Source organism: Lissotriton helveticus (assembly GCF_964261635.1).
Source record: "Lissotriton helveticus chromosome 1_1 unlocalized genomic scaffold, aLisHel1.1 SUPER_1_unloc_15, whole genome shotgun sequence".
Classification (NCBI taxonomy): Eukaryota; Metazoa; Chordata; class Amphibia; order Caudata; family Salamandridae; genus Lissotriton; species Lissotriton helveticus.
This window is the reverse complement of record NW_027611654.1, coordinates 3,468,890-3,540,978: the sequence shown is the minus strand read 5'-3', so window position 1 is coordinate 3,540,978 and position 72,089 is coordinate 3,468,890. Positions and strand designations below refer to the sequence as shown.

The following is a 72,089-nucleotide window of genomic DNA, read 5'->3' as shown; positions in this document are numbered from 1 at the left end:
GTGCACGTTAAGCAAGCATTAATCAGTTGTCAAAAGATGAAGTGTAGCATTTAATGGAATAAGCATCTAAAAGGTTAACACCCTCCCCAAAACCGTAAATTTTTTTCAATCCCAGTAATACAAAATGTGTTATGTAACATTTCCTTCCATTACGAGACAAAATAGGGGGTTGTGTATGGCATCTGAAAATATGACATGTTTTTCCTAGACGTCACAACATTTGATGCGGCACAGATGACCATCAGTGCTGTGGCCAGCAGTGCGGAGCGGTCCACTCTGGATGCGGCATTGCCAACAGGAGGAGCTGGGGGGGGAAGGCTCAGCGGCGGCGGATGGTGGTAAGTTATTATACTCCTTACTTATTGAATTTTTTTTGAGTAGGCTCGTAAAGGAGTGTATGATGTACTGTACAGTAGTACACAGTACACTAGTATAAGTACACTGTACTGTCAAGAACATTTACTAATTTATAACTACTTTTTGGGCTATCACGGAGAAGACAGTCAACCTTGACTTGTAATAGCATTAGTGGCTGTACTTCTCTGGTAACCAATGGTCCCCTCTATTTCACTTGAACTCAGCTGGCCAATTTTTATTTTAAAGCCAAGTCATATCAGATCAGATGTAGTTTAGGGATGTGAAGAACGAAAAGCTAAAGAAGAGTGAAACGAAGGACGAGCGAGTCTTAATATTTATTTATGACTGTAAAAAATGGTTTTGTTGAATGCAATTCAACATAAGAAAGAAGACAGCGGTTTCCAAAATATAATGAAAAGGGTGTTAGTTGGTTGTTAACAAAAAGAAATTTTGGTACATTTGAGACATTAAGAAGAATCATAGACGTACTTTGTAAGCCTGGATGTTATCTTCTTTATCCTCCTCGTCGATAGCAGAAGTGTATGATGTAGTAGAGCAGACGCTGAGTGGATGAAGTATGGCCAGTGGCAGTGCCACCCCTATAGAAAAGTAAGACATTCCTATTCCCACCTGCATGTACTGCTTAAAGTACTGCGAGTCTGCATCATCATGGCCTGTGTCTGTATTTCTTGGGTTAAAGCTGAGTGAGCTGCCATTATGGCGGCTACCACAAGTTCACGTACCAGTAATTTCTTTTGCAAAACAAGAGAAAAAAGTAAAAAAGGCATTTTTTAGTACTATCTGACTATGTATGTACTAGTAGTGAGTCCACCTATAGTGCTGCTAGTGGAATTCCTGAAACTCACAGTGTCACAGGCTTACAAAGACGGCGGAAAGATACAGGCCAAAATGTTTTACTGTGTTTGCTACTTGCTGGTGTCACAGGCTCTGTAGAAATGACTGTCCCCTTTTTGGAGCCTCGCTGGGCTCTGAATAAACAAATTATTTACAACAAGGGGTGGTGATGGACAGAGTCTCTGAATTAAGCAGAGTACTCTCACCCAGTCAAGAGATCAGGGCTAGATCCAACACCGTTTTTTAGCTCATTGCACCATCCCAGTTTCAGAACCTGGCTGTATGCAAATTAGTCTGTCCCTGGCCCAGTGCATCATGGGAACAGGGCAGACCAGACTACAAAAGCCAATTCTTACACTGGGAAGGAAACAAGCTTCCGGGGACCGGTTTCTGCCATTTCAGGCGTCTTCGGCCCGGCTTGCTTGAATCCTGATGGTGCAATGAGCAAGGGACTCACATCTGAGTATACCCTTCCACGCTTAGGGTGGACAAAATTATTTACAACAAAGGGTGGTGATGGACAGAGTCTCTGAATTAAGCAGAGTACTCTCACCCAGTCAAGAGATCAGGGCTAGATCCAACACCGTTTTTTAGCTCATTGCACCATCCCAGTTTCAGAACCTGGCTGTATGCAAATTAGTCTGTCCCTGGCCCAGTGCATCATGGGAACAGGGCAGACCAGACTACAAAAGCCAATTCTTACACTGGGAAGGAAACAAGCTTCCGGGGACCGGTTTCTGCCATTTCAGGCGTCTTCGGCCCGGCTTGCTTGAATCCTGATGGTGCAATGAGCAAGGGACTCACATCTGAGTATACCCTTCCACGCTTAGGGTGGACAAAATTATTTACAACAAGGGGTGGTGATGGACAGAGTCTCTGAATTAAGCAGAGTACTCTCACCCAGTCAAGAGATCAGGGCTAGATCCAACACCGTTTTTTAGCTCATTGCACCATCCCAGTTTCAGAACCTGGCTGTATGCAAATTAGTCTGTCCCTGGCCCAGTGCATCATGGGAACAGGGCAGACCAGACTACAAAAGCCAATTCTTACACTGGGAAGGAAACAAGCTTCCGGGGACCGGTTTCTGCCATTTCAGGCGTCTTCGGCCCAGCTTGCTTGAATCCTGATGGTGCAATGAGCAAGGGACTCACATCTGAGTATACCCTTCCACGCTTAGGGTGGACAAAATTATTTACAACAAGGGGTGGTGATGGACAGAGTCTCTGAATTAAGCAAAGTACTCTCACCCAGTCAAGAGATCAGGGCTAGATCCAACACCGTTTTTTAGCTCATTGCACCATCCCAGTTTCAGAACCTGGCTGTATGCAAATGAGTCTGTCCCTGGCCCAGTGCATCATGGGAACAGGGCAGACCAGACTACAAAAGCCAATTCTTACACTGGGAAGGAAACAAGCTTCCGGGGACCGGTTTCTGCCATTTCAGGCGTCTTCAGCCCGGCTTGCTTGAATCCTGATGGTGCAATGAGCAAGGGACTCACATCTGAGTATACCCTTCCACGCTTAGGGTGGACAAAATTATTTACAACAAGGGGTGGTGATGGACAGAGTCTCTGAATTAAGCAGAGTACTCTCACCCAGTCAAGAGATCAGGGCTAGATCCAACACCGTTTTTTAGCTCATTGCACCATCCCAGTTTCAGAACCTGGCTGTATGCAAATTAGTCTGTCCCTGGCCCAGTGCATCATGGGAACAGGGCAGACCAGACTACAAAAGCCAATTCTTACACTGGGAAGGAAACAAGCTTCCGGGGACCGGTTTCTGCCATTTCAGGCGTCTTCAGCCCGGCTTGCTTGAATCCTGATGGTGCAATGAGCAAGGGACTCACATCTGAGTATACCCTTCCACGCTTAGGGTGGACAAAATTATTTACAACAAGGGGTGGTGATGGACAGAGTCTCTGAATTAAGCAGAGTACTCTCACCCAGTCAAGAGATCAGGGCTAGATCCAACACCGTTTTTTAGCTCATTGCACCATCCCAGTTTCAGAACCTGGCTGTATGCAAATTAGTCTGTCCCTGGCCCAGTGCATCATGGGAACAGGGCAGACCAGACTACAAAAGCCAATTCTTACACTGGGAAGGAAACAAGCTTCCGGGGACCGGTTTCTGCCATTTCAGGCGTCTTCGGCCCGGCTTGCTTGAATCCTGAATAAACAAATGGCCCCTGAGACTCTCTGGGCTCTCAAAGATACTTGTGGCGCCTGAGCCCCTCGTGGGCTCTCAGTAAATCAAAATGCCCCCTTGAGCCTTTCAGGCTCAAACACAAAATGCGGCCGTTGGAGTCCCTCCGGGACTCAAGAGAACAAATGGCTCTGGGCGTTGGAGTCCCTCTTCGGGGGACGCGAAAGGAAATTATGCCACCCAGAGCCTCTCGCGGCCCTGAAGAAATGCCCCAGTAACGTAGGAGCCCGCCCGGGGCTCAAATCTGCAGGGAGGCCCCCCCGGGGCCTCTCGGGCTCTTTGACAACAAAGCCCTGGTACTGGAGGGGAGGGCGGGCACCGGCAATGTGCCCCGACGCCGTCCTCCCTAGTCGGGAACACCGAGCCCCACTTACCAGTTTCTGGCGGGCACTCCCCGGGTCTCCAGGCTCCTTCTCTTCCTCGGCAGCTGCGGGGCTCTCCCCACACCACGGGGCCCCCGCTGCTGGACAGAAGGCTTCTCTCTCTCCTGGGTGAGTGCACCGGATCCCAGGGTCGGCTCCCGGTAGCTTCCGGCTTCCTCCTTCCTGTCCCGGGCTGGCAGCCAATCAGAGCGCAGCCTGGGGAATGAGGTCACGGGATGTCCCGCAGTCCCGCCCCCGGCCTGCCTGACTTCCTGTACGGCCGGGTGGCGACGGGGAAAACTTCACAGGGAAATGCCGGGTGGGCACCGGCCTTAAGCTCAATAAAGCGCTCCCAAAGCGCTTGTGACAGGGTAAAGCACAAGGTCCTTGGCAGGGTGGGCACCTGCCAGGGGACTGTCAAATCGGCAAAAAGCGGCGTGGGCAGCCACGAAAAGGGAAAGTAAAGCGCTCCCAGCGCTCAAAGACGATTTGCAGCGCTCTCAGCGCTAGGGGTCAGGCACAGCGCTCCCAAGCGCTAGGGGCACAGCAAAGTTCCTTAAAGCAGGCAGGGGGCAAGGCTGGGCCCAGAGCCAGCTCACTGGGTCTCCAGGCAGGGAGACAATCCAAGTGGCGGTCCTCCTGGCCCCAGCAACAGCAGCAGCCCCCTCAGGCAGGATCCTGGCAGAGAACAGTTTGTGTGGGGACACAGCCCCATTTTTATACACCACATTCCTTTGTCTGTAGGTGCAGGGTGGGGGAGAAACCAGTCGCAGCTGGTTTTGGAGCACCCTTGATGTGCTCATCACCTCACTCTATTCACTGGCAGCGCTAGGGTAGTTAGACGCACCACAGGGGGCGGAGCCAACATTGTGTGGGGAAAGCCCAGCCCCATCAAGGAAGCAGGTGCAGCCCTCCCCTCACATCAGCATGCTGATCTCAGCACTCACCACTGGGCAGACCCATCCAGACATCCTGGAGCCTGGCATCCCAGCCAGCTCCAGCCAATCACACTCCAGCACCCTCACAGCACACGTACATCAATGTCTAGAAGTGGCACTTCCCCACTAGACACATACATGCCGCATACATCATCACGCAGCATTCAATCTCACGAGTACGTACATACCAAACTCGAGCCTGCACTCCCCACACATCAGGAACTAACATGGACACACACATTCCCCATGCATTCCTATGGGAGGGCAGGCCAGCCTCACTACACGCACGCACTTTTACTCTGGGACACCGGGAAAAGTGCACAGAGACCCAAAAATCACCATCACCAGGTCACCATTAAAAGCAAAAAGTCTAGGGGTGAACTTGCCAGAAGGGCCAAGTCCAACAGTCCCCCTGGTTGCTCTTGGTCCCCCTGGTTGCTCTTGATCCCCCTGGCTGTGCTTGGTCCCCCTGGCTGTGCTTGGTCCCCCTGGTTGCTCTTGGTCCCCCTGGTTGCTCTTGGTCCCCCTGGTTGCTCTTGGTACCCCTGGTTGCTCTTGGTCCCCCTGGTTGCTTTTGGTCCCCCTGGCTGTGCTTGGTCCCCCTGGTTGCTCTTGGTTCCCCTAGCTGTGCTTGGTCCCCCTGGCTGTTCTTGGTCCCCCTGGCTGTGCTTGGTCCCCCTGGCTGTGCTTGGTCCCCCTGGTTGCTCTTGGTCCCCCTGGCTGTGCTTGGTCCGCCTGGCTGCTCTTGGTCCCCCTGGCTGTGCTTGGTGCCCCTGGTTGCTCTTGGTGTCCCTGGTTGCTCTTGGTCCCCCTGGCTGTGCTTGGTCCCCCTGGCTGCTCTTGGTCCACCTGGCTGTGCTTGGTCCCCCTGGCTGCTCTTGGTCCCTGTGAGAAGTTGGCCTGATAGGTGATGTTTCCAATTCTGGAACCACCGATTATCAGACCAAACAATCCCTTATGGTGTCTGGTTGTAAGTCAACCTTATTGGACAAGCTATCCTAGGGGTAGCATGGACTAAGCAGCCTAAAGGCTTAACTTAAGAGGTCGTGTTAAGCGAGCTGTTTTACCACATACAATCCTGTAATATCAAATGAAAGGACACCACACAAGTATATATTATAAAAATATATGTATTTATTACTAAAAACAATCCCCAGTATTCTTTATGAATAAAGGGGCACAAGCGTTAAATCAAAAGCACAGTTTAAACATACAAAGTTGCACAATTATGGATGAGGGCGGGGGCCACTCAAACCATATTCTAAACAAGTGGTATAAGAGATACCAATCGAACAGTGGTTAGGCCTAGGGCCTAGGGAATCGCTGGGAGCAGTCGGGACAAGCAGTGCTGAAGTCGGGAAAAGCCCGCGGGATTCGGGTGCAGTGCGGAAAGCGCACGCATGCACCAATGTTAACCAATGGTGCGTAAAAGTTGTAGAGTTAAAGTTTAAGGACACTTCCGCTGAACCTAGAGGAACAAAACTTAAGACACAGACCCTAGTGATGTGTACCAGTGTGGGAACACCGGCGGAGCAAAGTTACCTCACCCACAGGAAGCGGGTGCACAGGGTCGAAGTTGAGTCGGGTTTCGTCACGCAGGCTCTTGGTGATTGAAGCTGAAAGGGCTGCAGGAGGTGTGAAAGAGAAGTGTCCGGTGGAGTCCAAGGGTGGACTCAAGTCGAAGAGTACCTGAAAGCAGAGGGGACAGAGTCTGGGTCACTCAGCAGTGACCAGGGTGGAACCAGGACGGAACCAGGCAATGTCGGGCGCAATCAGGTGGTCGTCGAGGAGCTTCTCTCCGCTGTCACGTGGGCTCTGGGGCATCTACGACGTCCAGGAGCGGGTCACGACCTGTCCCACGCAGGCTCTCGCCGTCGGCGCTGTCGGCTTCAGGATTGGAGCAAACAACACTTGGCAAAAGCAATCCACGCGGAACCGGGAGATTGCTTCTCACTCGAACCAGGAGGGTCAGAGTGGGGGCTCCTTTTCAGGGGAGCTGGTGCAAATCTGGAGCAACCAGATTCACAGGTCGAATTTCAAAGTTCGTCAGCACAGGGGCCACTAGCCGGCTGGCAAGTGACCGGGCCAACGCATTGAGCCAAAAGTAGCAGAAGGGCCCCACGCAGCACTCGATGAGTGTAGAGGGGTGAGCTTCGGTGCAAGAGTGGCTCAGGGTTAAGGCTTCTCAAACCCCGGTGTACAGCTTCGAGGGTCACTCGTGGGCTGCACGGTCAGCGTCTCGTGGTCTTTCCAAGATGGCGTGCCCCACGCTTCCGGTCGCCTCCACGGGTCTCAGCTCTGCAGGGACTGTGGATCGGGCTGTTGGAAGGCAGGCAAGCTTAATCTCGTCGATCTCAGTCGTTCGAGTTCTGGCGGGAACTGCGACAAAGCAGACGTCCAGGGCTGGATGGTGCCTGTTTGCACAGGGTGGTCACTCCTTGACCACAAGGGAGATTCTTCGGGCTTCTACGTCGAGTAGGATGTCGAAGGTTCCAGAGTTTCATTTCTTATGTTTCGTCAGGATAATCTGAAGTGTCTTGGCACTGCTCCCACTCTTATTCGAATCTGGGGGGCTGGATTACCTGCTAGGTCCCCTCCTATGGGTGGGACCCAGGAAGTGGGTGGATACACCCCCTTCCTTTGATCCAGGCCACCCTGGCACGAGGGCTGGAGTGCCCCAGAACCGGTTTGGCCGGGTTATGCAAGGGGCAGCCTTGTGCGCCCCAAGCAGTGTCTGGTTTCTTTCAAACCTCCCTGCTACAATCCACTATCTCCTGTCTGGAGGGTGGTAACACCCCCCTGCGACAGGAAACCCTTTATCCAGGCCCCATTTGGCTGAGTTTCGGTCAGCTTCAGGGGGTCAGACTTCTGTCTGTGGCAGAGGCATCCATTTTGTGGATCTAAGGTCCTTTTAGAAATGAACCGCATTTAAGCAAAGTAACATGTCTTACCCCTCTAGAGGGGTGGAATGCTATCCCCGTCGCCAGAACTGGCGAGGGGATAGTATTCCAGATCGTATGACACCTTACACGACATGTTTTGATAAAGCCAAACCAAAGTTGCTATATAACCGCGAGGATTATAAGGCACTTAAGAGTATATGGTATGGCATTATCCTGAAACAGCTTAGGGAGTTGTTCCCGACGGCTGCAGACAGGCTCAGCTCATGCTAGAGCTCCATCTCACATTAAACCACGCGCTCTGCCTCCAGGATTGATGAGGCCTTCCATAGGAGTGGCTCACAGGTTTATATGTGTCCAGATATAGGTTTAGATATAGGTATACTATATCTAAGTAAGGGGTGATTACACCACCTTACCCCAGCTGAGTGATCAGCCAGTTGTGTCAATTTAAGAACCAGCCAGGGGTGGCAAAAGATATGCTGCAGCCCCTGGTAGGCCTTGGTGGCTCCTATGCCCTGGGCACCTATAGTGCATTATACAGGGGCTGACAAGGAGTCCATTTCCAATTGTGGTATGTACCTAGGTGTGAGAAGTTGGCCTGATAGGTGATGTTTCCAATTCTGGAACCACCTATTATCAGACCAAACAATCCCTTATGGTGTCAGGTTGTAAGTCAACCTTGTTAGACAAGCTATCCTAGGGGTAGCATGGACTAAGCAGCCTAAAGGCTTAACTTAAGAGGTCGTGTTAAGCGAGCTGTTTTACCACATACAATCCTGTAATATCAAATGAAAGGACACCACACAAGTATATATTATAAAAATATATGTGTTTATTACTAAAAACAATCCCCAGTATTCTTTATGAATAAAGGGGCACAAGCGTTAAATCAAAAGCACAGTTTAAACATACAAAGTTGCACAGTTATGGATGAGGGCGGGTGGCCACTCAAACCATATACTAAACAAGTGGTATAAGAGATACCAATCGAACAGTGGTTAGGCCTAGGGCCTAGGGAATCGCTGGGAGCAGTCAGGACAAGCAGTGCTGAAGTCGGGAGAGGCCCACGGGATTCGGGAGCAGTGCGGAAAGCGCACGCATGCACCAATGTTACCCAATGGTGCGTAAAAGTTGCAAAGTTAAAGTTTAAAGACACTTCCGCTGAACCTAGAGGAACAAAACTTAAGACACAGACCCTAGAGATGTGTACCAGTGTGGGAACACCGGCGGAGCAAAGTTACCTCACCCACAGGAAGCGGGTGCACAGGGTCGGGTTTCGTCACGCAGGCTCTTGGTGCTTGGAGCTGAAAGGGCTGCAGGCGGGGTGAAAGAGAAGTGTCCGGTGGAGTCCAAGGGTGGACTCGAGTCGAAAAGTACCTGAAAGCAGAGGGGACAGAGTCTGGGTCACTCAGCAGTGACCAGGGTGGAACCAGGACGGAACCAGGCAATGTCGGGCGCAAACAGGTCGCTGTCGAGGTGCTTCTCTCCGCTGTCACGTGGGCTCTGGGGCATCTACGACGTCCAGGAGCAGGTCACGATCTGTCCCACGCAGGCTCTCGCCGTCGGCGCTGTCGGCTTCAAGATTGGAGCAAACAACACTTGGCAAAAGCAATCCACGCGGAACCGGGAGATTGCTTCTCACTCGAACCAGGAGGGTCAGAGTGGGGGCTCCTTTTCAGGGGAGCTGGTGCAGATCTGGAGCAACCAGATTCACAAGTCGATTTCAAGTTTTCGTCGGCACAGGGGCCACTAGCCGGCTGGCAAGTGACCGGGCCAACGCGTTGAGCCAAAAGTAGCAGAAGGGCCCCACGCAGCACTCGTCGAGTGTGGAGGGCTGAACTTCGGTGCAAGCGTGGCACACGCAAGTCTGAGGGCTGGGTCATTCATGTATTCTCCAGTCTGAGGCGCTGGGACCCTTGCCGCACACGCAAGTCTGAGGGCTGGGTCATTCATGTATTCTCCAGTCTTAGGCGGTGGACCCTTGCCGCACACGCAAGTCTGAGGGCTGGGTCATTCATGTATTCTCCAGTCTGAGGCACTGGGACCCTTGCCGCACACGAGGTCTGAGGGCTGGGTCATTCATGTATTTTCCAGTCTGAGGGGCTGGGACCCTTGCCGCACACGCAAGTCTGAGGGCTGGTTCATTCATGTATTCTCCAGTGTGAGGCGCTGGGACCCTTTCCGCAAACGCAAGTCTGAGGTCTGGGTCATTCATGTATTCTCCGGTCTGAGGCGCTGGGACCCTTGCCACACACGCAAGTCTGAGGGCTTGGGTCATTCATGTGTTCTCCAGTTTGAGGCGCTGTGACCCTTGCCGCACACGCAGGTCTGAGGGCTCGGGTCATTCATGTATTCTCCAGTCTGAGGCGCTGAAACCCTTGCCGCACCCGCATGTCTGAGGGCTGGGTCGTTCATGTATTCTCCCGTCTGAGGCACTGTGAACCTTGCCGCACACGCAAGTCTGAGGGCTGGGTCATTCATGTATTCTCCAGTCTGAGGCACTGGGACCCTTGCCGCACACTCAAGTCTGAGGGCTGGGTCATTCATGTATTCTCCAGTCTGAGGCAATGGGACCCTTGCCGCACACGCAAGTCTGAGGGCTGGGTCATTCATGTGTTCTCCAGTCTGAGGTGCTGGGGCCCTTGCCGCACACCCAAGTCTGAGTGCTTGTGTCATTCAAGGGTTCTCCAGTCTGAGGCGCTGGGGCCCTTGCCGCACACGCAAGTCTGAGGGCTTGGGTCATTCATGTGTTCTCCAGTCTGAGGCGCTCTGACCCTTGCCGCTCACGCATGTCTGAGGGCTTGGGTCATTCATGTATTCTCCAGTCTGAGACGCCGTGACCATTGCCGCACACGCAAGTCTGAGGGCTTGGGTCATTCATGTATTCTCCAGTCTGAGGCGCTGTGACCCTTGCCGCACACGCAAGTCTGAGGGCTTGGGTCATTCATGTATTCTAAAGTCTGAGGCACTGTGACCCTTGCCGCACACCCAAGTCTGAGGGCTTGTGTCATTCAAGGGTTCTCCAGTCCAGTCTGAGGCGCTGGGGCCCTTGCAGCACACGCAAGTCTGAGGGCTTGGGTCATTCATGTGTTCTCCAGTCTGAGGCGCTGGACCCTTGCCGCACACGCAAGTCTGAGGGCTGGGTCATTCATGTGTTCTCCAGTCTGAGGCGCTGTGACCCTTGCCGCTCACGCAAGTCTGAGGGCTTGGGTCATTCATGTATTCTCCAGTCTGAGACGCCGTGACCATTGCCGCACACGCAAGTCTGAGGGCTTGGGTCATTCATGTATTCTCCAGTCTGAGACGCCGTGACCATTGCCGCACACGCAAGTCTGAGGGCTTGGGTCATTCATGTGTTCTCCAGTCTGAGGCACTGGGGCCGTTGCCGCACACCCAAGTCTGAGGGCTTGTGTCATTCAAGGGTTCTCCAGTCTGAGGCGCTGGGGCCCTTGCAGCACACGCAAGTCTGAGGGCTTGGGTCATTCATGTGTTCTCCAGTCTGAGGCGCTGGACCCTTGCTGCACACGCAAGTCTGAGGGCTGGGTCATTCATGTGTTCTCCAGCCTGAGGCGCTGTGACTCTTGCCGCACACGCAAGTCTGAGGGCTGGGTCATTCATGTATTCTCCAGTCTGAGGCTCTGTGACCATTGCCGCACACGCAAGTCTGAGGGCTTGGGTCATTCATGTATTCTCCAGTCTGATGCGCTGTGACCCTTGCCGCACACGCAAGTCTGAGGTCTTGGGTCATTCATGTATTCTCCAGTCTGAGGGGCTGTAACCCTTGCCGCACACGCAAGTCTGAGGGCTTGGGTCATTCATGTATTATCCAGTCTGAGGGGCTGTGACCCTTGCCGCACACGCAAGTCTGAGGGCTGGGTCATTCATGTATTCTCCCGTCTGAGGTGCTGTGACCCTTGCCGCACACGCAAGTCTGAGGGCTGGGTCATTCATGTATTCTCCAGTCTGAGGCGCTGGGACCCTTGCCGCACACGCAAGTCTGAGGGCTGGGTCATTCATGTATTCTCCAGTCTTAGGCGCTGGACCCTTGCCGCACACGCAAGTCTGAGGGCTGGGTCATTCATGTATTCTCCAGTCTGAGGGGCTGGGACCCTTGCCGCACACGAGGTCTGAGGGCTGGGTCATACATGTATTTTCCAGTCTGAGGGGCTGGGACCCTTGCCGCACACGCAAGTCTGAGGGCTGGTTCATTCATGTATTCTCCAGTCTGAGGCGCTGGAACCCTTTCCGCACACGCAAGTTTGAGGTCTGGGTCATTCATGTATTCTCCAGTCTGAGGCGCTGGGACCCTTGCCACACACGCAAGTCTGAGGGCTTGGGTCATTCATGTGTTCTCCAGTTTGAGGCGCTGTGACCCTTGCCGCACACGCAGGTCTGAGGGCTCGGGTCATTCATGTATTCTCCAGTCTGAGGCGCGGGGACTCTTGCCGCACCCGCAAGTCTGAGGGCTGGGTCGTTCATGTATTCTCCCGTCTGAGGCACTGTGAACCTTGCCGCACACGCAAGTCTGAGGGCTGGGTCATTCATGTATTCTCCAGTCTGAGGCACTGGGACCCTTGCCGCACACGCAAGTCTGAGGGCTGGGTCATTCATGTATTCTCCAGTCTGAGGCAATGGGACCCTTGCCGCACACGCAAGTCTGAGGGCTGGGTCATTCATGTGTTCTCCAGTCTGAGGTGCTGGGGCCCTTGCCGCACACCCAAGTCTGAGTGCTTGTGTCATTCAAGGGTTCTCCAGTCTGAGGCGCTGGGGCCCTTGCCGCACACGCAAGTCTGAGGGCTTGGGTCATTCATGTGTTCTCCAGTCTGAGGCGCTGTGACCCTTGCCGCTCACGCAAGTCTGAGGGCTTGGGTCATTCATGTATTCTCCAGTCTGAGACGCCGTGACCATTGCCGCACACGCAAGTCTGAGGGCTTGGGTCATTCATGTATTCTCCAGTCTGAGGCGCTGTGACCCTTGCCGCACACGCAAGTCTGAGGGCTTGGGTCATTCATGTATTCTAAAGTCTGAGGCACTGTGACCCTTGCCGCACACGCAAGTCTGAGGGCTGGGTCATTCATGTATTATCCAGTCTGAGGCGCTGTGACCCTTGCCGCACACACAAGTCTGAGGGCTTGGGTCATTCATGGATGTTTCAGAGACTACTGTTAGTAAATATATGAAAATGCACATTATTCCTGCTTTTGAAAGCACTTTACATGCTTTAAAATCGCCGACATGTTGTTTCGTCTGTTAATGTTTGTCATATAATGATCTCAGTCTTATTTTTGGACATATTAGTGGAGAGGTGTGGCTCACTGGTTAGCGGCTGCAGACCTGTAAGCAGAGAACGGCCCCGGACCAGGGTTCAATTCCCGACGCGGCAGGGGCTTGGACCAGGTTCAACGGACTCGATAATTCTTGCCTCAGCGCCTACTCTAACCAGGGAACACACTCGGTAACTCTGGGCATTAAGCTTGCCTCATCTCTACAACGGCCCCCCACAGACGCCGGGGATGCCTGGTTTCACCCTGGAGATACCCAGCAAGGGACCATCTCACAGGGAAAACCAGGACGGGTTCCCCAGCGGTCTACAGCGCCAGGACACTCGGGTAGATTAAGAGTGCGCTTTACAAGTATCCCACATTTACATATGTTCAACACCTCAAAATTTCTTTTCTGACTTTTATGCACAGTAGTGATGCATATTTTGTTAATAGTTGCCATATGATTTCATGCGTATAAACCCTGAAGGTCACAGTCCTTGACCTTTGACCCTAAATGGAGTGGAGTGGCTCACTGGTTCCCCAGCGGTCAATAGCGCAGAGATACTCCTTCGGGAGTCGATTCTAGCGCGTTAGAAACCCACAATTAATTAATGATAGCTCCTGGAAGTGTGCAAAGGATATGTCTTTGTAACATTGAAATTGTTTTTGCAAAGTGAGGTATCTTTGGAAAGGTCATTATGTGATCTCACAGGTCAACTAGTCAAATTTTATAAGAGGTGAAAAAAATGTGACCTTTGACCCCTAAATACACATTTTATTAACCTTTTTTCTGTTTATTCTGTTACCCGTGGATCAATTTCAACAAGTGTGACATTATTGGACTCGACATGCAAAGTACAAATTTTTTTCCTTGTTCAAATTATTGTAGAGAACATCATATTTGACCTTTGACCTCTATTTGCCCTCATTGTAGGTGTTTTAAAGTGTTTATTCCTTTTTTTTGTGCCTATTTTAAAAGAGTAAAATTCAAGGTCTTACTGGGCGCTTTCAAAATCTGGACCGCGATTAGGAAAAAACTCAAGCTGAATAGGGTTCATAGATATACACCCTTGTCAAACAATCCACTTTTACCGGAAATTTTTAACGATGGCTATATGGAACTCGGGAGGGAGAAAGGAATTAGATATATTGGGGACTTAATACGGGATAACACAGTTCTATCATTTGATGTCATAAAGGGGAAATTTGGAGTGGGAAACAATCACTTCTTTAAATTTTTATAAATTAGGGATTAAAAAAAAAATGAAGATTTAAGGCTTTAACACCCCCCTTATGGAGGCGGCTTTGGGGACCCAAGGAATATCCATCTCTAAGTGCTATGCACTGCTCTGTGATACCATGGAGGATGACCTCGCTAAACATATGGACCGATGGCAGGATAAAGTTCAGGCGGAAACAGGGGTGTGTGAGGACTCCCTGCTACTAAGTTCAACAGCAGCCATTTCCGCCAACATACAAGTTCAATGCTTCAAAACATGGCTACATTTATATATTACTCCCTCTCGGATTTTTAAGTGGGGAGGCTCTACAGGTATTTACTGCCCACGATGTGGAGAGCTTGCCGCCGATAGTGTCCACTTGTTTGCCACTTGCCCTCGTCTTACTGAACTGATTGGCAAAATGGCGTTCTACGTCAAACAAATTCTGGACCATGATATAATGCTGTCTCCACAAGTTATGTTATTAGGGGTGAGTAACCAGGCTCTGGCGGCGCCCAGGAAGACTTTACTCTTTATTTTGATGGCTATATTTAGGCTTTCCATAGCAACTGGATGGTTAGACAAAGATCCTCCCTCAGTGCACTGTTGGCTGGAGAAACTATTAGCTACATATCATTGGGAGAAAGAGATATAAAAATGCTGAGGCTTGAGAGCAAGGAAAAGAGGGAGGGATATTTGGTCTCCAATCAGTATTTGGATTAACAAACCTATATTTTAAACCTCCATTAAAGAGTATGACCATATGTGCCTGAAACAATGCGGATCTGGCGGAAATCGGGGGGGATACAGATTAATTAGTGGTCTGACAAAAGACTTAGATGTGTTAATCGGGGAATGTAGCTGCAGTTGAAGGGCAGTCTTCCCTGCAAATATCTGCTTGCCTTTTTTTTTGCTGTGCTTTTCTGTTTTGTAATATGTTCCAAGTTTAGCCTCCCATGGTCCTGGGAAAAGGGAGGGGGGTTGGGTGGGGGGGGCGGGTTGGACAGAAAAACCAAAAATGGGTACATATTTTCTGGTTCTGCTTGTACAACATGTATTATGGTTAATTTTTCCTTCCCTCATGTATTTGTAACAAGCATATGATATGGTTGACCAAATAAAGGTTTAAAAAAAAGAAAAAAAGGTGTTTATTCCATTATAGTGAGACCATTGTTTACAAGTGTTGCAGTGTTTGAATTGTACTTACATTTTTGTTCATTAAATTGGTGGGAGGGGTCATGTGGTTTGACCTTTGACCTCTATTTACACTTTTCTAAGTGTTTCATGGTCATTAATCCATTACTGTTAGATCATTTGTTACAAGTGAGGCATTATTGTAATTGTAATTATGAGTACCTACATCCTCCTTAGTTACTGTGTTGGAGGAGGTTATGCTTTTTGATGTTTGACCTCTAATTATACTTGTTTAGGTATCTCAAGGTCGTTATTGCATGTCCCTTGGATCATTTGTTACTAGTGTTGCATTATTGTAATTGTCTTGATAAATACCTGCGTTTTCATTGGTTTAATTGGTGTTGGGGAGATCATGTCTGTAATGTTTCCTCTAGAAGCACTATGCCAAAAGTGCCTAGTGGCTTACCAGTTCATGACGACAAGGAGACAATGTCTTACCCTCACGAGCAGTTGTCAGTCCGAGTTCTGGTTCTGCTCAGCACGTTTCTGGTCTCTTGATGCAATTTCTTTAGAAAGTATTGTGTAGGCTTTCGGGGTAAGAAGGATCGTGGAGTGGCCATCATGAGTCACCTTCAGCCGAGCTGGGTAGAGCATAGCGTACTCCACACCCAGCTCTCGCAGTTTCTTTTAGCCGGATTGAACTCCTTACACGCTAGTTGAACTGACATAGTGAAGTCCGGGTAAAACTCCAGTGCGTTACCCTGATATCTTATTTGCTGCCTCTCGCGGGCCATCCTCAAGATCACATCGCGGTCTCTATAATTAAGAAGGCGGGCGAAGATCGTTCGCGGAGGTGCGCCTGGTTTTGGTCTCGGGGCCAGGGATTTGTGGGCACGCTCCACCAGCAACACTGAGGAAAGATGCTCTGTACCAAAGTTGTTGCGGATTACTTCCTCCTCGTAGGTTTCCGTCTTCCCCGTGTTTGTTGATTCTGGAACACCCATGATCCTGATGTTATTCCGGCGTGACCTCGCCTCAAAATCCTCCGCTTTGTTTTTAATCACATCCAAGAGTTTTTCCATTTCCGCGCACTTCTTAGTGGTAGTATGTGACTCCTCTTCCACCGTAGATATCCGGGTTTCTGCTTCAACGAGTCTTTCACCATGCTTATCTAATTTTGCCACCATGTTGTCAACTCTTTGAGTAATAGTGTCTAATTTTCCGTTGATATCCTGCAAGCTCTGTTGAATGGCTCTTAGCAGTGTCTCCATGCCATTAGGAGCCCCTGTTTTGCCATCAGGTTCAGTATCAGACTGTGCAATAGCTCCCTTAGTGTGCTTTTTTGCTTTTTGCTGGGTAGTCCCGCCCACTTCCTCTAGCTAAAAGGAGGTGCGCCGACGGGACACACAGCTGAACATTTTAAAAAATCCACCAGGTCAGACAGAGCGATTGTCTGCAACGCAATAGCGCTTTTAAACCTCACTTTAAAAAATGGTATCTTGCGCCGCTTACCTGCCTTGTACGTGCTTCCCCTGGTCCGATGCGGCTTGTGCCGTTTGTGCGGAGGGGATCGACATGACCATCTTTGCTCCCTTGCCTCCCCGGAAGCTAGGTCAGCCATCCATGCGCTGGTGTAGTCCCGCCCACTTACTCTAGCTGAAAGGAGTTGTGCCGAGCGGACGCGCGCAGCAGCGCGCTAGCAGCGCGCCAAAGGCAAGCCCATCTGCACCCGTCCGCCCCAGACCAACGCCAAACTCCAGACACCCTGCCCTTTTTCATCCACAACTCCCTCCTAATCCCCACGTACCATTAGCAATGACTCAGATTCAATATACTAGCAAGGAGCTTTTCTCACTTAACAAAGCCTACCCTTTGGTAGCGGGTCCCTTTCCCTCTTATATCACCAGGGCACCCTCTACTCAAAAACATCCTCCTACCAAAGGACAAGCCAAACAAATAAAAAACAAAACTAAACCTCCGCTACTCAGTCCAGAACAACCAGAACATAAACAACAAATTGGTCTATACTGTAACGCACGCTCTCTGGCTAAACACGCACTTGAGATCTGGTCTCTTCTAGACACAGAAAAACCTGACCTCCTCTTTATTACCGAGACATGGCTCCACGAACTCTCGCAACCCGACCTCTCAGTGGCTCTCCCACATGACTACCAAATAATTAGACTGGACAGAAAAAACAAGAAAGGTGGCAGCATAGCTATTGCCTTCAGAACTAATACCAAAATTCATATGGTAGAGGCCGTGCAGGCCACTTGGGATGAAATCTGCATTTTCTCAATGGAGAATGCAAAAAGTGGAACCTGGAAAGGTGCCCTTCTCTATAGGTCACCCGAAAATAAAATCCATTTCCCCAGTAACCTTACCGAGACGATAGCACCACATGTTCTAGCTGCCGATAACTTCCTGCTACTAGGCGATTTCAGTTTTCATGCTGAGCTTAATACTGACCCCCATACCCAAGACCTTATCAACAGTCTTGAAACCCTAGGTCTAAAACAGATGATGACCGCCCCCACACACGTCGCAGGCCACACCCTAGACTTATTATTTACCAACTCCCTAAATGTAAATATAGATCAACCTACCCCCATCCTATGGTCCGACCCCCATGTAATAAAGTTCCATTTGAATGGGTTATTAACACAACCTCGTCCTACGAAAGAATATAAACTAAGCAGATCCTGGAATAAAATAAGCCTAGATTCCTTCGCTGCCAATCACATTCCGCCTGCTCTCTCCGAAACAGCGAATGTCAACCAGGCTGCAAAAAGCTTTGACTCAGCAATCACTGGACATTATTGCCCCCAAGAAAATAACTAAATGTCCGAAGAAACGATCTCCATGGTTCCCCCTGATCTAAAAAGTGAAAAACTTATCGTAAGGAAGGCAGAATGCAAATGGAGACATACGAAAAACATCATGGATAGGCAGCACTATAAAACTTTACACCACCATTACATGGAAAGCATTGCGATAACCAAAAGAGCATATCTAGGCAATTGAATGAACCAAGCTGCAAACTCTCATAAGGAACTATATAAGGTTGTGAAGGAATTGACCAACCCCGCCTTCCAGCCTACTATCTCAAACCGACCGCCTCCCAGGAATGGGTTGACTCCCTCTCAGATTTTTTAATTACCAAAATAAATTATATCCATAAAGCATTCCCTCTAACAAACAATACTCCACCACAGCAAAAATCCGTAGTAACCCTCCCCAGCCCTGTCAACTACCTGAAAAATTTCAATGCAATAACAGAGGAAAGCACCTCTGTAACACTTAGGAAGATGCAATCCGGTTCGCCTGCGGATCCAGCATCCCCACAAATGTTAGCTAAAATTGAACAAATTCTCATCCCCAAATTAACCAAAATCCTCAACTTATCACTAGCACAGTAAACAGTTTGTTCTCAATTGAAGGAAGCCGTGGTGAGGCCAATCATGAAAAAAACATCTGCCGACCTCAAACAACTATCGAACTACAGGCCTATCTCACTGCCCCCCCTTTTTTGGAAAGTAATGGAGTCAATGATCAATAAGCAATTATCAAATCATCTAGAAAACAATAAAATCCTTGCCCCGTCACAGTCAGGCTTCCGATCCCATCACAGCTCGGAAACGGCTCTGGTCGAGATTGCCGACAACATCAGGCTCTCTCTGGATGCCAGGAAGTCCGCCATCCTAATCCTGCTCGATTTGTCGGCTGCCTTAGACACCATATCTAAAATGGCACCCAATGTAAAATGGCAATAAATAAATGTTAAAAACAAATTCTTGGCAGAGCCAGGAGACACAAGACAATAGCGAGGTTTCCTTGAACCAACTGTACAACGTGGTTCTGTGGCTCTGCTGTCTGCAAATGCACCTCAGTGAGGGCATTAGCTCAAGGCAAGCTGCGAAGTATGTACCTACAAGCTGTCCCTAGGCGTAACCTGTGTAGTTGACAGTATTTGAAGTTCTGGTCCACCTAGAAGCGGAAAAAGGGAGTGTGCCTACCACCTGTCCCTGTACTGTACATTCATGGCAGAGCAAGGAGATACAAAACGAGAGGCAGGTTTCCTTGAACCAACTGTACAAAGTGGTGCTGTGGCTGTGCCGGCAGCAAACACACCTCAGTGAGGGCATTAGCTCAAGGCAAGCTGCAAAGCATGTACCTACAAACTTTCCCTAGTCTAATGATATGTTGTTGATGGTTGTAGAAGTGCCTGGTTCACCTAGAAGGGGGAAAAAGAGAGTGTGCCTACAACCTGTCCCTGTTCTAAACATACTTGGCAGAGCCAAGAGACACACAAAACGAGAGGCAGGTTGCCTTGAACCAACTGTACAAAGTGGTGCTGTTGCTCTTCCGGCAGCAAACCCACCTCAGTGAGGGCATTAGCTCAAGGCAAGCTGCAAAGCATGTACCTACAAGCTGTCCCTCGTCTAAACATGTGTTGTTGATTGTTGTCGAAGTGCTGGTCCACCTAGAAGGGGAAAAAGAGAGAGAGTGTGCCTACCACCTGTCCCTGTACTGTACATTCATAGCAGAGCAAGCAGGTACAAAACGAGAGGCAGGTTGCCTTGAACCAACTGTACAAAGTGGTGCTGTGGCTCTGCCGGCAGCAGAAACACCTCAGTTAGGGCATTAGCTCAAGGCAAGCTGCCATAAACCTACAAGCTGTCCCTAAGCTAGGGCTCATTTCCAGCCTCCAGGTACATGTCTGACTCCTATTTGTGACATTTCGAGGTGTTTGGGGTCAAACTCATTTTTTCCATTATAGGCCATATAGCTCAGAGTCACATCACATTGAGCTCAGAGTCACATCAAATTTCTAGTTCTGGACCTAAGGACCCCTTAGTATACCTCAGATGACATACCAGGAGTGTCTAAGACCCATTTCTGGCCTCCAGGGATGACTTTTTGAAGTATTGGGGTTTAAGGGGGCAAAGTCACTTCTTCCATCCAGCCTAAGGTGCTCAAAATCGGGTACAATGTCAGGTTTTTCCCATGGCTGGAAGCTGAAAAAAAAACTTCAGATAATAGCAAAGGTAGATAGATCAAATGAAAGCATCAGATCTGAGCTTTCTAACAAGTATATTTAGGTCCTGGGTACTCACAAAGTGACTGTGATATCCATTCTGAGCTATTTGGAAAATTAGCAAATCTTGTCAAAAAAACTTTTTTTGACGATTTTTGCTAATTTTCGGTATCAACCCTCATGACTGTTTTCAGGTCCCTGTAGCCACCAGGACCCCATAATATATCTCAGATTATATAACAAGAGTGGCTAGGGCTCATTTCCAGCCTCCAGGTACATGTCTGACTCCTATTTGTGACATTTTGAGGTGTTTGGTGTCAAATTCATTTTTTTCCATTATAGCTCCTAGATATCAGAGTCACATCAGATTTCTAGTTCTGGACCCAAGAAGACCATAGTATACCTCAGATGACATACCAAGAGTGTCTAAGACCCATTTATGGCCTCCAGGGGTGACTTTTTGAAGTTTTTGGGTTTAAGGGGGCAAAGTGACTTTTTCCACCCAGCCCAATGTTCTCAAAATCTGGTACGATATCAGGTGTTTCCCTTGGCTGGTAGCGGAAAAAAAACTTTATATAATATCAAAGTTATATATATCACATGAAAGCATCAGAGCTGACCTTTCTAACAAGTGTATTCATATCTTGCGCACTCAAACAGTGTCTCTGATATCCATTCTGAGCTATTTGGAAAATTAGTAAATCTTGTCCCAAAAAAATTTTGGACGATTTTTGCTAATTTTCAGTATCAACCCACCTGACTGTTTTTGGGTCCCTGTGGCCACCAGGACCCTATATTATATCTCAGGTGATATAGCAAGAGTGTCTAGGGCTCATTTCCAGCCTCCAGGTACATGTCTGAGTCCTATTTCAGACATTTTGAGGTGTTTGGTGTCAAATTTATTTTTTCCATTATAGGCCCTAGATATCAGAGTCACATCACATTTCTAGTTCTGGACCCAAGAACACCATAGTATACCTCAGATGACATACCAAGAGTGTCTAAGACCCATTTCTGGCCTCCAGGGGTGACTTTTTGAAGTTTTGGGGTTTAAGGGGGCAAAGTCACTTTTTCCACCCGAGGTCGTGGAACTCGGAGCTGGGTAAAAGTTTAGCTTGAGTGCCCTCCCCATGGAGGTCAAAAATGTTATTGCATCAAAATCATTTAAAAACTATATAGGTGTAATTGTAGTGCCCTGAATGCTATATGGCTGCATTTGCACCGTTCTAGGTATTTACAAAATGAATTTCTAACACTTTTGAAGTCTCCATGAAGTGAAAAATGACTAAGTCCAAAAACTTCACTGGTGCATCAAAGTGGTCAAAAAAGGTCAACATTGGGTTAAAATTAACAAAACATAGTGCTGCAGTGGTCCAATAGCAGGCTAAAGACATAATGAATGACACAGAATGAACAGTTTTACTAAACACTTTGAAAATTCGATTTTCAATTTCAGGGGGACAAGGTCATGGAAGTCATGGAACTCCGAGCTGGGTAAAAGTTCAGCTTAAGGGCCCTCCCCATGGAGGTCAAAAATGTTATTACATCAAAATCTTTTAAAAACTATATAGGTGTAATTGCAGTGTCCTGAATGCTATGTAACTGCATTTACACTGTTCTGTGTGCCTCCAAAATGAATTTCTAACACTTTTGAAGTCCCCATGAAGTGAAAAATGACGAAGTACAAAGACATCATTGGTGCATGAAAGTGTTTAAAAACGGTCACAAATGCATAAAAATGAAAAAAAACAAAGTGCTACACTGGCCCAATAGCAAGCTAAACACACAATGAATGACCCAGAATGAATATATTTACAAATTACTTGGAAAATGCTATTTTAAATTTCAGGGGGACGAGGTCACAGAAGTCATGGAACTCCGAGCGGGGTAAAAGTTCAAACTTTCCACCCCTCATGGAGGTCAACATTTTTAATTCATCAAAATCATTTAAAAACTATATAGGTGTGATTGGAGTGTCCTGATTGCTATATAGGTGCATTTGCACTGTCCTGTGTCCCTCCAAAGTGACTTTCTAACACTTTTGAAATCTCCATGAAGCAAAAAGTGACTAAGTCCAAAGACCATTTGGAGCATCAAAGTGTTCAAAAACGGTCAAAAATGCATAAAAACGAAAAAAAACAAGTGCTACAGTGGCCCAATAGCATGCTAAACACACAATGAATGACACAGAATGAATAGTTGTACACATTACTTTGAAAATGCAATTTTAAATTTCAGGGGGACAAGGTCACGAAAGTCATGGAACTCCGAGCGGGGTAAAAGTTCAACCTTTCCACCCTTATGGAGGTCAAAATGTTAATACATCAAAATCATTTAAAAACTATATAGGTGTGATGGCAGTGTCTTGGATACATCCCACATGAATTTTAAACACATTAGGAGCAACTCTGATAAAAATAACCATAAAAATCCCAAAGCTGCATCAGTGCTTCAAAGTGCTCCAAAACGGTCAAAAATGGACGAAAATGAAAAATATTCTCCATATCTGAGTTTTTATAACATTCCTTAGATAATGTATATCTTGAATTAGTTTTAAATCCTTTTATTAAAAAGTTTCTTTTCTATGCTGCACTGGTGCAACGCCTCAAGTCTGAGAAGCTGCACCAGTGCAGCCGAAGCAGCACTGGTGCAGCCGAAGCAGCACTGGTGCAACAAGAGTCAAGGAACCTTAGGAACCTTCTGGAGCCTCCGCTGTCAACCAAGCAACGAAGAAATCAGGAACTGAAGTATTCAATGGGTAAGTATTAATTCTTCTCTTTATATTTCTTTTTCCCTATTTACTTTAAATTGGTACTTCTCTCTACTTCTAAATTACCAAACTAACTAACCGACGCACCGAAGCACTCTAACCTGCGCCTAAGCCTGGCACAAAACGGCACTATTTCTATCAAACTAGACTACAGAAAGAACGTGACTAATCTCTGAAAATCAGTTGGTGAAGTGCCTTGGTTCTAAAATCAACCGGCGCACTTCACAGCTTGTCTAGACCTCGCACCTGTGTCCAGGAGCGCAGGACTAGGCCGGCAACTTGCACCGCTGTCTTCCCTGTTGGTAGTACAGGGGAGAATGCCCGGGTCCGTGCTAGAATCACCGCGACCTTTTGCGAGCGGGTGATTTTTGCAATGCCGGTTCAAAGACAGATACCGCGAGACAAAGAAGAGCTTTGATTCCTTTTCCTGCACCCTGACACCTGTCCAGGGGGTGCAGAAGAGGTGAGGCCTGTACTGTGCTGAGGAGGTGAGACCTGTTGAGGGGGTGCAGAGGAGTTGAGGCCTGTCCTGGGCTGGGGGTGCAGTGGCGGTGCAGCCTATCCAGGAGGGGTGCAGACGAGGTGAGGCCTGTCAAGGGGGTGCAGAGGAGGTGAGGCCTGCCCAAGGGGGTGCAGAGGAGGTGAGTCCTGTCCAATCTGGTACAGAGGAGGTGAGGCCTGTCCAGGCGAGTACAAAGGAGTTGAGGCCTGTCCTGGGCTGGGGGTGCAGTGTAGGTGAGGCCTCTCCAGGGGTGCGGAGGCGTGAGGTCTGCCCAAGCGGTGCAGAGAAGGAGAGGCGTGTCCAGGGTGTGCAGAGGAGTTGAGGCCTGTCCAAGGGGTGCAGAGGAAGTGAGGCCTGTCCATGGGGGTGCAGAGGAGATGAGGTGTGTGAAGGGGGCGCAGAGGAGGGGAGGCCTGTCCAAGGGGTGCAGAGGAGGTAAGGCCTGTCCAGGGTGTGCAGAGGAGTTGAGGCCTGTCCAGGGGGGTGCAGAGGAGGTGAGGTGTGTACAGGCGGCGCAGTTGAGATGAGGCCTGTCCAAGGGATGCAGAGCAGGTGAGGCCTGTCCAGGGGAGTGCAGAGCAGGTGAGGCCTGTCCAGGGGTGAAGATGAAGTGATGCCTGTCCAGGGGGTGCAGAGGAAGCGATGCCTGTCCAGGGGGTGCAGAGGAGGTGAAGCCTGTCCAGAGGGTGTGCAGAGGAAGTGATGCCTGTCCTGAGAGGTGCAGTGGAAGTGGGGCCTTCCAGTGGGTGCAGAGGAGGTGAGGCATGTCCAGGGGGTACAGAGTAGGTAAAGCCTGTCCAGGGGGGTGCAGAAGAGGCGAGGCCCGTCTTGTCCTGGTGAGGGCGATGAAAAGGAGGTGAGGCCTATCCAGGGGTTACATTGGAGCTGAGGCCTGTCCAGGGGATACAGTGGAGGTGAGTCCTGTCCAAGGGATTCAGAGGAGGTGTGGCCTATCCAGGGGTGTAGAGGAGGTGAGGCCTGTCGAGGGGGTACAGAGGAGGCGAGTCCTGTCCAGGGGGTGTAGAGGAGGTAAGGCCTGTCCAGGGGTGCAGAGGAGGTGAGGCCTGTCCAGGGGTGCAAATGAGGTGAGGCCTGTCCTGGGGTTACAGTGGAGGTGAGGCCTGTCCAAGGGGATGAAGAGGAGAAGAGGCCTGTCCAGGGGGGGCAGCGGAGGCGAATCCTGTCCAGGGGTGCAGAGGAGCTGAGGTCTGTCCAGGGGAATGCAGAAGAGATGAAGCCTGTCCTGCGCGGGTAGGAGGAGAGGCCTGTCTTGTCCTAGTGGGGTGATTCAAAGGAGGTGAGGCCTGTCCTGTGCTGTTATGAAACCTGCCATGTTAGGGTAGGAGGAGAAGCCTGCCCTGGCTTGTCCTCTGGGTAGGAGGAGTGTGGAATGCCTCAGCCGCTGCTCTCACCGCCCAGAGATACTCCTTTCCAGACGTATAATTTGATTTTAAGAGCTCATAATCCGAGTTTTTGAAAAGTACCCCGAGTTATTATTGAGCCCCAGATGGCTCATGACAAAGGCACACATCTCCATCAAGTATGGAGTTTATTTTTTAAACCACTGTCTTTAGTAATGTAACGGATACTACAACCCCAAGAATGCACTTATGTATTATATGAAAGGACAGGCATGAATATTCGGGGAATCACTCTACGGAAATATTTGGTACCTCCTGGGGCATCATGGCAGAGAAGAGTAGAACAGGTAATGTGCAAGGACTTTAAGACAGAGGGAGAAGGGAGACAGAGGGAGGGAGACAGAGGAAGTAGGGAGACAGGGAGAGGGAGACAGGGAGAGGGAGACAGAGGGAGTGAGACAGAGGGAAGGAGACAGAGGGAAGGAAACTGAGGGAAGGAAACTGAGGGAAGGGGACAGGGAGGGAGACAGAGGATGATAGACAGAGTGAGGTTGAAAGAGGGTGACAGGCAGAGGGAGACAGAGAGAAGAGAGGGAGTTAGACGGAGGGAGGGAGACAGACAGAGACAGAGGGAGGGAGACAGAGGGAGGGAGGGAGGCAGAGAGAGGGAGAGAGAGAGAGGGAGACAGAGGGAGGGAGACAGAGGGAGACAAAGGGAGGGAGAGAGAGAGGGAGATAGACAGTCAGAGTAAGGGGGAGAGAGCGAGAGAGAGGTGTGCGTGTGTGTGTGTGCTGGGTCTGGTGACTCAGTGGATGAAAGCGTCCGCTGCCGGGACCTGTGTTCAACCTCATGGTCTCAGTTTTTTTTTCTTTAGACACGTCCCCCTCCCCCACTGCCCCCGCCCCCACAGGAGCGGCCCTTGGCCACAAACCACACTATAAATTTGCCCCCCGAGAGAAAGTTTGTGAGTACCCATGATCTAGAAGAACTGAAATCAAGGGAATAGGATAACGATTCTTTATTGTAATCTTGTTCAAGGTACGATAATCTATACACATTCTCAGATCTCTGTCACGTTTCGGAACGAAAAATAATGGTGAAGAAACGGGGGACTATGATGGTCGTATGAACCTGTTTTCTCTGTATTTCTAAATGTAATCTTTAAGATGACGGTTTTCAGCTTCAGTAAGCGCATACATTCGGCTACAAGGAAGATTAGATCCAGGATCCAAATCGATTTTGCAGTCATACGACCGATGTGGGGGCAACTTCTTTGATTCCGATTCACTGAAAACTTCAGCAAACTCTTGATGTTCTACCATAAGACTCACAGTTTGAACCGCACACACCATCATCTTTTGCTTGCTTATTAAAGCTGCTGGATTTCCATCTTGCTCTTTCCGCTTTTCTCCTAAGCATTTTTCCAAACAATAACTTGAGTTAAACTTCACGGTTCGATCACTCCAGTTAATTGTTGGGTTGTGTTCAGTTAACCAAGGCAAACCCAGGATGATTCCAAACTGAGGAGCATCAATCAAGTTAAATTGAATCTCCTCCTTTTGAACTTCGACAGAAACAAGTTCCACAACTTCCGTGTGACTGGTTATTGGGCTGGAAGATGAATTTTTACCGCCAACAGCCCTAACTGCCTCACTTCTCTTTTTAGGTAATGCCGTCAGACCAATTTTCAAGGCATATTGAGGTCACAAAAGTTCCCCGTAGCACCGGAGTCCAGCATCATGGCCACTCCTGAAAGAACTCTGTCTCGAAATCTTAGGGTCATCGTCAGAATGAGGTGTGGAGTGGAAGATTGTAGAGTATTGACCACTTGATAAGAAATTCGAATTATATCCTTGTTAGCAACCACCAGCCCAACTCCTTCTACTGGTGGTGCAGAGAGTTTTCCTTCTTGAAGGTTTTTGGCTTCTTGGGACATTCCTTTACAAAATGTCCACTAATACCACAATAAAGCCATAGATTATTCTGTCGACGCTTTTCTTTCTCTTCTTTGGAAAGGGGGCCTCTAATAGTTCCAATTTGCATAGGTTCGACTCCATGTTCTCTATCAGAAGATTTAACAACCTCTGCTCTGACCCGGTCAAATCGTGGTACACTGGGCCGAAATTCACGTCATCTTTCACCCCTTCTTTCCATTAGTCGATAGTCTATCTCTAAAACGAGATCAATCAAAGCTGAAACTTCTGTAGGGCGATTTGGGATCAGTGGCAAAGCATCCTTTAAGTCATCTTTCAAACCCCGATAGAACAAGGCTGCCTTTTTGGCCTCCGGCCATTCAGTTTCTACAACAAGTTTGTTAAATTGGGCCAGGTGAAGACAAGCTCTCGATTCCCTTGCCTCAACTCCAGTAATTCAGTATCCGTAGCCTGTGCCACCTTCGGACGATCAAAAAGTCGCAAAAACTCTTTCTTGAACTCCTCAAAGTAATATAAAATTGGTGAGTCTTGGGTGACCAGGGGCATTGACCACAGGCTGCGTCCCCATTGAGATACGACAAGATGAATGTTATACGAGATTGTGTACTGGGAAGACAGTGGGCCGACACATGAAGTACAACGAGCACTGAGTTAAGAAAATGTGGGCCTTCATTTCAAATTTGATTACCTTATTTTCCTCTCTGACTGCTATTAACTCTTCTTGAATCTCCTTAAGAATATTTCCTAAATGTTTTAAATCAAACTCTTCAGCCATTCTGCTCGGGCGAGTATTGACGTGGGCACTTCGCTCTGTCAAGGGTCGTGGTTACTCACAGTGCCGACACTCCCAGGAGCAGAACGATGAGATTTTCCAAATTCCACCCCTAGTTTTCCCACAGCCACCAACTGAAGAGTTAACTAGTTTCTGTGTGAACCCAGCCGGGGGAAAGGGGAATGGGACAGAGAAGACACTGCCTGACCTTCTGGCTCTTCCACTCTTCTTCTTCCTTTCTGCCGTACTCCATTTTATGCCTTTCTTACTCCCTATCTATCTTCAAGCATGAGTGGAAATCGCTGTAACAGAAAAGCACACCATTGCTAATTTCCTTCAGTTCCTTCTCCACTTTCTTGCTCTCTGTCTCTCTATAATATATATATATATATTTCCTTACCCAGAGTGCCTATGGCATTTGCTCCTCTTCTATTCTTTAATATAAGTATTTTATTCTTTCGTAACCTGCATTATAAACAACATTTTAGCACTCTTTAACTCTGTGAGTTAATTTATTCTTTTTCACTCATTCGTTCATTCACTCTCTGCCTTACTTTCTTATCTTCTGAATTTTTCTTACTTCTCACTTAGGAACCTTCTGGAGCCTCCGCCGTCAATCAAGCAACGAAGAAATCAGGAACTGAAGTATTCAATGGGTAAGTATTAATTCTTCTCTTTATATTTCTTTTTTCTTATTTACTTTAAATTTGCATTTCTCTCTAGTTCTAAATTACCTAACTAACTAACCGATGCACTGAAGCACTCTAACCTGCGCCTAAGCCTGGCACAAAACTGCACTATTTCTATCTAACTAGACTACAGAAAGAACATGACTAATCTCTGAAAATCAGTTGGTGAAGTGCCTCGGTTCGAAAATCAACCGGCGCACTTCCCAGCTAGTCTAGACCTCGCGCCTGTGTACACGAGCTCAGGACTAGACCAGCAACTTGCACCACGGTCCTCCCTGTTGGTAGTACAGGGGAGAATGCCCGTTTCCACGCTATAATCACCCGCGACCTTTTGCGAGCGGGTAATCTTTGCAATGCCGGTTCAATGGCAGATACTGCGGAACAAAGAAGAGCTTTGATTCCTTTTTCCTGCACTCTGACACCTGTCCAGGGGGTACAGAAGAGGTGAGACCTGTACTGTGCTGAGAGGGGTGAGACCTGTTCAGGGGGTGCAGAGGAGTTGAGGCCTGTCCTGGGGGTGCAGCCTATCCAGGAGGGGTGCAGACGAGGTGAGGCCTGTCAATGGGGTGCAGAGGAGGTGAGGCCTGCCCAAAGGGGTGCAGAGGAGGTGAATCCTGTCCAAAGGGGTGCAGAGGAGGTGAGGCCTGTCCGGGGGGGGACAAAGGAGTTGAGGCCTGTCCTGGGCTTGGGGTGCAGTGGAGGTGAGGCCTGTCCAAGCGGGTGCAGAGGAGGTGAGGCCTGTCCAGGGTGTGCAGAGTAGTTGAGGCCTGTCCAGGGTGTGCAGAGGAAGTGAGGCCTGTCCATGGGGGTGCAGAGGAGGTGAGGTGTGTGCAGGGGGTGCAGAGGAGGTGAGGCCTGTCCCAGGGGTGCAGAGGAGGCGATGTCTGTCCAGGGTGTGCAGAGGAGTTGAGGCCTGTCCAGGGGGGTGCAGAGGAGGTGAGGTGTGTACAGGGGGCGCAGTTGAGATGAGGCCTGTCAAAGGGATGCAGAGCAGGTGAGGCCTGTCCAGGGGAGTTCAGAGGAGGTGATGCCTGTCCAGGGGGTGCAGGGAAAGTGATGCCTGTCAAGGGGGTGCAGAGGAGATGAAGCCTGTCCAGGGGTGCAAATGAGGCGAGGCCTGTCCAGGGGTTACAGTGGAGGTGAGGCCTGTCCAAGGGGGTGCAGAGGAGGTGAGGCCTGTCCAGGGGATGCAGAGGAGACGAATCCTGTCCAGGGGTGCAGAGGAGCTGAGGCCTGTCCAGGGGAATGCAGAGGAGGTGAAGCCTGTCCTGCGCGGCTAGGAGGAGAGGCCTGTCTTGTCCTAGTGGGGTGATGCAAAGGAGGTGAGCTCTGTCCTGTGTTGTTATGAAACCTGCTATGTTGGGGTAGGAGGAGAGACTTGTCCTCTGGGTAGGAGGAATGTGGAATGCCTCAGCCGCTGCTCTCACCGCCCAGAGATACTCCTTTTCAGACATATAATTTTATTTTAAGCGCTCATAATCCGAGTTTTTGAAAAGTATCCAGAGTTATTATTGAGCCCCAGATGGCTCATGACAAAGGCACACATCTCCTCCAAGCATGGAGTTTCTTTTTTAAACCACTGTCTTTAGTGAAGTAATGGATACTACAACCCCCAGAATGCACTTATGTATTATATGAAAGTACGTTGCTTAAAAAGATAGCGTAATTCTATTGTATAGACCACAATAGGCTACTATACGTTTTCCTTGCCCAGCCAGGCAGGGAGTTTTATTATAGGTTAATTCAAATCTTTTTGCTTTTTAAATACATTTTTACAACAAACAATTTTCGCTGTGAAGCACAGTCCTGCGCCATTCATAAAAGGTTGAAAATAGAAGGAAAGAAATAAAGGAAATAAGAGAGAAATACTTCAGGCAACAGAGAAGTGAGCGGTCTGGGCACTGTAAGGATCAAAAGATATAACAATGTTTCCCAGAGCAGAAAATACATACAATAATACCAATGGTCAACAGTACGTCTGCTAAGAAAGGTCGACGTTTCGATACGGCGCTCTAATTAAATGGGATCATCATCAGGACTTTAACAAAATAATTGCCTGGATAGAACACTAAATGCGCCTTGGTGAGGGCTGGTCGTCAAGAACACGTTGTGTTCTGCGAGCGATATGTGTGGCTCCCGACTGGGGCATAGGGGGCTGCCACGGGCACCGGAGTGCGGTACGTGTAGTTCTGGCACTCGTATCTCCTGTTCCTCTGGTGAGCGGGAAAAGGGGTTTCAATCAAATTGCGGTCAATATGGTGAAGTCGATCCGCAAATTGCAGATTGCTCAATGGTCGTGCTCGTGGTCCCTCAGGAGTTAGGGGTCAGGGGTTGACAGTTGATACCAATTAATCGTTCCGCGAATTTGGGAACAGTGTCCCGATGCAAGCTGATCTGGCTGTTGGTTCCTCGCCGATTAGGGCGCCTGAGACCTAATCGGCGAGGAACCAACAGCACTAATCGCGAGCCGCCCAGATATCGAGAGCCCTCTACGCCCTTGGCCGCCTTGCTTGATTCAGGTGCTGCCCAACCGGACCAGCTCTCGACTGCACACTTCGCATCCAGACGCCGCAATTTCGGACCCTGCCTGGGCGTCCAGTGACTCACGGGATCTACACGACGTGATCTACACTGCCTCACATCGACAACCCTGTCCTGATGATAATCCCGACTCACAGGGATCGAAACGCCGTCGACATCACAGCGCAATTTTAGAGCGCATCTTTACGTTTTGTGCTCCTGTAAAACTGTTTGTTCAACGATTTAAGTGAATTTAACTTAACCCTGCGGAGCCATCATTGTATTACTTTCTTGTCACATTGCGCCGTTCACGCTGTTCACCTTTAGCACTTGCGTCTTCACTTTTCACTAATTATATATTCTTCACTCACCAAGTGCCCTCGGGTTGTCACATGATTCTCTCTGTACAGTGCTGCTTAACTGTATTTCCATGTGTAACACCCTCCTTTAATATGGTGAATAACAAGCTTTGAAACCATATGAGCCTCCTTGTTTTGTTTCTTGCTTATGTAATGCAGACTGCATACATTACTTAACTGTCTCAAATTGAAACCTGTTGGGAATTGTTATTGTTCATACTTCACACCCATCCCGACGTGGTCTATGGGTTTACTCCTGTTGTTCTTACACAGCCCTCACCAAGGCGCATTTAGTGTTCTATCCAGGCAATTATTTTGTTAAAGTCCTGATGATGATCCCATTTAATTAGAGCGCGGGATCGAAACGTCGACCTTTCTTAGCAGACGTACTGTTGACCATTGGTATTATTGTATGTATGTTCTGCACTGGGAAACATTGTTATATCTTTTGATCCTTACAGTGCCCAGACCGCTCACTTCTCTGTTGCCTGAAGTATTTCTCCCTTAATTCCTTTATTTCTTTCCTTCTATTTTCAACCTTTTATGAATGGCGCAGGACTGTGCCTCACAGCGAAAATTGTTTGTTGTAAAAATGTATTTAAAAACCAAAAAGATTTGAATTAACCTATAATAAAACTCCCTGCCCGGCAGGGCAAGGAAAACGTATAGTAGCCTATTGTGGTCTATACCATAGAATTATGCTATCTTTTTAAGCTTTGGACCTTTTGTTCTTTGTAAGAACTAATACCCATGGTCCACAGCTACCAATTGGGTCCCCCTTGTGTTAAAAAAAATTAGAAAAAAAAATTATATGAAAGTACAGGCATGAATATTTGGGGCATCACTCTACAGAAATATTTGGTACCTCTCTGGGCATCGTGGCAGAGAAGAGTAGAACAGTTAATGTGCAAGGACTCATTCTCAACCTCTTTCTGCAGATTGTGAGTCCAGTGAGATCAGAGATAACGTGGATCTCTCTCGAGGAGATTACACAAAGTTTTATCTGTTTCAGGGAGAAATACAATGAAAAACTGGAGGTGCAAGTCCAGCGCCCCAGGCTCTGGTGTCCTTGGATCACTGTGCTGGCCCGTGCCTGGTCCTGCAAGAGAGGACGAACCGGGTGTTTAGTCTGGCCTCACAAAGGGAGCGAAAGCTGGCTCAGTATCCTGGTCCACCAGACCCCCAGCTCAGCATCCTGGTCCTCAACATACTTCGGCTAATTTATTTATTTATTTATTTATTTATTTATAACACTTATAGAGCGCACAAACACCGATCGGTGTCCTGGCGCTGAAAGTGGTAACTCCCTGAGGCTCAGACTCCCGGGCTAGAGGGTAAAGAGCCATGTTTTAAGGTTTTTCCTGAAGGCTAACAAGTTTGTATTTAGTTTGAGGGTCAAGGGGAGGGAGTTCCATGCCTTTGCTGCTCCCCCCACAAAGCTCCTGCCCCCCCCCCAGCGTGCCTTCTTGATCCGAGTTGTTTTAATCAGTCCCAGAGTGGCAGACTTCAGTTGTCTCCCAGGTCTGTACCACTGGAAATGATCCTGAAGAAACACCGGGCCCAAGCCATGCAGTGCCTTGAAGGCAATGCAGAGGGTTTTGAATAAAGTCCTCTTCCGCATCGGGAGCCAATGCAACCTCTCCAATTCCTTAGTGACTGATGAAAACTTGGACAGGCCCCCGATCAGGCGGGCAGCTGCATTTTGTAGGACCTGAAGTTTGTGAAATGGAAGAACCTTCCTGATGGTTTTCAGAATCCAATGTATGGAAGTGGTCAGCGCCTTGACATGGGGTTTGAAGGTCAGTTGGTTGTCTATAATGACTCCAAGATTCTTCACCTTTTGAGCTGGAGGTGGCGGAGGGCCCATATCTGTAGGCCACCATTTGGAGCTCCAAAGATTTGTGTTCGACCCGAAAATGAGCACCTCGGTCTTGGAGGAATTTAATTTTAAGCAGCTTTTTGCCATCCAGGAACTGACTGCAGACATGCAGTCCTGAAACCTAGCTGCCACCCCCAATTCTTTCCCTGGAAGCACCGAGACCACAATCTGGGTATCATCTGCGTAGGATGTTAACTTGAACCCGAAGGAACGAATCACCGGGGCAAGGGAGGATACATAAATATTAAATAAAGTGGGGCTAAGGGAGGATAGCATGGTGAACCGTATCGAAGGCCGCTGACAGATCCAGTAGGATCAGCACTGCTTCGCCCCCATCGTCAAGCACCTTCCGGACCTCCTCTGTGGACTTAATCAGGGCGGTCTCGGTGCTGTGACCTTCCCTAAACCCATGTTGGGCCGGATCTAGACCCTTTGAGTTACGCAGAAAGGAACAGAGTTGGGAGTTCATAATTTTGCAGAGGCAATCTAGCAATTGGCCTATAACTATTAGGGTCGGTGACATCCAGCGATGGTTTCTTAAGTAGTGGGCGGATGGATGCCCGCTTCCACACTAATGTGATAGGCTAATGTCCTGGTCCTCACCAGTCTCCGGGTCACATCCTGGTCCACCAGGCGCCGGCTCACGTCCTGGTCCTCACAAGGCCCTGGCTCATGGCCTGGTCCTCACAAGGCGCTGGCTCACGTCCTGGTCCACCAGGCCCTGACTCACATCCTGGTCCCCACCAGGCCCCAGCTCACGTCCTGGTCCTCACTAGACTCAGGCTCACATCCTGGTCTATAACAAGCCCTGCCCACATGCTAGTGCTCACTAGACTCCGGCTCACCTCCTGGTCCCAACCAGGCCAAGTCAGAGTGGGAGATCAACTGTTTTTTGGCCACAATGCCACCTTTAGACTACTTCCAATAGGAGCATTCCAGCTGAAGAGCCAATCCAGATCCTTTCTGAACCGGAACAGAAGCAACCCAAGACTGGTTTCAGCCTCTCTGGGCCTCGACTGTAGGGTGCGACTTTATTCCAGAGGTGTAGCGAGCACGGGACCCACATCTGGACCCTGACTGCGGGGTGCAGCTTGATTCCAGCGGTGCAGCAAGCACGGGACCCACATCTGGGCCCTGACTGTAGGGTGCAGGTTGATTCCAGCGGTGCAGCGAGCACGGGACCCACATCTGGGCCCTGTCTGTAGGCTGCAGCTTGATTCCAGCGGTGCAGCAAGCACGGTACCACGTCTGAGCCCTGACTGTTGGGTGTGGCTTGATTCCAGCGGTGCAGCGAGCAAGGGACCCGCATCTATGCACACCTGTCGTATTTAGGAATAAGATAAATGATGGATGGAATGTTTGAGTTCATCACAGGCTCTCGTAATTACGCTGGGACACATCCCTGCCCAACCTTCTTGTTCTTGCTGTCCGTCGCACCTCAACGTGCAGCCATTCATAGTGTTTCACCCAACATTACTTCCAGATGTCTGCTTCAGTAGTCACAGCAGTTCTAACTCTAAGGATTGGCCTGTCTCTCTGTTCCTTGATGTTCACCAAAGTAACTGAGGCCAGGGTCAACAAGCAGCTCACCAAATACCTTGAGTCCCACCCACTCTGCACAAAGTCCATCCAGGGCTCCAACAGAGCTCTCTGCAGAGACTGTGAAAGTGTACCTCTTATCGCCCTCTGCCACTGCGTAACAGTGATAATAAATTCCTGTCTGAGGTGATGCGACTCGGCTATCCCTCCCACTAGAGAAAATAGTCTCCACTGTACAGTCGGGATTTGTCCCACATAAATCCACAGCGGTTCATCTACGGACTGTGAGAAAGTGAGTTTCTGTTGCAGTACCCCCCCCCCCCACACACACACACTTTTTACCTGATACCTGATGCACTTTTCCTTGGTGTGCTCTGGGTCCCTGCCAATCAGGTGCCCAGGGCCTGTGTTCCTTCCCTAAAAACTGTACTAAAGCCTAAACCCAATTGGCATCTCTGGCCACATGTCAGCCCCTAGTAAATGGTACCCTAGGTACCCAGGGCATTGTGACCAGAGAAGACCCCTAAGGGCTGCAGAACTTATTGTGCCACCCTTAGGGGCCATGTACCCTGACACACACGCACACACACTGCCTTTGCAGGCTGAGTGTCCTGGTGAAAAACTAAACAAAGAGTCAACATGGCACACATCCCTGTGTGCCATGCCCACACACCCACTGCCCTGGCATACATCAGCCCCCCCTCTACTAGGGGCCCTATGCCAATGGTGTGGGCACAAGTACATGAGCCCTGTGCCCCTACAGTACCCAGAGCCATTCCTGGGCACTGTAAGTGTAGTGATGCTATTAAGAGTATATGGTGCTGGGAGGTTGTCATTACGAACTCCACAGCACCATAATGGCTACACTGAAGACTGACAAGTTTGATATCAAACTTCTCAGCACATTAAACCAAAACTGATGCCAGTGTGGGATTTAATGTCAAATCCGTGGGGCCTGACAGCTCTTGCAGGGTATGCGCAACTTCATGCCCAGTGGTTACTTCAGTCTGTCATTTGCATGTTTTCATGGACTCAACAATGCATTGCACTGTATTTGTTTTTCTCTGAAACCAATAAAACAAATTTATACCTAAAATGCACTACAGAGGGCATCTTAGAGATGCCCCCTGAAACCTAACCTACAATCCACGTCTTGTCTGACAGGCTGCCTAGGCTGCCACACAGCAGACATGTTGCTGGACCCCTGGGAGGAGAGCCCCCGCTCTCCTGGGCCTGCAACAATGCACATCCTGGGACGAGGTACCAAGCCTCCTCCCCCAGGATGGGCAGGGGAAGCTTCAAAGGCATTCCGCCTTTGTGTGCTTCTTCAGACCACTTGATGTACTGAGCAACTGGCCCCCACCAGTTCTAACCCACACTCTGGCGGGAAGACTGGTGGGAAAACCTACGTCAGGAAGGGGGGGGTGCCAGCCTGTGCCAACTCCACCCCTCAGGTGGGAGAGGCAAGGATGCACGACCCCGGGCTCCGGCCATCTTGAAGATGGGAGACCTGCCCAATCACAGCTAGGCTCCTGCCCCCCTCCCAGAGGAGAGGAGCAGGCTAGGGGGTGTATCCACCCCAGGACAGAGACCCATTGGTCCCTGCCCTTGCCCTACTTGTAATGCCCTTAAATTTAGTATTTAGGGGCACCCTGAACCTTTCTTCCCCAGATCCAGATTATGAAACAAGAAAGAAGAACAAGAAACAAGAAGACCTGCCGTGCAGCTGCTAAAAAGAGGAAGACACCAACTGATTTGGCCCCAGCCTTACTGGCCTGACGACCCTCGAACTTGCTCCTGCTAAACCCTGGCGTCTCCAGTGGTCAGCCACCTCAAAAACCCCAGAGGACCTGACTGCCTTGTGACACTGACTACCTGGGTCTCCCACGAGCCGTGGTACTGCTCAAAGCAAGTAACAAGCCTTGGCATCAGCCCGGAACCGCAAACCCTGCACACTCTGCACCCGCCAAGCCTTGCCTGTGCTGGAGTGAACTAAGACCCAGAGGATGTCCCCCCGGCGATTCTGACTTGGAATCCAGTGCCCAAGGACCCTCCTTGACGACCCAGACGACGCCTGCAGCCTCAGGACAAAGAACCCCTCTGACCGAAACCAGCAGGTGGTAAGATTCCCCGACCTCAAAAGACACCCCGGCGCCCCACGGCCCCCTGTGCCCAATTTCTGGGTGCCTACCTATCCTCCAAGATCCCAACTTACCCCTCGAAGTGTTGGACGCTCCAGAAGATCCTCCGTCCCTGAGCCTGCAGCCTTTGTTCCCTTTTCATGATCTCCATTAAATAACATTGAGCGCCCGACGGCCCAAAAGCACCCTGCACCCAGCTGCCCGAGTGCCCCTGGCAGTGCAACCTTTGTCCCTATCTACTTCCCCAATTGTCCTGAGCAAGTAATCCAGAGCCCCGCTCCCTCAGCCGCGTTGCCTGCTAGCCAGGAGCCACCAACCGAAGGCCCCCTGCCTCTCATGGGATAAGATTGAGTCTAACTACCTCTGCACCCGGCTGCCCCTGTGCCGCTGAGGGTGTACCAACTGTACCTACCTGACCCTGGGGGACCCCTGAGTCTATGCCCAGAATCTTAACTTCACCAGTCGAGTACTCACCTGAAAACCGATAACTCACTTTCCTTCCTTTGGATAACATTGACTGGTTTGACTCGAAAGATTTTCTGTGTGAAGTTTTGAAACTTTAAAATATTCATCTAAAATCAGCCGAATAACGAATTCCAAAGTACTCACCTGTGATCAGGAGAGAAGCCAGTACTGTACATTTTAGCCCAGTACTGAACCGCAAAAGTAATCCTAACCGTGTTTACTAATAACCTGAATTTTCTTCCATAGGAAACCATTGACTGTTTTTCTCTGACATTTCTTCTGTCTACTTTTGAAAATTACAAATATTCCTTAAAAATCGTACCAAATACTGAAGCGTAATTACTTACCCGTCTTAGGTAGAGACCCGAATACTGAACCTAGGAGTCCAGTCCTGGATTACAAAAGTAACGAGAACCTACTTTACCTGTGACTTGAATTTCCTTCCATTGGATAACATTGCTAGTTTTTCACTGAAAAGTTTCTGTCAACTTTTAAAATACTGTTATATTCTTTAAAAAATCATTGCAATAACTAAAACGTTTTTACTAAACTGTTTTCAGCTTAGACCTCAGGACTGAATCTAGGATCCAGTCCTGGAGTTACAAAAGTAATCAATAAAGTAATCAGCTGCATTTATGTAGAAGAACACATTGAGCTCAATGCTATAGTGTGTTTAGAATTGTGTTGCCTACTGCAACCCCTGTACCTATTGTGTTTACAAAGTTTATTGCCTCTTTGTAAAGTAATTACCTGAGATCACTCATATTGAGAAAAGTATATTTTGACACCTGTTGGTTCTAAAAATAAAACAACTATATCTTTTGATACAAAACAATTGGCCTGGAATTCAGTCCTTGAGTGTGTGAAACCTTTTGCTGACTGAGTGTGTACAACAAATGCTTTACACTGTCCTCTGGTACTGCCCTACTGCTCGACCAAGCTAGCACTTTAGAGAGTAAGGTCAGCCCTGACTTTAACCTCTGTTATACCTCTGGGGATTGTGGATTCTATAAACCCTGTACCTTACTTTGGTCCAGTATATATAGAGCCACTTTCTCACACGGACGGTATTCGCAGTGCTGCATCGGGTAAACTCAGACATGAAGTCTGCTGATGCCGATAAAGTATTTGACTCTCTGGAGTAGCCTTTTATGATCGAAACGTTTAGGCGGCTTGGTATGTCAGGGAGTTTGAGATCACGTATGAAGCGGGACATCCTTTACAACGCAACTTTTACCACGCAGTGCCTTTACGACGCAACTATTACAACGCATGTCATTACTACGCATAGCGCTGGGGGGCGCTCTAGGATAGGGGATAGATTTAATTTACTATCCAACACCTTCCCTACTATCCACGGGGATTGGAGTTGGAATAGTAAATTAAACTATTCACTATCCAGGACGCCTAAGCGCTATGCATTGTAACAGCATGCATTGTAAAAACTGCGTTGTAAAGGCATGCGTGGTAAAAGCATGCGTTGTAATGTCATACATCCGAATGAAGCTGCTGGACACACAGCCTGTGGCCGGCATTATGTAAATGGGCTCAACTCCGATGCCATTCAGATCGCCTGGGGCACTGGGCTTAGTGTTATCATTTCTGATGTCTTTGTCTCAAACTGGAGGGTCGCAAATTTGAGTACTTGGGAATAGTGACTGGTATATTTTTACAGTGCTGTGACGACCCTGCCTGTGAGAGACAGCACCTTGAACAGGAAAGCCAATAGTTTAAAGAAAGAATTAAACAAAATATAAAATAGGCTACACAAATTATAGGATGGGCGGTACAGAGTGTAAGATCAGTCGAGCATAATTTGAAGAAAGAGAGAACGTGTAGATGCTTACCATGCTATCTGATGTTAAATTTTTAGTAACCGCAATCATACCGTAGCTAGTGTTAACCTTTTTTTTTGGTTTCCATGAAAATACTGCATTTCAGAAGTACTGCTAACACCCTCACAGTAATCTTTAAAAAAATTACTCTTTGTCACCGGGAACCTCCAGGTTTGTCGCGCCCTGGGGTGGTCTGCTCCATTGCCCGCACTCATCTAGTGCGGCTCGGTGATGCCATCACAACTGGAACAGCCTGGAGGGCGCACACAGCTCAGCTATGCAAGTCCTGCTTGTTTGGTGCTGGGTGGCAGGAGCTGCCGGGCAGTAAGGATCCCGTAGTGAGTGTCCACATGCCAGTTTTTAGATTGTGTTCGCAACCCCAACCAGCCGTATCAGCATGCTACGATTCTTTGCTGCCACCACACAGGCAAACTGACCCAGGAGTTACAAATTAGCCATGGTGGCTACAGGCCATTGCTTACATTGAAGGCCCCATCCAGGTCTCTGGCTCTCTGGACAGCTATCTAAACAGAGGCCATGCCCTTTTGAGAAGCTGGTGACCCCAGTGCTTCTTCGAACAGTTCTTTCATTGTGGCGCTCCATTTTACGCGACCAACTCTCACTCCAATGGCCTCCTCAAATGGTGTGATGTTTGGATGACATTCGTTCCGCGAAGTCCTGAAGCGTGCATAAAGCACAAGCCCGAATCTCAGCAGCCTATATCTTTCAGGATCAAGACCTAACGAGAAGAACAAACGCAGAATTCAAATGTTTTAATAGACCAATGTCATAGTCACAGTTTGATGCATTGTAGTCGTTCACTGTATTAGCAGGTCTTTTGTAATTAAGCGCCCCTAACTGGAGACGGTCGGTATGTGGTCACTATTAATAAGGGGTTATTGTCCGCCATTGTGGATACACTGTCTACCTTGATACTTCGTCTTTTCCTTAACCTTTGTGTTGTTCTAAAAGTAACAGTAACCTTTATGAGGCAAGTTGGTAAGCTTTATAATGTTGTCTATCAGTTGTCGCTTTATCCCCTTCTTGTAAAATATGCACTTTGTTGTGAGAATAGCTATTGTTGACGCTGATTTCTTTTATTGCAGCACAGCAATGCCTCTATTATAAATCGAACATTGATTATTCGAATAGTATTGATTTAATTCCAGAGTGACTTTTGCACCATTAAGGCGATAAATAATACATTGACCTCATATTTGAGTTGGATCGGTTTATCCTGTTAGAGTCCTGTCCTTCGTCGTCGTTTTCTAGTGAGCGGCCTAGGCTCTAAAGCAGAGTTCGTCAAACTGTGGGGCGGGCCCCCCTAGGGGGGCGCGACACCATCCTTGGGGGGGGGCACGCTCTCCTCTCTAATTTCACACCTACTCTCTATTTTCACCTTTGTTCCCTGCAAGTCGAGGGAGGAGGGAGGGGAAATCGACGAGGCACGAAGTGCCCATGCTTTTATTCTGTTTACCCTCCCAGGAGGGGGTTAATTCATTCAGCTTCAGCAAGGAGGGTTGCGGCTAAGTACTGTAACAATTCCCGCATCTCCATGATAGTCATTTTCCTGACAGTGGGAGGACGGTGCGCAGCCGGCCCTGCTAGGGTTCAAACTAACACTCTGCAGCCTGCGAGGACGTTTCTCCAGCAGATGTGTGAACCCGCTCAGTTACCTCCTACCATCATCATGCACTCTGGCAGAAGTTACGAGGGGTCAGCTGGGCTATAGCGCACACGAATCACAATGACCTTGAGGCGCTTTCAGGCAAAGTCCCATCTTAAAAGAGTGAGAAATGCTAAAGCAAGTCAAGGGTCCTTGATAGTGCTACAAGGTGTACATCTGATTGTTGAGGCAAGCTAGTCCAGATGCATTAGGGGCGAATTTACACATTCCGTGCTGATTGACTCCCGCAGAATAGGAGCATCAGCTGAGTGGCCACCATTTGAATGGGCACAATAAAAAAGCTGTATTTAACTGCCATGAGGACACCTCTATTTGGAGGGTTGCGGCTAAGTACTGTAACAATTCCCGCATCTCCATGATAGTAATTTTCCTGACAGTGGGAGGGCGGTGCGCAGCCGGCCCTGCTAGGGTTCAAACTCACACTCTGCAGCTTGCGAGGACGTTTCTCCAGCAGATGTGTGAACCCGCTCAGTTACCTCCTACCACCATCATGCACTCTGGCAGAAGTTACGAGGGGTCAGCTGGGCTATAGCGCACACGAATCACGATGACCTTGAGGCGCTTTCAGGCAAAGTCCCATCTTAAAAGAGTGAGAAATGCTAAAGCAAGTCAAGGGTCCATGATAGTGCTACAAGGTGTACATCTGACTGTTGAGGCAAGCTAGTCCAGATGCATTAGGGGCGAATTTACACATTCCGTGCTGCTTGACTCCCGCAGAATAGGAGCATCAGCTGAGAGGCCACCATTTGAATGGGCACGATAACAAAGCTGTATTTAACTGCCTTGAGGACACCTCTATTTGGAGGGTTGCAGCTAAGTACTGTAACAATTCCTGCATCTCAATGATAGATGTACTTTTTAGTGTACTTTTGATAAATATACAAATATATTTTTAAAAACGTTAAGGAAGCTAACAAGAATGCGTTCTTAAATTATAATATTAAAAGTACCTTACCGTATATTTACGTACTAAATATAGCAAGGCTTTCAGCTTTTCAATTCACCGAAGTGTCTCCGTTGGAACAAATGTTTGCAAATGCTTGCGTGTGTGTGCTTAAGTAGAGGAGCGGGAAAGGGAGGCAGGGAGGGAGGGAGAGGGATGGAGGGAAATGGAGGCAACAGAGGGAGAGCGAGGGAGGGAGGGAAAAGGAGGGAAAGGGAGGGAGAGGGAGGGAGAGAAAGGGAGGCAGACAGAGGGAGAGCGAGGGACGGAGAGGGAGGGAGGGAGGGAAAGGAAGGAGGGAAAGGAAGGCAGACAGAGGGAGTGCGAGGGAGGGAAGGAAGGAAAGGAGAGAGGGAATGGAAGGCAGACAGAGTGAGAGCGAGGGAGGGCGGGAAAGGGAGACAGGAAGTGAGACAGAAAGAGGGAGACGAAGAGAGGGAGAGGGAGGGAGACAGAGGGAAACAAAGAGAGGGAGAGGGAGGGAAACAGGGAAACAGACAGAGGGAGACAAGGAGAGGGAGGGATACAGAGAAAGAAGACAGACAAAGGGAGACAAGGAGAGGGAGGGAGACAGAGAAAGGGAGAGGGAGACAGAGAAAGGGAGAGAGAGGGAGACTGAGGGTGACAGACAGAGGGAGGGGGGAGGGCGGCAGAGTGAGGAGGGCGACAGAGTGAGGAGGGCGACAGAGTGAGGTTGGTAGGAGAGAGAGGGAGACAGAGAGGGATAGGGAAGGAGAGAGGGAGACGGAGAGAGAGGGAGACGGAGAGAGAGGGAGACGGAGAGAGAGGGAGACAGAGAGAGAAGGAGACAGAGAGAGAGGGAGACAGAGAGAGAGGGAGACAGAGAGGGAGACAGAGAGAGAGGGAGACGGAGAGAGAGGGAGACAGAGAGAGAGGGAGACAGAGAGAGAGGGAGACAGAGAGAGAGGGAGACAGAGAGAGAGGGAGACACAGAGAGAGCGAGACACAGAGAGAGAGAGAGGGAGTGAGACAGGGAGGGAGAGAAAGGGAGTGAGAGGGAGTGAGACAGTCTGAGTGAGACAGAGGCAGAGACAGAGGGAGAGAGGGAGGGAGAGATGGAGAGAGAGAGAGAGAGAGAGAGAGAGAGATGTGGGTATGTCTGGTCTGTTGGCTCAGTGGACAAAGGCGTCTGCTGCAGGGACCTCTGTTCAACCTCAGTTTTTTTTTGTTTGCTCTAGCCCTGCCCCCTCCCCCACTTACCCTGCCCCCACCGGTGCGGCCCTCGGACACAAACCACACTGTAAATTTGGCCCCCGAGAGAAAGTTTGTGACTACCCATGGTTTAACACATTTGAAACCCTACTCTGCCCTCAATAACATTCTGAGTTACTTCAAGTGTCTTGGAATGCACCTTGCATTCAGACAACTTGCTTCTCATTCTCAAAAATCCATCCACAGATTGAGCGTCTGTGACGAAAAACCGGCACACCCGTCACATTTATGTTGGTGGTGTTATCAATCAATGTCATGTGTAAAACAAAGCATCATAGTAAAAACAATTTGCGCACATTTTATCTAGGAAAATGGTGGTTTGAGCTATGTAATAATCTGTCATTTCAGCACACCCACTCACAAACCTGCACTTAACTAAACACTCTTATTACGTTGGACATTATATGCTGGATATGGCCCCGGATTTGGCGCGGTGGTAAATTATGTAGTGTACCAGATTCCAAAAATTTCTGTCAAGTTTTGGGGGGGGAAATCAATCAAAAAGGGATACGAGGGAAAAAAAGGCTATTCAAGGGCAGTCCCCCACTCAACGAATCTCAAACAAGAAGCCCTAATTAGCCTGCATGTTGTGAATCTCAGACTCTGTAACTTAAGGGGCCAAACCTCCTATTTGCTCACCAAACGGCCAGGTCAAGCCAATGCTGCGTTTACAGGTCCGGACATGCCTCAAAACTACAAACAACACTGTGCACAGAGTACAACACATAGAGAAAATATGTGTGAGAGCAAGGAAAGTACCTCACGGACGTGACACCCGAGGGGGTTCCCGGTCTATGAATGGCCGGTCTACCCACTTCTCATCATCGGTTACTTTCCTTGCAAGGAGGGTGAAAAAGTGCAAGAAGATGCGCACCAAACAGAAAAGAGAAACAGAAACAGAAAGGGAGTGTACAGATACACTACCTAGTAGGATAGAAACAAGTGTTCAGAAAAGATTTCACAAGTACCTACACCCAACACCAACAAAACATAAAATATAAAATAGTGAGGTTTGGCTAGCTGAATCAATTTTATTCTGGTGCTGCCAAACTGCACTGTTTAAAATAAGGTTAGATTGATACCATTCGATGTTGTAATTGGACCAACATGTTTCATTGCCTAGTTTTGGGGGGCCCAACAGCTGAAAAAAGTGAGCTGGGGGGGTTCAACCTACAAAAGTTTGAAGACCTCTGCTCTAAAGGGTCATAGGGCTCTCCCCCTCCCTTTACTTGGACAGTGTTTGCCTTTAGAGATGCTGATATGCAGTGCGGAGACCTGCAGTTAAGCGGCTCTGAACGAGTGAATGAAATTTATGCTGGTGGTTTGAGCTGGGAACGTGCCTTTCATGTTTATTGCTTCCATCCATCCTCCTGTCCACATTGTCAGATCAGGGGACAGAGGCACAGAAAGAGTAGGATTCGCCTAGTACTAAACAGTTTAAGTCTGATGAACACAGAACTACTTTTTCCAAAGTTTATTACTTGGCCACGTTACATTCTGGTGAATAGTCCATGAGAGTGGGCGCTGTGTACCCCCCCAGAGGCAATATCTATGTTGTAATCAAACTCTCGTGTCATCGGTAGGCTAAGGGTAAGATTTATTCACCACTCATGTTATGTTATGTTATGTTACTAAGTTTTTTGAGCACACAGCTGCCCCAGCTAAGGGGCGTCCCGGCGCTATGACTGGAAAAGCAACATAACAGGCAGAACAGAAAAGATCAGAAAATGTTAATAAGGCAGGGGAAAGAGATGCGTTTTAACAGCCTTCCTAAAAACCAGAAGATCTTCCAAGGCTCGAATGTGCCCAGGAAGCGCATTCCAGAGCTTGGCAGCCAATACAGTAAAAGAACGACCACCTAGTCTACTTTTTTTAAAGCGCGGAACATGTGCTAGATTTTGACTAGCAGAGCGAAGACTACGAGATGGCGTATACAAAGTCAAAAGATGCAGGAGGATCGAAGGGGTGTCGGTTTTAAGAATTTTAAAAGCAAAACACATTGTCTTAAACTATATACGCCTGATTACTGGCAGCCAGTGTAGTTTACAAATTGTACTGCGGGCTGAACAGAACCGCGGCAGGCCTACCAGAGCCCTGGCAGCCGCGTTCTGCACCCGTTGGAGTCGCTGGACCTCCGCCTGATTGGCGCCTAAAAACAATGAACTTGCATAATCAAGCCTAGATGCTATGCTGGCTTGAATCACCAACTGGCGGGTGGGGGCATCAAAAAATTTGAGGATAGGCCTCAAACCACGCAAGATGCCAAAGCATGTAGATGCCACCTTCTTAGTATGACACGAGAAGGTAAGTTTGGAATCAAGCCACACGCCAAGGTTTTTGAGTTCAGAGACCGGTTTAGGCGGGGGGCCCAACTCGTTAGGCCACCAGCTCGCACCCCACAGATCAGGATGTTTCCCTAACACCATCACCTCGGTTTTGAGGGCGTTGAGCTGTAGATAGTTGGTCATAAGCCAGCTAGCAACAGCCCTCAAGCCATCCGCAAAGTTGGATGGCAGCTGGTCAGAGTCCCCATCAAGAACCACTGCCAGCTGGGTATCGTCGGCGTAAGATACCATAGTGAGACCCCAACTCTTCGCAACAGTCGCCAAGGGTTGGACGTATAAGTTGAAAAGAGTGGGGCTCAGCGCCGAACCTTGCGGAACTCCTTGAGTGACGGCGTGAGGTTTTGATCTGAATGGTGGCACTACTACCTGAAAGGATCGTTCCGAGAGAAACGACTGGAACCAATCCAACGCCTTGCCAGATATGCCCGCCTCACCAAGCCTGCGGATAAGAATGGTATGGGATACAGTGTCAAAGGCGGCACTTAGGTCTAATAAGACCAGTGCCGCCGTTTGACCTGCATCTAGTACAGAGCGGAGGTGTTCAACCATATATAGGAGTGCCGTCTCTGTACTATGGCCAGATCTAAAACCATTCTGAGTAGGATCCAGAAGGTGAGCGGAGTTCAGATGTTTCGTTAAGATGTTATTCACATGGGCCTCTGTGATCTTTGTCACCCATGGAAGGAGAGAGATGGGTCGATAACTCTCCGGCTTCACTGGATCCAGTCCCGGCTTTTTTATGATGGGCATAACACAGGCCGCCTTCCAACTAGGTGGCACTGACCCGGTGGTGAGGGATTGATCCACCAATTTGCGAATCGGCGGAAGGCAAATAGACGCCGAGTCCAAGAGCTGGGCCGGTCTCAGAGGGTCATCCGGCGACCCAGACTTAACCTTGGCTACTAGGAGATTAAACTCCATTTCCGACGGTGTGGGAAGAATAGCCAGGCACTGTGTTGTACGCGAAGTAAAGGTCGTACTGTCAGAATCAGCTATGGGGAAAGAACGGTAGATGGTATTTACCTTCTCCACAAAAAAGCTGGCTAACAAATCACAGTGCGCCAAGGAGCAGATCTCCGTGTTAGGAAGTCTGTTTGCAGAGAGCTCCTTCAAGACCTTAAAGACCAGCTTGGATGGATTGGAACTGGCCTGAAACTCTCCAGCATAGTAGTCGGCCCGCGCCTGACAGACAGCTCTATGATAAATCTTAATCCTCGCCAGGTAGAGTACCTTTAGATCTCTGTCGTAGTTTTTCCTCCAGGCTCTTTCGGCTTGACGGCAGGTAGCTTTAATCCGTCTGAGTGCCTCTGTATACCAGGGGTTAGGTTGCGAGGCGCGATTTCTGCTCCATTTAGCTGGAATAAGTGCGTCTAGCGCTTGGACAATCCAGTTGCAGAAGGTGTTGTAACCGGTTGCAATGTCCTCCTTAAGATCCAAGGGAGAGGTGGCCAGAAGACGATGGAAGTCCTCCAGTTTGAGCTTTTTCCAGGGGCGCCTGTAAGATGTTTTATCAGGTATCCCGGTCTGGCGTGTTGTCATAGTGACACACAGCTCAATGAGATGGTGATCACTCCATCCCATGGGTCTAGGAGTAGAGACCTCGACCAGTTGGAGGTTAGTAAAAACCGGATCAAGGGTGTGACCACCCTCATGGGTCGGAAGACAGACCAGTTGAGGTAACTGCACTGCTTCAAGATCATCCAATAGACTACTAACTGCTGGCATATCAGTGGCATCACAATGTATGTTAAGGTCGCCGATGATGGTTATATTGGAGGAAGACAAAGACTTCACCAGGAACGTAACTGCTGGGAACACTACTGGCAACGCATCAACAACAACATGCCAGGAGCCGCTGGAAGGAATCTATAGTTAAAGAGGCATCACCACAATCTGGGCCCATTTTTAAAAGCACAGCTTTAGGATGGTTGTAAATACCCCCGATCTTGGACATAAATGGGGGGAGAAGCATGAATGTACTTAGTGATTCCTGAAGCTCACTATTTTACAAATTGGTAGGTCAGGGTTAAACACAGAGTCTCCTGGTTGCACAGTTTCCTAGTGCAGAAAACCACATGTGGGGTGGTGGAGATCGTGAGGGAGAGGCCGAGGGACTACAATCCCAGGATAAGGACCTGTATAGTGGCCCTGTCGAGAAGTAACATTTGGTGTTTATTTCCAGCATCTTTAGGTAAAGTGGTAAAGCCGGGATTAGATGTTATGTCTCCCCTCGGCCCCTCCTAGGATGATTGGTCTGTGTGTAAAGGCGCTTTCGTGTACGGCGTACATGTGAGGTGTTGAGCCCATTTCAGGTGTCTCCCTGTATCTAAGTAGCCTCTAAAGTTGTGTGCTGTTCCATAACGTTAGTGATACTCTACATTCTATCCTCTCACTGCATGCCCCGTCGCTGGTTTTTAGAGTCACTCCCTGTATTGAAATTCTTTGTAAAGCAGATGACCCTTGTAGGAAAAATTATAATATCTCTGACACCCCTTGGTACGTAATATCCCATACCTGGCCCCCCAAAAAAAAACGTACTCTGCATGATTAACTATATGGTAATACTTGCTTCAAATATAGCTCACTTTGCCCATGCTTCAGTCCATATGAAGCTAGTCTTTGCCCTCCCACCCTCTTGTCCACACAGTACACTAGATCCCGCCAGCTATTACATGCTCACCTGCATCAGATTCTTCTAGTGTCTGGCCCGTGTTATTGCATTGTTTGTATCAGATTCTTCTAGTGCCTGCCTGTGTTATTGCATTGTTTGCATCAAATTCTCCTGGTGCTTGGCCTGTGTTATTGCATTGTATGCATTAGATTCTTCCAGTGCCTGGTCTGTGTTATTGCATTGTTTGCTTCAGATTCTCCTCGTGCCTGGCCTGTGTTATTGCATTGTTTGCTTCAGATTCACCTCGTGCCTGGCCTGTGTTATTGCATTGTTTGCATCAATCCTAGTGCCTGGCCTGTGTTATTGTATTGTTTGTGCCAGATTCTCTTAGTGCCTGGCCTGTGTTATTGCATTGTTAGTGTCAGATTCTCCCAGCGCCTGGCCTGTGTTATTGCATTGTTTACACCAGATTTTCCTTGTGCCTGGCCTGTGTTATTGCATTGTTTATATCAGATTTTCCTTGTGCCTGGCCAGTGTTATTGCATTGTTTACATCAGATTCTCCTAGTGTCTGGCCCGTGTTATTGCATTGTTTGCGTCAGATTCTCCCAACCCCTGTTCTGTGTTATTGCATTGTTTATATCAGATTTTCCTTATCCCTGGCCTGTGTTATTGCATTGTTTGCAGCAGATTCTCCTTGTTCCTGGCCTGTGTTATTGCATTGTTTGTGTCAGATTCTCCCAACGCCTGGCCTGTGTTATTGCATTGTTTATATCAGATTTTCCTTGTGCCTGGCCTGTGTTATTGCATTGTTTGCAGCAGATTCTTCTAGTGCCTGGCCTGTGTTATTGCATTGTTTGCGTCAGATTCTCCTCGTGCCTGGCCTGTGTTATTAGCATTGTTTGTGTCAGATTCTCCCAACGCCTGGCCTGTGTTTTTGCATTGTTTACATCAGATTCTTCTAGTGCCTGGCCTGTGTTATTGCATTGTTTGCGTCAGATTCTCCTCGTGCCTGGCCTGTGTTATTAGCATTGTTTGCGTCAGATTCTCCCAAAGCCTGGCCTGTGTTTTTGCATTGTTTACATCAGATTCTCCTCGTGCCTGGCCTGTGTTATTGCATTGTTTACATCAGATTCTCCTAGCTTCTGGCTCGTGTAATTGCATTGTTTGCGTCAGATTCTCCCAACGCCTGGCCAGTGTTATTGCATTGTTTACATCAGATTTTCCTTGTGCTTGGCCTGTGTTATTGCATTGTTTACATCAGATTTTCCTTGTGCTTGGCCAGTGTTATTGCATTGTTTACATCAGATTCTCCTAGTGTCTGGCCCGTGTTATTGCATTGTTTACATAAAGATTTTCCTTGTGCCTGGCCAGTGTTATTGCATTGTTTGCATCAGATTCTCCTCGATCCAGGCCTGTGTTATTGCATTGTTTGCATCAGATTCTCCTCAAGCCTGGCCTGTGTTATTGCATTGTTTACATCAGATTTTCCCAACACCTGGCCTGTGTTATTGCATTGTTTACATCAGATTTTCCTTGTGCATGGCCTGTGTTATTGCATTGTTTACATCAGATTTTCCTTGTGATGACCTGGACCAGTTCTACCTCTCCCGACCTTTGAACTCATCATTGAGGAACGAAGCCCTTGTCTGGAAGGAAGATATGCACAAGGCACAGCTGACAGAATTCCTGCCTGGAAGGAAGATCTGCACGACAAGGCACAGCTGACCGAGGCCTCTGCCTGGAATGAAGATCTGCACAAGGCACAGCTGACAGAAGTCCTGCCTGGAATGAAGATCTGCACAGGATGCAGCTGACAGAAGTCCTGCCTGGAAGGAAGATCTGCACAGGGCACAGTTGACGGAAGGTCTGCCTGGAAGGAAGATCTGCACAGGGCACAGTTGACAGAAGGTTTGCCTGGTGGTGACCTCAACGGAGTGTGAGACCCACAAACCACAAGATCCGTCAAGCCTAGCTAGCCAGACTGGACGTAATGTACACCAAATGCCTGATTTATATTTCAGCGGATGGTTTATTCCATCACAAATGTGACAGGTATCCTGCCCGCCCCATTAAAAATGCATTACATCCTGTGGCTATTAGAATAAGGCAGACAGGATATCTGTCACGTTTTGATAATGCCTTGGCGTCGTTTGCGGAGTTTTACTCCGCGGAACTCCATGAAGTGTCAGGGAAACTCTGTCGCACTCTGCAAACTTCCGCTAGTGGCAGAGTTTAAGTTGCACTGCTCGTACTGATTTTTAGTGCCAGGAATTTAACCCCCACTGTAAAATCAGCACGAATAGCACTATGCGTTGTTCCAGAGGGCGCTACTGCCTCTGCCTCTCTAATTGATATTCTAATCGAATGGCAGCTTCATCAGCGAGAATGGCAGATTTTAACACTCGAGTGGTCGTGACCTGTCGTGACCTCCTGCAATGAATTATCTCGCCAGGAGGAGGTTTAGCGCGTATTTTCTCACAAGCGCTCGCCACCTTACTGTTGACGAACCGCTAGAGAAAAGAACTCCGTTCTGCACGGAGTTTTTTGGACCAACTCCGCACAGAGTGCAGAGTGGGCAAAACTTTTGGGGTCTGCCGGCAGAGCGGAATTCTTCACCCAACCCTAGCTTTGAGGCACTAATCTGTTGGACAAACTCCTAACTAGGCCCTTTGTCTGCAATAAGTGTTGTAGAAGAAGTGAGATCCATGGCCTTGTGAGTATGAGGCAATTATCTGACTTCTGATGAACCCCACAGAGTGAGTGTGCAACCAGAGAGCAGTAGGGGGGCCGAAGGACATGAAAAGGTGGGAAAAAGAGTAATATGCACACATCTGCTGCGGGGATATGTCAGGTAAATTATTGGTTGTGATGGATTCTCCATAAGTACTAAATGACTGACACCGTTGAATATTAAATTATATGAATCAACGTTTGTTTGCATTATCAGCGCTTATAATGTATAGGATGGGCCTTACAGTGAACCCCTCTCTCTGTTTTACACAAAAGCCCTGGAAGGAGCTGCATCTTACAGAACTTTATCTACTTTATTAAGAACTAATTACTTGCTTTTTAAAGTTGTCTTTCAGGGCCAGAACCGAGCTCTGTAAGCTACACTAGTTTCAGGGAGATGGACAGATGTTATGGCGATAGGAAACCCCCCTCAACTCACAATAATGTTCCAATCTTCCAGGTTAGAAGAAACCAGAAATGCTTGAACCAAGGGAGCTGTTGAAAGTGTCAAAGGTGGCTTATGAACAGCGAGGTAAAGACAGGAGTTGGCATTTGAGATGATCTTAAGTGAATAGGAAAAGAATGAGAAGAAGTGTGTGACTGGAGTTACTTTTGTTGTATACCTTGTGAAAAAGTTACTGGAAATTTTGCAGCCCAGCCTGATCCATCTAATTTTTTAAACTCTATTGTTGTTTAAATGAAATCCTGACCATATGCGTCTATCTTAAGTTATGCCTCTAGCACTTGGGTGCTCCGTGAGCTCCCATACTTTGCTAAGATACTCTGTAATCACTCGTAAATCACCTCCTTTTCAGACATTAATAAGATGTCACCTGATCAACAGAACTTTTAGTTAAATATCTGTGTATGATGAACAATTCCTTGCTAAGTTTTTAAGGCGGTAAAGAAGAAGGGGGAGAGTTACTAATATTTTGCGCCGTATTTTCGTCACAAAAGTGGCACAAAACAGCGCAAAATCTTTTTTTCCTAATTTACTTTCCAGCCCTACTCTTGTTTAGCATTGGAAATAACGTAAGAGTAATGTGAAGCAGCACATATCACTGCTTCGCATTACTTCACACCATGAGGGCCTGCCAAGGGTGGTGCATGGGCGTTCCCGTGCAACCACCCAAGGTTTCTCACGGTAAAACCAATTTACCAAATACAGTAGATTGGGTTTAGCGTGAAAAAACTGCACCCTTTTAAACAAGACACAAGGAAGGAGAAATGAATTAATTTCTCCTTCCTTTTCTGACTTTGCATGCATGCTGCAATCGGCAACACACATACAAAGTGCAAAAAGTATTCCCTCATGTCTAGTATTTTGTCCAGGAAGGGTGTCCGTCCTGTACAAAAACCTATGCTGGGCTCACACACACACACCATAGCGCTCTTGTGCTAAGGTGTGTGCATGGCGCAGGGCCGCTGTAATCAATGCTGGCGCAACGCAAGGGAAAGGGAAGGAGAGAGCCATATCTTTGAAAATATGGTGCTTTCCTGCTCCCTCCCTGTCGAGCATCGCAGCCTTGCGGGGGGAGGGCTGCGCTGCATTGCGTGGAGATTTGGTAAATCTCCCCCGAAATGTCTTTTACAACCAGTTAACATTGTGAATTATAATTCCAATATGTTTCAATTTAGTAATTTTCTATATCTTTACATCCAACAGAAAACAAGCCTCGACTGTATGAATTGACCATCAATAATGAAGCGAATGCTGTAAATCTTCAATAATATTAGAAATATTGAGCTACAGTATTCAGGAAAACATCAGAGCAGTTGGCGACAGGTGAACCTGCACACAAACTGACAGATCCCGGATGAAGGATCAAGGGCAGTTCAGTGATTGCAAGAGTCTGAGCTGTGCACCTCCACGCCAGAAGACGAAGAAATGACCTTAGGAAAATCAAGGCAACAACAATAACAAACCAACTCCTGTATAAACAAGTGTCCAATACCAACTTTGATCATGGGATCTGTATGGTGAGATTACCGCAGTGCTCTGTTTGCTAATATGATGACAAGCCATCATTCCGTGCTCTAGGTGAATTGTAAACTCTTCCTGGACAAACCACAGTAACCAGAGAAGAGCACAACAGAGCGGAGCCAGACAACTGACGGCTAAAGGAAAGAGGAGTTCTTCTAGCTACAAAACAATAGACTGTCCCTATTTGCACCGGTCAGAAGGAAGATACATCTTTACCCTCAAGCGTGCATAGCCATAATCCAATCTAAAGGCACCATTACCTACAAATACACCTTCTACGTATTAGGAGTGTGGCAAATATTTGGTGGCTATTGCATTTATTGTTAAAACAGAAATCAAACGTGCAAAATACTGCACACATATAAAGTGTGTGAGAAAAACACAAGTGCTTTATCAGTCATGTCGGCCCATCAGGACATACAATCATGGGATGTAGACAAATATATACCCAACCCAGAGACACTAACCAAGAAAGAAGAATCATACACATGCAGCGAGAGCTTTAGTTTGTCATCACAACTCAAGCTTCATCAGCACACTTACACAGGACAAAAAACATTCAAGTGCAGTGAATGTGTCAAGAGCTTTAGTAGGTTATCAGAACTACAAAGACACCAGCGAAAACATACAGGGGAAAAGCCATTCAAGTGCAGTGAATGTGGGAAGAGCTTCAGTGAGTTATCAAGCCTTCAAACACATCTGCGAACACACACTGGGGAAAAACCATTCAAGTGCAGTGAATGTGTGAAGAGCTTTAGTGAGTTATCAAGCCTTCGAAAACATCAGCGAACACACACAGGGGAAAAACCATTCAAGTGCAGTGCATGTACAAAGTGCTTTAGTGAGTTATCAATCCTTCGAAGTCATCAGAGAACACACACAGGGGAAAAACCATTCAAGTGCAGTGAATGTGCAAAGAGCTTTAGTCAGTTATCAAGCCTTCAAAGTCATCAGAGAACACACACAGGGGAAAAACCATTCAAGTGCAGTGAATGTGCAAAGTGCTTTAGTCGGTTATCACATCTTCGAAGACATCAGCGAACACACACAGGGGAAAAACCATTCAAGTGCAGTGAATGTGCGAAGTGCTTTAGTCAGTTATCACACATTCAAAGACATCAGCAAACCCACGCAAGGGAAAAGCCATTTAAGTGCAGTGAATGTGTCAAGAGCTTTAGTAGGTTATCAAACCTTCAAATTCATCATAGAACACACACGGGGGAAAAACCATTCAAGTGCAGTGAATGTGCAAAGAGCTTTAGTCAGTTATCAAGCCTTCAAAGGCATCAGCGAACACACACAGGGGAAAAACCATTCAAGTGCAGTGAATGTGCACAGAGCTTTAGTCTGTTATCAAGCCTTCAAAGTCATCAGCGAACACACACGGGGGAAAAACCATTCAAGTGCAGTGAATGTGCAAAGTGCTTTAGTGCGTTATCAAGCCTTCAAAGACATCAGCGAACACACACAGGGGAAACACCATTCAAGTGCAGTGAATGTGCAAAGTGCTTTAGTGAATTATCAAGCCTTCAAAGACATCAGCGAACACACACAGGGGAAACACCATTCAAGAGCAGTGAATGTGCAAAGTGCTTTAGTGAGTTATCAAGCCTTCAAAGACATCTGCGAACACACACTGGGGAAAAACCATTCAAGTGCAGTGAATGTGTGAAGAGCTTTAGTCGATTATCACACCTTCAAAGTCATCAACGAACACACACGGGGGAAAAACCATTCAAGTGCAGTGAATGTGCAAAGTGCTTTAGTCGGTTATCAGACCTAAAATGTCATCAGCGAACACACACGGGTGAAAAACCCTATCATTGTAATGAATGTGACAGGAGTTTTCACTTCTCGTCAGCATTAAGGTATCATCAACGAACTCACACAGGGGAAAATAATTCAAGTTCTATGAATGTGGGAAGAGTTTTAGTCGATTATCAGAGCTACAAAGCCATCAGCGAACACACACGGGGGAAAACATAGAAGGGCACTGAAAGTGAGAAGGGCCTTTATCAATGTTCGATCCCACACAACCCTGTGTGAATACACTGCTTCATTTAACTCAATGGAAATAATCCTATCGATGCAGAGACTCCGAAAAGATTTTAAGAACATCAAAAATAATATTGACCCATCGGAGGACATAGACAAGAGCTGAACAGGGCAGTTATTATGAGAGGAATGAATTATGGAAAAAGATTAAATTCAAATTATGTGGGACATTGAAATACCAAATTATAGAAGACTGGACTAGCAGTAAAGAAGAAAAGCAGATAACCGTATTTGCAGAATTATAAAAGTGTTTGTGTTCAGTGATTGTTCACTACTGTACACATAGCAAAGCAACATGATGTATCAGGATACACAATGGGAGACGAACACATTGTGGACTAAAAGAAAAGAAACATTCTTGATTTTTATTTGATGAAGAAGAGATACAAAGAAAAACATTCAATTGCATCTGATCACACTACCTGTAAAAGCAACACTGAACAATACTGGGACTAACAACGGTACTTTCAGCTAACTTGTCGGATTAAAACCTGTAAACCCAACGCATCCAGAGTGGACATGTTGTCAGGGCTCTGGAGATGGAAGCTTCATTGGTAAAATGCATGTATTACTATTAACAAATGCCACTGCAGTATATGTAATTGACTAAAGCGAAGCAACAGTGTTCAAGAAATAACCTATTTTTAGATATAAAAGAGCATATACCTTGTTTTTAAGTAATGTTTGCTGCACCTTTTACACACTGTTATCTGTTGATGGATCAGCTTGTGCATCGGGCCTTATAACACAGTGTGACGCGTGGCTCCTCTCAAGCTTGGCTCTCTCTATTCATTTGGTGTCTTGCCAAACTCTACTTTTTACCAGAATTGAGCCACTGTGCGCAGCAGACTCTGAATAATGTGGTGAAATAGTGAAATCTCACATCAAAAGCATATATGTGCCAGGACAATCAGATGCACTCCCAGCAACTCATCTTCCACACTGATTGTCCCTGGGTCTCAAATGTTCTGAAGGATTTGTTGTATGTGGAGTGGTGTGGCTCACTGGTTAGAGGCGGCAGACCCGTAAGCAGAGGACGGCCCGGGACCAGGGTTCGATTCCCGACGCAGCAGGGTCGTGGACCAGGGTCAGCGGGCTCGATAATTCTCGCCTCGGTGCCTACTCCAGTCAGGGACCACACTCGGCAACTCTGGGCATTAGCTTGCCTCATCTTCACAACGGCCCCCCAGACCACCGGGGATGCTTGGTCGCACCTTAGAGATACCCATTAGGGACCATCTCTCAGGGTGAGCCAGGACGGGTTCCCCAGCGGTCGAAGCGCGGAGATACTCCTCCGGGAGTTGATTCTAGCGCTATATAAACCCACAATTATGAATGCCAGAAGTGGCAGTGACATTCATGAAGCTAAAGCTTACAGGAGTGTGTGGGAGATAGAGAGGGGGAGAGATAAAGAGAGCGAGAGAAACAAAGAAAGGGGGTTAAAAAGAGAGAAATGGAAGGGGGAACAGCAAGTGATCTTTATTTACCTAAAAATAGAAGAAGCAGCCGAATACATGTCAATGTGTGACATCACCAGAAAAACGGGCTGAATACCTGTGAATTTGTATATTTATTTTTAATAGCTATAGACCCATGTCATGCCAATAAACAGGGCACAAGTAAGGAAAATAGTGAAGGAGCCCATTATCATATGCAAATCACAATGACGTCACATGTAGTGCGTCACAAGAAGTGATGTCAGGCCCTTATAATAATTTTCACATGAAAAGTCGACGGCCTGATTTAAAAACAAGAAACATAAAATAATGTAAAAAGGTTTTGCTATCAGTTTTTATACATCATGTGTTTTTCCCACTATCAGTTTGTAACTAAACTCGGAAATGGCTGAAAGTGTAAATATTTTTAAATAGATATGTGAAACAGTTTTTAGTGAATAAATAAAATGTGCTTTTAATTTGCGTTTGTTTCCTGACGTTGTTCTTTATACAGCCCCTAAGCGTTTCACATTTACGGTGTATTAAGCAATAGAAAGGCTAATTTTGTCTAGATCTCTATTCCTCTCTTGCATCACTCACACAAAAAATAAAAGGGACTAATGGGCTCTGTTCCAGTCTGGCATGCTCAAACCGGCTTGCCGGACCAGAACAGAGCCCATTAGTAGGAGTTTTGCCGACATCTGTCCGTGGTAATAAACACAGTGGAGCTGGTAAAGTTTTTTACGGATTAAACCTTGGCGAGAGGATGCGCAACATATACAGCCATTTGAGTCTACTCCTATTTGTGCAAAAGAAATGACACAAAAAGGCCTGTCATAGGATAATAATTAGCTTCCCTGCACAGACAGTACACTGTTCCAATATTTGGAGGCATTGCTAAAGGCTGCACGAAGGCTGTTCAAATTGTCGAACTTGAAACTATTTCCCCACTGGCTTGGTAGCTACAGATTAACTTATTTTGGTTTGTTGTTTGAGATTCATTTTATAACAAGTATTGGTCCTGAAGAAGGTGGTGTTGCCACTGAAACGCTCGTAGACCAACACATCACCAATGAGGAACGGCCCCTGAAAGGCTGTGACATCACAAACAACTGATGTTTAAGACCTTAAGACCTTTCAGTAGTGAACTGTTTTCTCTTTAGGTATTTGTGGGACCCGTCACAGGGTTGAAACTCTTCTTCTTTTAACTATGAATGAGAGTGTAAGAGTGTCTGCACCACCAGACAGGTATTGTCTTCCTCCTCCCTTCAACGTTAGTATTCTCATGACTATGGTATAGGGACACACATGTTCGTGACTATCATTTTACAAGTTGATCCTATGGCAGTCTCCCCCTTCTGGGCTCCTGTGCTTCCATTCCCTTTTAGAGCTATTATGCATGACTTGTCTCTTCCCTATACATTTTGGTTCCCATTACATCTGTTCCCCTACTCAGCTTGCCATTGATTATGCTCAAGAGTCTCTCCTCTCATTTTCTCCATTGTACTATTTATAGAAGTTTGCAATTAGTGTGTTTGTGTTAAGAATTAACATGTCATTTTGCTCAAGTATATTTATTTAAGTTGCATTTCATGTTACCACCTTTTGATGTCACCCCAACACCAATATTCGCCACTTGTTAGTATTGTTTCTCATTATCATTCCAAAATCGTTCTTTTGCTCTCTCCCGTGTGCAGTCACAACTTTTACACCACAGGCCTGTCTCCATACTAAGTCACTTTTACATTTGTCTGTCCACTTTTCTTCCTAGGGTTTCCACGTGCTATTGGTGGTCCTGATATACATTTCCCCATTGTTGTGTTTATCTTGGTTTTTGATACAACTAATTCTACGATTTTCTATTATTTTACTATATTTTTGTATCTTCCCCAGCCCTGCAGAAGTCAGGGGTCACTTCCCTTATGTGACAAAACACTTGTTGGTTGGTTGTTTTTCATTGTTGCATTATTAAATACATTTCCATACTATGCTGGTGTCGACCACAGATATCCGTACAATACGAGACATTTCAACCATTGTTATAACCTTATTACGTGTGCCCAGGACTGTGCTTTCAGTATGTGCATATACTCTGAGCATACGAGATATGCGGTCGATTTTATTCGAGCTAAGAGCGGTGGTGCTTGCGCAATAATAGGAGAGCAGTGTATGGTCGGTATCACGAATAAGGAAAGGAATATCACTCAGCATATTTTAGACATTTTGTAAAATGTTCAAGGAAAGGAGTTGGATTCTAGAAAAGGTGATCTATTTCATTGTTATTTTAATATTTTGCTGTGTCTTGATTCAGTGTCTTCCCTTATGCTGCTCATACTGTGCTACTTATTTCTCTAAACATGAGAGAGAGTAGCGTGTGCACACCTTCCCTTTACTTGCTTATGGCGTTTCATCTTTTTGAACCTTTCGGAAGTTGCGTGCAAAACAGAACTGTGTTTGTCCCAACACAGGGGTATATAAATACAAAAGAAGGGGGTTCGCATTTTGCGTCCCCGTCTGCTGCACTGCGGATAGCCAAGGAACCATTCCTCGTGCATATCATTTATTCAGCTCTTATTCAACAATATAATCCATGGTAATCCATATTTACAAAAATATGGATTACCATGGATTATATTGTTGAATAAGAGCTGAATAAATGATATGCACGAGGAATGGTTCCTTGGCTATCCGCAGTGCAGCAGACGGGGACGCAAAATGCGAACCCCCTTCTTTTCTACTTATTTCTCTCTCAAAAGGATTTCAGTTAATGATATTAATGCAACTGTAATGATTCAAAAGGAGCTTGATACTATTATGCAAATAGATTAGGGTGTTTTGGTTAAACTACTTCTCCTGCAGGTTCTGTTCCTGATGTTACTTGTACTACTGATGTTTAGTGTCATTTTCTTCCACTCTGTTTGCTATGCATATATACATATATTTGTACTTGACATGCTATCGCCTGTATTCATCTATTGTCTCTACTTTTATATTTGTAACAACCTTTACCTGATAGCAAGAATAAAGATGTCCGTGTGTGGTGTTGGGTTCAATCAGGCCTACATACTCTGCTAAACTCTCGAACACCTTAGTATAGAAGTTGGCACGGACACTGGAAAATGCAAAGAACAAGTTTATTAAGACCCCATGGGGTGGTGGTACATTCCTACAGCACCCTTCGGCAATGCAAGAAGTAGCACACCGAACATCGGTGCGCGACCTCTTTTATACAGTTTAATGGCAATAAAAAGGTAGGCGGTTTACAAGTTACACATTTTTAGGTACATATAAGGTCATTTTTGGAACACAGCCAGCATGTGGGAGGAGTTCAATAGCACTGGTCAGTTTGTGCTAACATTCCTAAAGAATGACCAGTCGAGGTATAATGCGCATGTGCGCTTGACCAGTACTAAAAATAGCCTGTTACTGAGCAAAGTAGATGAACATGGGTATCGAGAAAGGACGAAAGGGCACACTGACCACGAGGCAGCGTGTTCATACAAAATGGAAGCCGAAAGGATTCAAGATGGCCCCCGTACATTTTGGTCAAGTTAAAGGAAAAGATCGTGTAGCTGAGCTAAACGCTAACTCAGGAGCTGCCAAAACACGACAGACGGCCCTTTTAGCGTTTAGCAAAAGCTACCTCATAACGGAAGTAATCAGGGTTCTCGTCATCAATATTGATGGCCATTATTTTCAACACTTCGTCGTTAACTAATTTCTCTTGCTTAATAATAGCTCGTTTGGACGGGACACAGGCTGTGATACATATAGAACATAAGGTAGGGCCACATTGAATACATAAACAAAGGGAAAACAATATTCCAATGAAAATACATCGAATGGTTAATAATTTCCAACCCCAAGTACTAAGTAGGGTCCAAAACCAACCAGAGAAGGTCCAAGTTCCATTCTCTGGATGGATCTCAGCAGCAATTTTATGCAGTTTCGTGATTGAATCATATACAGAAGGTGAATTATCAGGCACGTATACGCAGCAACTACTACCAATAATGCGGCATGCTCCACCACGATCAGCTAGTATCACATCTAGAACCATCCGGTTCTGGAGCGTCACAATCCTAGTAATTTGCAATTCTTCAGTTATGTTTCCTAAAGCAGAGGCAGTTTCATTAGCGACGGCTTCCACAACACGTGTAAGTCGCCTTATCTTTCGGCTATTTAATGCAGCTCCTACAAATGAAAATAATCCCAGATTGAAATCTACATATTGCTGTAAAGTGGTATCGGTTTGATCTATTCCATCAAGGTCTAATGTTCTTTTAACTCTGTTTAGTACAAAGTCATGATACAAAACGTAATCGTTATGATACATAGGAGGAGCAATGAATACAGGCGGCAATACAAAAGCTATGTAACAGGTTCCTAACCATCCCAGTGGAAGACGATGATATCCCTTATTTCCACAAATGAAATATGTATTACGTGAGGCTACAAATGCAATTCCATTTGGTGTATCAAAGGTAAGTGTGACATTACATTCACTGCGGCCTACAGGGATTGTACCTTTATTTCTAATGCAAAGATCTGCTTTTGTATCAATAACCGTTATCATGTGTAAATTTGATACATTTATAAGTCTTTGATTCGTAAAAACACGAGGTGTAGATACATTGTCCGGACGGTATTCTTCCCACTCAAATTTAGTTCCATCCGCTTGTGGATAGCCATCTTTATCATTAAAACATATCTTATTAAGTCGAAAGAGTAGTCCACCTTTCGTTGGCCATCGTAAAGTAAAAAGAAGAGTATACCAAGCATTACAAGAACCATTATGAGAAAACGGGAGAGGAATGAGTGGAGTTCCTCCCCTCTTCTGATGTCCGGGCAACATCCCACATACCCAACAGTTGGAGGTATTGGTCATGTTGTGAGTGTGATGCAAAACCTGAATAAAACTGTTATTCAAATAAGTCTGTCTATGTCTCTCTTCATGATAAGGCAAAGTAAAATGAAAATGTTCAGATGGACTTGGAGTGGTAGGCAGTAAATGTTCTCGTGCCAGAAACAATTGTTCTATAGTCCAAGCTACAACTGCAATTACCACTATGGTCAAAACAAACAATACAGCACCAAGAATTCTCCTTTTTCGTATCGAAGGAGGTGCCATAGTTCACAAAACAATGATCTTCAAAAGGAACACTAGAAAAATAAAAAGCGGTTCTGGACTGGGGCTGCCGTTGGTTTGTTCTCCGAGATTCAAGACGGGTGTCGCTACACTGGACAGAACTGATCCCCCCCTTGATATTCCAGGCTTCCGTTTCACAAACCTCAGAGCGGTTACCAACCAGTTTCAAAAATGCAAAAAAGAAATTATTTCCTGGGACGTAGATTGTACTTCACTCCATCAGGTACGATGTGGTCCGGGAAGGCTCCCTCCGATTCATTGGACGTAACAGCTGGGCTCTTTTCTGTATCCAAACTTTTCCTGTAATCGGACAACACCGCAGGGTTCACCAAATCCGGGGAAACACGACGACAATGAGTAGAATGAATCCACCGTTTCTTGTTGGTGACTCTCACTGCCGTTCGGGTCGCAAGCAGCACCTGCTCAGGGCCATGCCATCTCGGTTCCAAACTGCTGGACCTCTCGAATACGCGGACCATTACGTGGTCCCCAGGATGAAGATTGTGAGCCTCTCCAGTGGAGTTATCAGGGAGCGCTTCTCGAACCTGTTGATGAATAGAAAGTAAATCATTTGTTAATCGTGCCAGATAGTCATTCATCATTATACAAGGCACATCATGTATCAAACGAGGCTTAGGAACTCCCCAAATATTCATCGGCCTTCCAAACACCACTTCATAGGGTGTGAGGCCAGATCGGGAATGTGGCACTGATCGAATAGACAGCAATGCCAAAGGCAAGGCGTCCGGCCATTTCAAAGATGTGGATGCCACAATCTTCGCTAGCTTCAGCTTCAGTGTTGCATTATATCTTTCTACCAAACCTGCTGATTGTGGGTGAAAGACAGCGTGGAATCTCTGCTTGATTCCCAATCCCTTCAGGACGTACTCCACTACTTTCCCAATGAAATGAGGACCATTATCATTCCACATAAACTTACAAACACCATAGCACGGGAAGTACTCTTTGAGTAACACCTTAGCTGTTGTCAATGCTGTATTATCCTTCGTGGGGTAGGCCTCAATCCATTTACTGAAAGCACATACCACCACTAAGACATACTTGAGGTTATTACAGCGCTCCAGCTGGATGTAATCCATTTGCAGTACTTCGAATGGTGCAGTAGGTGGAACAAACCCTCCTTTAGGAGTATAAGTCCCTTGGCCAGGATTGTGCTGTAAACATATCAGACAGGTCTGAACCACTCTCTTAGCTGTAATAGCAATCTCAGGATTTTCCCAAACCCGTGTAAGCAATTTAGTAATTGCGAGAGCTCCAACGTGTGCCAGTCATTTGCACCATTGTTTGTAAATAGGCCGTAGGTAATTTCCATTTTTCCATGTCTTTACTACGCCAGCAACCCTCATCATCCAACACTCCTTCAGTGGCCCATCTCACAAGTTCTGCTTCAGATGCTGACCTCTGTATGTCTAATATTTCTTCTCTAGCATCATGCCATCGCTCAGCTTGTGATTTCACCACGTACATGGGAGAATTGCTTTGTAGCATAGCAGTCTCTCTCGCAATGCGATCTGCAAAAGCGTTGCCTTGTCCTATTTTATCTGTTACCTTTTTGTGTGCACTGCATTTGACTATCGCTACTTTCTTTGGACACAATAATGCATTCAGGAGATCGCGTACCAATTCTCCATGCATGATGTGCACTCCATGTGAAGTCAAGAATCCTCGTTCCTTCCAGAGTAGGCCAAAATCATGCACTACTCCAAAAGCATAACGACTATCCGTGTAGATGTTCACACATAATCCAGCACTTAACTCACATGCTTTCGTTAAGGCTATCAATTCCGCTGCTTGAGCCGATTTCTGGGGTATACGTGCTGCCTCTACCACTGTCTTGAGCGTCGTGATCGCATAGGCTGCGGAAGTCGTACCATCTGGTAACTTCACGCACGATCCATCAACCCACAGTTCCCCATCTACATCTGGAAATGGCGTATCCTGTAAATCGATACGGCCCTTTGTTTGTTCCTCAGTCAGAAAAACACAGTCATGTTGTTCTTCCTTCTGGGTCTCAGCAACAGGATCCGGCAATAAAGTTGCAGGGTTCAGTGTCGCACATCGCTTTAGTGTAATGTGCGGCGCCAACAACGTTAGCTCGTATCCTGTTAGGCGGGCACTAGTTAGATGCTGTGTTTTCGTTTGATTTAACAACGCATCTACCGCATGGGGGACTAACACCAACAATTTGTGTGACAAAACTATCCCTTCACTTTGTCGTATAGCTACTGCTGTTGCTGCAACTGCTCGAAAACATCCAGGCAATCCTCGAGCCACAGGGTCGAGTACCGCCGAGAAGTATGCACAGGGTCTCTGTTTATCTCCGTGTGTCTGCACTAAGACTGACAATGCGCACCCATCCTTCTCGTGTACGTACAATGTAAAAATCTTCGTATAATCAGGTGTACCTAACACTGGTGCAGAACAAAGAGCTTGTCTCAATTGTTCAAAAGCATTCTGACATTCATCCGTCCATTCAATGGGAATCGGCGTATCTTTGGACAACAATGCTAACAAAGGCTTAACAATGTGTGAAAAACCCAATATCCATTGCCTACAAAAAGACGTCAGACCTATAAAGGCACGAACATCCTTCTGAGTGCGGGGGACTGGTGTATCTAGAACTGCTTGAATTCGGTCTGGTGTCAATGCACGGCCCTCCTTAGACAAAAGATGACCGAGGTAGGTCACCTTGGGTCTACAGTATTGCAACTTTTTCTTCGAAACCTTATGATTATTTTCGGCTAGGAAGGAAAGCAAGGAAAAGGTACTTTTCTCACATTGTTCCTGCGTGTCTGCTGCAAGTAAAATGTCATCCACATACTGAATAAGAGCCACTCCCTCCTGTAATTCAAAGGAATCAAGCTGTCTTTTTAAAGCCTGACTATAGATGCTAGGACTTTCTGTATAGCCTTGGGGAACTCGACAGAATCTATACGATTTATTATTTAATGTAAAACCAAATAGGTATCGACTGTCAGGATGTACAGGAATCGAGAAAAACGCATTTTTCAAATCGATGACTGTAAAAGTAGTTGCCGTCGGTGGAACCAACGTAAGCAACGTGGTGATGTCAGACACCACCGGGTACTGAGGCACTACTATCCTATTAATTTCCCTCAAATCAATGATAAATCGGTAAACCTTAGCATCTGTATCTCTTTTGAGGATCGGTAGAATTGGACTGTTACAAACATTATATGGAACTTCCTCAACTACTCCTGCCATAATCAAATCATTCACGATATGTATCAAGGCAATTTCACCTTCCCTCGAAATTTTATATTGTGGGACACGTGGCAGAGATACTCCCTCCTTTACAGTAATACGTACTGGAGGAATAATCATCTGTACTTCATCAGTATCAGAAGTGGCCCACAACGTTTTTGGTAGGGAGGCTAACACTTCAGATTCTTGGAGAAGACACACTCGCTCAATTTCTGGATAATTTTCATTCAGCACAACCCGCACTCCTTTCGGAGCACAGCGAATAGTAGCTCGGAAATGTTTTAACATATCAAGTCCCATGATATTATCCGGTGTGTTTGGGGATAACAAAAAGGGACATGGGGCAGCAAATTTATCAACATAAAATGTAACAGGTTGAGACAGTGGGCTAGAAGTAGGTGTTCCATCGAACCCTATAGCTGTAATTACCTCGCCAGACAGGGGAGCCCTTGGAACCAAGTGTTTGGACAAAGCGCTACGAGAAGCTCCTGTATCGACCAGAAACTGATCAGTAGAACCCAAGACGTGTGCTTCTATGTATGGACCCCTTTGATCAACTGGTACCTCAACCGATTCCACACCCCATCCTACGCAATCCTATGCATAGTTCTCATCGCGTGGCTCAGCAGAGCCACCCTCATTTATCTGATATTGATTGCGGTTATTGAACGTATTATAGTCTGTCTGTCCACGACCCCTTGCTCCATATCCTCCGCGATCATTCGCTCCACCTCTCGGTCCTCCATAATTATTACTAGACCTTCCACTTCCTCGCCCACGCAAATTACACTGTTCTCGAAACACCGGACAATCTGCAATCCAATGTCCAAACTGTTTACAGTACGCACACTGATTCACAGCTATATCGGTACGAGGAGGAGGCGCATTATTATATGATCCTCGTCTACCCCTATCGTTCCCCCTTGTAGCCTGAACCTGAGCCAACATTACCTTCGTCTTCAAATCCTTCGTCTTCAAATCCTTCACTTTCTTATCACTACTTTCCTTTGCCTCCAATTCCTGTCGTTCATAGTATTGAGCCATAGTCAATAAGGAAGCAGGGGTTGCCGTGGTCCATGAACTTTCACTCGCCTTTAATCGTTTCGCAATCTCCGATAGGAGATTAGCCACATACTTGTCAACAAACAAATGCCTGCCCGTATCTTCTGTTAATGATTGCCCACTGTAATCGTGGAACGCTTCCTCAAAACGAGAGAAGAAATCAGAAACCGATTCATCCGTTTTCTGCTTACAAGAGGCTAACATGGTCCAATCAATCTTTTTAGCGGGCACAAGCGTCTTTAATTTGGCTAATATAGCCCCTGGAAGGTCCAATATCAATTGACAAGGCTTACATGCTGGTTCCCTGTCTAAATCAGCTTGACCTATATCTTTCCAACTTGCCCCGAGAACCGTTGGATCATCAAATTTACGAATCGCTCGCCACATATCAGGGGGCAGTATTAGCCCAAAAAACAGATCAATATCAACTAGCGTCATAATACATGAAGAAATTGCACTTTCAACACTTTCATAGAAAGCCGCTGGATTTTTACGGGGATCAGGCAAAGCATTCTTAAGCGCCATAACATCTGCTCTATTCCAAGGCGTATAAACCCAGTTATATATAAAATAACCCTTCGCATCTTTAGATGTTTTATCATCGTCTGTGCCATCCCCTTTATGAGGGACATACAAAGGCGCAGCTTCTCGCATAGGTCTAACATTAATCGCAGCGATCTTATCTGTTCCAAAGATAGAGCATTCTTTGGACATCCCCGTCGATCCAGACGCAGGGGGACCCGATGCCTTTTCCAACTCCCGTAGCCGTGTCGACTCATTCCGTAGCTGAACCAAGCGTTTGAAAAATTCATCCGCATCTGAAAGAATAAAAAGACCTTTACGTAAGTTATCGCGACCCTTGGATATATCCTTGGGTTCTAGTTCAGAAGAATACTTTCTAAACCGTTCAACAACCTCATCTCCAAAATGATCTAAGAAATACAATCGCTCTTTATCAGTCCACTGTTCCATTTGCTTACTAATTACAGAAACAGTGATAGTATTAACATTTAGCTTTCGTGCAAACGAACGCAATTCCGCAGTCCGATCCGCAAGTAACCTTGTACGCTGTGTACGCTGATCGCCCTCATCCGAGTCCTCGTTCGGAGCCGTAGGTAAGACGTACGGAGGTGGACAACGATCTAATAATGAAAAATCATCTGTTTCATTAGTAAGGACCGGATAAAGCGGACGCCGGATCGGAAACTGCCCATTAACCTGCAAATTACGTTCTCGAATCTCCCTCTCTTTCTGTTCCTGTAACTCCTTCTCCTGTAGCTGTAAAGCTTTATCATGCGCAGCCTTTCGCTGCACCTTTTCCGCCAAGGCTTCCTCGCGCTTCAATCGTTCGCGCGCTGCTTTCTCCCACATACGTACACAATCAAACATATCCTGTCTAGACCTACGCTGAAACAAACACTGCTCTACATATTGAACCTTTCGTAAATCGAAGGACCCATGTAGTGGCCATTGCGATTCGCGATCGGCTTTGGTGTATTTGTGCCATAACGTGCTATACATTATTGGCGGAATGCCGAATTTCACATACATTTCACGATTTGGAGTCCCCTCTGGGGGAGCCGGCTCTGATTCATTTAATCGATAACTGGTACCATTCCCAATACAGCACATTCCTCGGAGCGTGCTGAGAACAGGCATGTCGAAAGTATCACGAAAACGCGATACTACATAAAATGGCACTTAATGTGCTTCATACACGGTGTGCCGTTCAAACAAAACAAAATCAGAGAAATATCCCTACATGCCTGCCTATGTGAGGTACACTCCACATATAAATCAAATTCAAAGATTCAAACGTTAGCTAACTCAAACAAATTCAAATTCACATTCAAAAAGCCACAGTAAGTGTCAGTAGACTATCTTACCGATCATAAGCTTACCAAATATCTTCAAACGTCCAAGGTCCAACTGCCAAGTTCTTTAATCGAATCAGCCAAACGGCACTACACGACAATCCAAGATCAGAATCTCAGTCGAGGACCGGCGCCACCTGGAAGGTCAGATCAGAAGGAAGGAAAAAACACCGTGGGTGCCAAAACTCGGGTCACTCAATGGCAGCGATCGCTTCCATGGCGAGTTTCCAAACCTTCGTCGCGACCTCTCCTTCGGGCATCCGAGTCGCCGATGAGTCCCTTCGTGGTCGCCAATTGTGGTGTTGGGTTCAATCAGGCCTACATACTCTGCTAAACTCTCGAACACATTAGTATAGAAGTTGGCACGGACACTGGAAAATGCAAAGAACAAGTTTATTAAGACCCCATGGGGTGGTGGTAGATTCCTACAGCACCCTTCGGCATTGCAAGAAGTAGCACACCGAACATCGGTGCGCGACCTCTTTTATACAGTTTAATGGCAATAAAAAGGTTGGCGGTTTACAAGTTACACATTTTTAGGTACATATAAGGTCATTTTTGGAACACAGCCAGCATGTGGGAGGAGTTCAATAGCACTGGTCAGTTTGTGCTAACATTCCTAAAGAATGACCAGTCGAGGTATAATGCGCATGTGCGCTTGACCAGTACTAAAAATAGCCTGTTACTGAGCAAAGTAGATGAACATGGGTATCGAGAAAGGACGAAAGGGCACACTGACCACGAGGCAGCGTGTTCATACAAAATGGAAGCCGAAAGGATTCAAGATGGCCCCCGTACATTTTGGTCAAGTTAAAGGAAAAGATCGTGTAGCTGAGCTAAACGCTAACTCAGGAGCTGCCAAAACACGACACGTGTTAGCTAATAAATGCCTAAAGGAGGGTCTGTTAGAGTTGAAATGTATTACTCTCATATTACTGGTATTTTACCTGATATTATGTTAGCATTTAAGTAGCTATTTCGTAATATATTCTTGCTGTATGCATATACAATTAATAAGTACAGATGTTACGTTAGGTAGGTTGACATCTGTCCCACCATTTTAGCTTTCGAAGACGCCATTTTGTATTATAATCCAAACTTTTACTTGAAACCTTTACCGGAAATGGTCCTTGGTAAGTTTTGTTTCTCAAGGGTTGAATCTTGCTTGTTAATGCATGCCTTTTCTGTTACATAGAGGCCTTCTCCCACCTGTCTAGTGGGGAGGATAAGATAGACGACCTTGGGCAGTAGATAACTTGTGCCAGGCTGTGGAATCGAAACGTATGTTCTGTACCCCCATTGTATTATGACGGCTACCAGTGTTTTTCCATAATAGGCGGGTCTTTGTGGGCTCCGCAACATACATAATGTAACGTTATGACTGTAAGAGTCAGTCCCTCGTCAGCCATCATAGGAGGACGGTCAGATTGATTTCCAGTGCAGGGTACTTTGTGAATAAACTAGTTTGCTTCTATTCTCTACTGTGTCATTAAAGTTTAGAGGAGGTCGAGAGTGACCCGGGTGGCCCTAGTTGGGTCACTTCCTTCACAACATTTGCTCTTTTCTTTTTACTGGTCTCCACCATGGCATTCATTCTTCAAAGTGCAGAGCCAGGTTTCTGATTGGCAGTGCTTTAAAGGGAACTACAGAACTGCGGTTACTCACTCTCCAGCATACCTGCTTGCTGCTCAGAAGTGCCGTACTCTCCCATTACAGGTATCCTACCAATACTGGGAAGAGCAGGTGCTCTCCCTTGTGAATGGAAGAGGTGCAGGTGCTGTCCCTTGTGAATAAAAGAAGTGCAGGTTTTGTCCCTTGTGAATGTTCAGTAAGTTCAGTAAATCTTTATTTCGAAGATTAAAAAATCATCATAAAAATACATTACACAGTAAAAATGTCATTAAATTACATTTCTGAACTTTTAGTAAGTTAAAACTATAAAGGGGAGAGGATACAATTCATAAGGAGAAATAATTATTATCAACAAAGATTAGTTAGTTTCTTGTATTTCCAAGTCTTACAGCTACTTTAAAAAAACTTAAAATAGAGGATAAGGTAAGGGTATCACTAGCTTTCTGTAAGAAAAGCAATGCAGCTCTTGCGTGATGAAATTTCTGTTTCCTAAGGATGTCAACCAAAAATAAACGTCTAGGATTTCGATAAAATGAACATAAAAGTACAAAATGAAGGGTGTCCTGCGGAGACCTATTGTCGCAGCCTCAGGCACCCTTCTGCTCAATCGTTACTGTAAAACCAGATGGGTAAGCTAAAATATTAGGTAACAGATTGAGTCTAAAACGGCACATTAAAAATCTATCATAGTGGCTATACATCAGAAACAGATAGGGTTCCATTCCCACCCCGTTCCTCACTAAACAATGAGCTGCTATTGATCTCTTTACAGGACCAAGACCACGTCTAGCAGATTCAAATTTTTCTAGAAGCAGCTTTTTCACCCTTAATTTACAGCTGCTAGAAATCAAGGACGGGTCACCAAATAGGTGATACTGGTCTATATTCACTAAGGAGCTTTTAACATATTTTAGCCAAGGAATGTGTAACCCCCTATCCCTTTGTAGACAGTCTAAGACAATTTCCCTGCTCAATGATGCCTCCGGGTTGGTCCAGATTCTAATCCATGCTATAATTGGCCTTAGCTTGACATAATCTGAGATATATGGCATCCCCAGGTCTGCATGAGCAATTTCGGGTCAAGATGGAGTGCGGGATTTTCAGGATTCTGCGGAGAAATTTATCTTCCTCTACTTGTAGTTGTTTGCAGTCCCTGAAGCCCCACACCTCCGCACCATACAAGGCCTTTGCCATTATAATTGAACCATATAAAGTCATTACTTGTTCGGTGCACCATCGCCCCAGCCTACGAGCAAAGCTTAATATTGCACCATTCGAAGAGACTAGCTTGGTACAATGTTCCTCGACCAATTGACTAAATTGGATTTCACCATCAAATAGAAGGCCCAGATAGGGAAAAGTATTTACTTTATCCAAGGTATGTGACCCTATTTTGAACACAGACTTATTTGCGGGTTTTTTACCTGCCACCATAAGAAAGGATTTATTTAGATTTACGGATAGATCTAGGTCGGCCATGAACTTGACAAATCCATCCACCAGTTGTTGTAGGGCCCTCGGTGTTCGAGCAAGCAAGACCGCGTCATCCGCGGACAATAGTACTGGGATTTGACGCGGTCCTACTTTAGTGCAGTCCACAGCTAGAGAAATGAGGGCACTCTCTAAGGCATTGATGTAGAGTGAAAAAAGAAAAGGGGCGAGAATGCACCCTTGCCTTACTCCTCCTGAGCATAGAAATGGGTCAGTACGCCCCCCCTTCTGGACTAAAACGGACTCTGGCCGTGGTGTTCTAGTGCAACTCTTTTAAGATATTTATCAGCCCCACATCAATGCCTAACTTGTGCCTCATGGCCCACAGTTTATTCCTATTCACATTGTCAAAGGCCGCAGCCAGGTCCATGAATCCCATGTAAACCGTGCCCTTGCTGGCTTTTGTGTATTTGACAGTTAGGAGGTACAAATTCAGACACTGGTCACTAGTTGATTTGCCGGCTCTAAACCCATACTGTATGTCAACTATTGTTCGGTGCTCCTTCTTCCACGCCATAAGCCTATTCAAGATCACTCGACCTAGTATTTTGGCCGAGACATCAATGAGCGAAATCGGCCTGTAGCATTTTGGATCATCCCTGCTCCCTTTCTTAAAAATAGGTACGATCAATGCAGTGGACCAGGAGCGTGGTAGCCCTGATTTGATGGCCGCGTTTAAGACCCTGGTTAGGATTGGAGCCCATAGGTCTATATTGCTTCTATATAGATCTGGTGGGGTACCATCTGGGCCAGGGGCTTTCTTCGGGGTCAAACCTCAGATCGCCTTAGTTATCTCCTCTACTGCGAGGACTATTTCAGCACTCCGGGTACCCTCCCAATCCCCTTCTTGAATTGCTAGATTAGACTTATTGTAAAGACCCTGAAAATGAGCAACCCATTGCTCTGGCAGGATATTAGTGCTGATCACCGGGGCGGAGTTATCTTGGAAACAGGGCCTATTTACGATTCTCCAAAATTCTACAAAGTCCCTGTTTTCTCCCGCCTCTCTCAAATCAGCCCATACTTCTGCTTGTAGGGTGTTCTTCCTCTCCTTTACTTTAGTTTTATAGACTTGTCTACAGTTAGCCACTTCTGCCTTGTCCCTTGGGTTAGCTTTGAGGCATACTTTTAGGTTCCTTAAAGCCTTAGAACAACTTTTATCGAACCACCTTGGTTGCTTGGGGCCCTTACTTAGGCCTCTCGCTTCCAATAATTTATCAACTAGTTTTGTCAAGGATGCAAATGATGCAACTAGCTCTGGTCCTTCTGTTAGGGGATCCAGACAGTCTTCAACCTGTTTTCCTCCTTTTTGGATTATTGTTTTATAAAAGTCCTGGGAATTTATTTTTGCCCACCTTAGCCTCGCCTCCCCTGATCTGTGGGCTGCAGGCTAGTGCCCCCATGATTAAGCTAGTGTGTATAATTTCCATAACTAGGGGGTATGATCGCTAAAGGTGCTCCATTTCGTTCTAACCTTTGTAATTCTATTTTTGGCGACGGTAGATATCATTATGTAATCTATAATGGTAGAGCACCCTCTTCCTTTAAATGTTGGAACGTATGTGCCCTCT

At 46.9% G+C, this 72,089-nt stretch overlaps 1 protein-coding gene across 2 annotated transcripts; it reads left to right on the top strand.

Moving 5' to 3' along the window:
* Positions 1 to 22,963: 22,963 nt before the first annotated feature.
* Positions 22,964 to 56,547, top strand: LOC144805578 (uncharacterized). Of its 2 annotated transcripts, XM_078672101.1 has the most exons (3): positions 22,964 to 23,029; positions 28,203 to 28,267; positions 52,256 to 56,547. In XM_078672101.1, the coding sequence occupies exon 3, from the start codon at positions 52,973 to 52,975 to the stop codon at positions 54,557 to 54,559; it is 1,587 nt and encodes a 528-aa protein (XP_078528227.1). In that variant the 5' UTR covers positions 22,964 to 23,029; positions 28,203 to 28,267; positions 52,256 to 52,972; the 3' UTR covers positions 54,560 to 56,547. The 2 variants fall into 2 exon arrangements, with proteins under 2 accessions (XP_078528227.1, XP_078528228.1); XM_078672102.1 differs by lacking the exons at positions 22,964 to 23,029; positions 28,203 to 28,267 and adding an exon at positions 51,062 to 51,121.
* Positions 56,548 to 72,089: the final 15,542 nt, after the last annotated feature.

Excerpts from the sequence above, each read along its gene's own strand:
- LOC144805578 (XM_078672101.1), top strand. The coding sequence starts at position 52,973 with ATGTCGGCCCATCAGGACATACAATCATGGGATGTAGACAAATATATA.